General features: G+C 35.4%; 1 protein-coding gene across 1 annotated transcript; it reads right to left on the bottom strand.

The window, feature by feature from the left end:
• Positions 1–34,631: 34,631 nt before the first annotated feature.
• hzg (CTD small phosphatase herzog) lies at positions 34,632–69,767 on the bottom strand. Its single transcript, XM_081757665.1, has 6 exons — positions 69,555–69,767; positions 64,712–64,750; positions 57,404–57,636; positions 55,566–55,715; positions 47,892–48,077; positions 34,632–41,711 (listed from the first exon to the last, which is right to left on the bottom strand). Exons 1-6 carry the CDS (start codon positions 69,625–69,627, stop codon positions 41,517–41,519), a joined length of 876 nt encoding a protein of 291 aa, XP_081613791.1. The 5' UTR covers positions 69,628–69,767; the 3' UTR covers positions 34,632–41,516.
• Between the last annotated feature and the right edge of the window lie 2,322 nt (positions 69,768–72,089).

Below are 72,089 nucleotides of genomic sequence, written 5' to 3'. Positions count from 1 at the left end.
GATAAAAGAAACAACAGTTAACAAAAGAAATGGAGAACTTATACCTGATGATATTCGATGTCTTATTGTGGGTCCATCTGGGTGTAGTAAAACTTTTTTGTTATTTAATTTTTTTATTACAGCCAGGTTGGTTAAACAATAATTACTTCTATATATATTCTAAAAGCATGAATCAGCCAAAGTATGAGCAATTAAAAGATCGATTCGAAAATCAGAACTAAAGTTTAAGAAGCAAATAGCAACGTTCTTAAGCGGTAATGAACGTATTGTACCTATTGATGAATGTGAAAAATACTCTATAGTAGTGTTTGATGATTACATTTTAGAGAATCAAGATACTGTTAGAAATTACTTTACAAGAGGTAGGCATAGACATTTAGACTGTTTCTATCTTGCACAAACATATTCAAAAGTACCTAAACAGCTTGTAAGAGATAACGTTAACTTCCTATATGTATTTAGACAAGATGATACTAATCTTAAAAATGTGTATAATGAGTTTGTTGGAGGAGATATGTCTTATGATAAATTTAAAGAGATATGTTCAAAATGTTGGCAAGAAGATTATGGTTTTATAGTAATTGATATGACAAGGAAGGTAAACAATGGTAAGTATAGGAACAAAATAAAACACTTTATAAACGTTTGACTTTTTTCACGTTTATTGATGTTCTTTGACGTTTATTGACATTTTTCACGTTTATTGATGTTCTTTGACGTTTATTGACGTTTTTCACGTTTATTGATGTTCTTTGACGTTTATTGATGTTCTTTGACGTTTATTGACGTTTTTCACGTTTATTGATGTTCTTTGACGTTTATTAACGTTTGTTCGTTTTCTATATAATAAATGGATGAGAAAGAAATTAATAAGAATATTAAGTTAAAGGAGTTCTTGATAAAGGGCTTCAAAACTTGGAAGAAAGAAAGAGCAGGTATATATGATAAATTTAAGACACAAGAACAACCTGTAATTGATGCTATTCAAAATTTAGGAAGTGAAATCAAAGAAGTAGCTGAACAAAATAAAAATCTAATAACTGAACTTGTTCCAGCTGTACATAAGACGGCTTCAATAGATCCTAGTCTACTAGAAACACCTAAAAAGATAACTTATGATAGTTCTCCAAGTAGTAGTGATACGCCTATAACAGGAGAAATAAAACAAATTAAAGCAAAGTCGAAGGAGTAGAACCTTTAACAACAGCACAATCATTTGGTAAGATTGCAACGAAATATTATAGTAAAAGAAATGATAGTGTATTTGGAATAAGAACTGTAGAAGATGGGAAAATAATAAATAAGATAGGAAATTCTGAAGTTAAAGTGAGTGGTGATGATTTGATAATTAATGGTAAAACTTATAAAGGAACAGAAGGTCTATGGGAATTGTTAACGATGAATACTAATAAAACCATTGAAGATTATGATGATGACGATTTTGAACAGTACAAGGAAATAATAATAGAATCAGATGCTGCCTTCCAAAAATATAATCGAGATAAAAAGTAGCATCTAATAGAGGTTCTAAGTACATTAATATTATCAAGCCTATTTGGGATAATTATATTAAACCATCTTTACCTCCAACTCCTAAAAGGACTGGTGAAGGAATTAAACAATATACAGAGATACCTAAAGAATATATATGGATGGATGATGTGAGAAAGTTAATTGATCGGTTAATAGTTATAGATGGAGAAGAAAAGGCTGGTAATAATAACTTTTATAATGAGAAAGTAGATATAGTGAGTATGATTAATAATAAGCTTTCACAATTTATTCCTAATGATCCAAAAGGTATAGGTTATTTGATTAAGATCTTAAATACATTACCACCACGATTCTGGAATGATGAGAAGCTTGGGAAAGGATTAGTAAATGATTTGATTAATTAACTCCCATTTGAATTACATATTCCAGGATTTTCGTACAGTGGTCCGGGAACTAAGCTACAAGAAAGATTAGAAAGAGGTGATAAAGGTATTAATCCATTAGATGAGGCTTGTAAAGAATACGAAGAATACAGAGACAATAAAGATACAGTCAAGACATATAGCAGATAAGGAAATAGAAACTAAAGCATGGAATAGAGCATTTAGTAGTGACGCATCAATTGGTGAACGATTAGCCGCTTTTGGAGTTGGTACTGCTATGAATGCTAAGGTTAAGTTAGGATGGGGATTATAAGATTCTAAATGTTATTATGTATGATTCTTTTATGGGTATATCCAATAAAAGCGTTGTTTCAAGATTTTCTTTATAATAAATGGATAGTGTTGAGAGTTACGAGTTACAGTTTTAAAGCTAACACAAAAACATTTAATAATTTGAATGAAGCTAACAAAGATATTGAGTTTGATCTCGATGTGGGGGATGGGTTCATACATCCACACAAAGCAGATTGTCATATGACTTTTGAAGTTGTTGGTGCAGCAGTTGGAGGAACATTTGGTGCAAATGATACTATAAAACTTGTAGGTAACTTCTTACCATTTTTCTCTTCTCAAATTGAGGTTAGAAAGCATGGAGTTGTTATAGATAAGATTGAACTACCTGGAATAACGTCTACAGCTATTGGAACATTAAAGATTTCCAAACCAGAAGTTGAATATCTAAAACAAGCAGGATTTGAAACAGATGATAAACTTGGTCTAAGAAAGGACTTTAGTGTTTTGTACCCATTAAGATTAATTCCAGGCTTCTTAAGTGATTATAAAGAGGTTGTGGAAAGGTGGATTGAGAATAACATTTACAAAAGCTAATAACAATAACGATGTCTTGTACAAATGGGCTGGGACAGAAGCAGGTGCAACAGCTCCTCATGATGGAAAAATAACAATAAAAAGTATGGAGATAAGAATGCCTATTGTTGAATACGAATCTAATTATGAAAGCCATTTAAAGTTGAATATTCTTAAAGAACCTAAAATTATGTTTTCATTCCATACTTATCAATGTGTTCAGAAGACTGTTGTAGGTTCTTTCTTCGAGTTTGATGTTACTTCTCAATTTAATTCTAGACAATTTGATATGCCCGATTTCGTAGTTGTAATGTTCCAAACTGATAGAAGTGGTAAACAAACAGCAGATGCAAGTAAGTTCGATCATTGTAAGGTAAAGAATATCTATCTTAAGAATGGAAGGAATGAGGTATTTCCAAAAGAATCAAGAAACTTAGATATTGCTAACAAGGATTATTTTAAGATGTACGAAGATTATACTGCATTTAAGAGAATAACGTGGCAATACCGAAATGTACTATGATCCTAAAGAGTTTATAGATAACATACGTGATGTGATTAATTGTAGTAAGAGGAAGAATGTATCGGCAAATGAGAGAACAAACATAAAGATTGTAGTAGACTTTGCAGAAGCTGTGGCTGCTAATACTATGTTATGCGATTTTAATTGGACAAAAGAACTTTACATATGATCCTAAGAATGAGAAAGTAGTAGAAGAGTTTTAGATAGTTACATGTATTTTTTTTAATGTTTATGGAGGTTCTACATAAACATTACAAAAATAATTAAAAAGTTTATAGTTAAAGATAAAAATTAATTTTCTATATAATAAATACGATGGCGAGTCATATTGAGGTTTTAAATAAACTTGGAAGTCTTGAGCAAAAACAAGTTATTGGATTAAGAGAATTAGAATTAAATACAGAATATGAGATTGTGAAAATGGAAAAGATTAAAACTAAGTTTGGAAAGAGCATTTTAGTTGAATGTGAAGAGTTTAAGGTATTTCTTCCACCTAGATTTACAAAACACTTAACAGATAAAATGATTGATGAGATCGTTAAAGATGGAATAAAAATCAAATACACTGGTTTAAAAGATAATTATCTAACTGTTCTGTATGTAAATTTCAAATGAGGATCGGTTTTGTGAATCCAAAAAATAATAAAAATTACCAAAAATATGTCATCAGAAGTAAAAAATGGAGTAGATAGAATGGATCCCCAAAAAAAGTTCATTCTTACTAATAATTTCAATGTAATTGTGAAAAATGTGCAAACCGAAGTTCAAATTGTTTTTTATATTAACGGCTGTCTATTCAGCTTGAATTATGATCAATGGACTGAGTTTAAGAAGTCATTGTTTCCTATAGAGAACGAGGTTAGCAGAAGATTCCATTATCAATATCCGAACTTGTAATTTTAAGTATATTCTAAGTGTATAAGTGTTTTTATGGTTTCATTATCAATATCCGAACTTGTAATTTTAAGTATGTTTTAAGTGTATAAGTGGTTTTATAGTATCAAGACTATAATAATTAAGATTTTTGAGTATACAGAACGCAATGTCATTTGAATTTTTAAGATACATGTATAAATAAGGGATTTATTTGAGTATTTTGTAATTATATCCTTAGAGTTATGCAATTTATAAGACATTCAATAGATAGTAAATTTATTAGTCTATTGAATGTCGTTTGAATTTTGAAAATCGGTTAATATTTGATGAAGTTATAACAAATTCAAAATTTCGGGAATTTTTTACGGGTTTATTTTTGAGTTTTCGGGAAAATGTTATTATTTAAAAAAGTATTAGAATTTTGTGTAGATTATGCTAGTATTTTTATTTTTCAAATATCTGAATTTTTATTTTTTGCAGTGTGCCAACTCAATTTTTTTCTGAAATTTGCCAACTTTTTTATTTGATGAGTTAGCACATTATAACTATGGAGGGGTAAAACTATCCTCTTAAAATATTTTGGGTAAACACTATAATATTTGGTAAGTGGGTTGGCAACACTGACATTTTTCTTTTTTGAACATTGATGCTTTAGCTAAATTTGCCGGTTAGGTGACCATATTCAAAGTTACTCACTTATTCAATAGATGGTGTTGCATATCATTTAGTTTATCATTGAGTGTTGATGAGAAGGAAAGAGAGAAAGAGACTCGAGAGATATTTCGTCATGGATTCAATGACGTCATGTATTGCGTTGTCTCCCTGGAGGAGACTACGTCATTGATATACAGCGCCCTCTGGTGAGGACAAAAAGTGCTTGAATATGTATATATGACGTTGTCTAACAGGCATTATACGACGTCATCGGTATACAGCTCCATCTCACGACTGCTAGCTAACAAGTTCTGTTGGCATGAGTAGGCTAATGTATATATATGTATGTTAGTGTGAGGAGAAAAAGGAAGGAGATAGGCTATAAATCTCATGTACATGTATGCTCATGCTTCTCTCAACTGAATATATGTATATGTGTGTGGTGAAAGTGTATATACATGTAACAACCATATGCGATATACTAAACTTTAATTTCGTATTACTCAGCTATTTCTGAACCGATTTGCACCAAACAAAAACTATTTTTTCAATCAAATACAGCTGACAGTGTTACCAACTTCTACAACGCAAAATTCTCAGCTTTTACAAAATTCCGAATATCTCGGTAAGTACTTGACTTATCGACTTCAAATAAACGTGAGAATGCTTCTTATGATATACTGAATTGTCCTATAAATTTTAAACCGTAATGTACTTATGGCCTTTTTCCAGTTATTGCACCATATCCAAACTCGACTTTTGTCTTTTCTGTTATGTCAACACTGTTTAACGGACCCATCTAAACTTGGTGTCAATTTAAAACGTTCTGGCCAATATTTAAATTATTGTTCAAAAATAGTGTGTACCTCACTCCCTGTGTGTGCAAAAGGTGTTTAAATGTGACACATATTTAACGTTATTTCTCGAGAAGTTTGCAACACTGACCTGCGAGTGGCATATCTTTCGTCTTCCTTTTTAGTGTTGAATTCAATTATGAGATACAATTTAGGTCGTTCCATTTTAAAAATCATAACTTTATATTGGGTTGGCAACACTTTTCATCCGGTGATGTCAAATAATACGTCTACCAATGTGCCCCTTTGTATAGTTGCTTCATGCAAAGTTTCGCTTCTTCCTCTCTTTTGGTTTCTCCGTCATCAAGGTTTGACATTATAAATGACGCACCCGGTATATATATTACCTTCGCCAAAGCTCAGACAGTCTTTCTCTTGAGAGAAATGAAGTGTGCTACAGATCCTGCCTTAGGTGAAGAACTAACCGTTTAATGTATTTTCTCTTACAGCTTTCCTTATCATAACAGTGTCCTTTTCATCAATGTTAATGTTTAACTGTTTAGTCCAATACTTAGTGCATCATTAGTGATTTCCTAAACTGATTGTTCCTCACCAGTGCAATTCTACGAAAAATAAACCTTTGGCTTATTTTTTAAAAAAAATGTGGGGGTGTTATATTCTACACGTGCTCCACATTTGTAAACAATACCAAGTGCTTCTTTACAACTACTACTAGAGAAAGCAGACGACAGGCATCATCATCACTAACAAAACACGTAACTGAACAAAGATGTTATAAAATAGAGGATATGCTTATGCGTATCTTCATCATATGAACTTAATAAAGCCAAAAAACAACCGAGCATAGTCTAAATTGGCTACTCTCGTTTCCGCCGTGATTGTTAGCTCGAAACATTTCGATCTTAGTGGCGCGGAGTGGGGAGAGTAGGTCTGGCGAAGCTGTGACGTATGGCTTCACGATTTTGTAGTATGGGCAGAACCTCTACCCATACCATCCACGAAGACGATATAAAAGACACCACAGGTCCTCCAACTGCATTTGTCTCAGTTGGTCAACTCCACTCTCTTAGCGTGCCTCGAGCTCTGAAGTTCCTTGTCCACTTTCCTGGAACTCTGTGGAACCTTAACCATTGTCTTTGCTTGCCTGAAACACTCGGAGATCCCATTCACAACTTAACTTGCCTGGAGCTCTGTGGTCTCCTTACCGCAGTCTTTAGCTTGCCTTGTGCTATGGAGTATCCATCCCTTGGCTGCCGGGGCCTAAGAATTGTCCATCTACCTAACAAAAATCTACATAAAGAACATTACATTGATCTTCGGATCTCAATTATACTGATTTATGTTACATTTGTATATAACAGGATTTTTTTTTTTTTTGTAATAAAGGTTTGTGGGAGGGAGTCCAAAATCCCGTGTGCTAATTGGTTTACCTACTACCTTATCAAGGTACGTTTGCAACAATATATATTTCTTTCTTTTATATTTGCATAAACGAAGTAAATAGTTCCTGAAAAGTCCATTAAGCTCCGCCAATTGAAAACAACTCCGCGTCATGTTTCTGCGGAAATGACGTAGTAAGTGGTACCCAATAGCCTCACTTCTGAAAGGGGCGTTAAACTCAAATGAATTCCACTCAACTCTATCAGAAGTTTAAGTACCGGTAGTTATCTGGACATACAGCAAATAGACGGAGTGTTTGTTTTTCTAATTTGAGGACATATTGTAAATTTGCACTAAAATCATTTGTTTTCTACCACCTAAATTAAAGCAAGCCATTCTTGACGTGAAAATTTTAATTATAGTACCCATGACTGAATTGGGTGAGTTTGAGAAAGAACATTATGTTCTAATTTTATTCGATTACCGAGATAGGCTTAAATTATGTTAGGTACTATACCTGTTATTAAAAGACTTCATTTTATGCAGTATTTAATTATTCCAGTTACAAACTGTAAAGATGCGAAATCAAATTTACTATGAACGATTTTTAACACATTAGCCGTGCACTACCACAACCAACTTATATTAACCTCCACTTTAAGGTCTTATTTCATGAAGAAAGTGGGAGGAAATTCAAGAACTCCGAGAAAACCCACGCACACGATGTTTATCTACCACAAGTCATTTGGCGTGAACTGGGATCAACCAAGGACCTCAACAGAGCTGAATGTTCTATTACTTTTCAAACCTTCATATTATTTTCTCTGTCTACCACTATTCAGGACTACTCAACTTGACAGAGACACGAACACAGAAACTTGGAGGAGAGTTAAAATTCCATCCATGTTACTAGAAAGAGACTCGAATCCCCAATGGCTTTCACCTAACGATCGTCTGCCTAATGGGGCGTTTACACTTGGTCGATTTAGTCGCATGACTAAATCGATTTAGTCTCACGACTAAATCGACTCGCTGCATTTGCCACTAAATCGAAGCAACTAGGCCGAATCAGATCAATGGATGTGTTCAATTATTTCAACCACAGAAAATAGAACGTCTTTCAATTCAGTTGCCAGTCGATTAGTCGCCTTCGATCAACAAGCGATTAAGTTGAAGTCCCGTTTACACGGTCGATTAAGTTGAAAGTGACGTCAATTCAACTGAATCGAACGCAAATCGACTAAATGTAAACGCCCCATAACCCCCCAGCCCACTCAGCTATACCCACTGGCACCACATAGCTACAGCGGCTCCCTACAGATTCGAAATAAGACCGATAATCAAATAAAAACTACTAACATGTATTTAATGTTTTCCGAGCAAATTGTACACATACGTATCTAGTTCACTTATCTCTTCGTATAAAACAAACAAAAAAAAAAGTTTAACGTTGGACGCTTATCCCTTTAGGCTAAAGGGGACGAGTTACTATTGAAAGTGAATAATGAAAATTTTATCTCTCATCGGAAAACGAACCCGGGACTATGTGCACCAAAGACACACGTGCTAGCAACTAGACCAACGTAGAGGGCTATGGTTACGTCTTTGCCTCTCAGTTCAGTTCATTCCCTCTCATTATCAGCGGCGCAAATCTTTCTTCAACATTGGGAGGACCGGACGGGTAAGACCGTTCCCATATATATATATATATATATATATATATATATATATATATATATATATATATATATATATATATATATTTTTAAGCGATGTTCAAAACAATTATGAAGTTGAAAAACAATGTTGTGGAAGATCAGGGAAGCAGAGTTGTCTTCAGCATTGGGAGGCGGGCAGATTTAAGGAATATTTTGGGGAGAGACGAATTTCATCTCACTTTCCTTTGCGACAATCGGAGACAAATCATCACATTTCTCCTCAAAAAACACATTTCAAATTGGATTATTGAGGGGAACAGTCCCCCCAGTTTCAAGATTGGAGAGGACATGTCCCCCTCATCCCCCGAGATTTGCGCCAGTGTTGCTGAGATTGAAGTATTTGTGGATGTACACGATTTAGGTGCATGTAAGAGTGATAAATACATGCTACAGCTAAACCTCCAGATTGTGGGTTTAGACCACTAGCCCATTTAGGTAATCCGTCAACTGAAGCATGGCGAGGCGATGACCACATGCCGATAAGCTTTCTCAGAATTATTCCTATAAGGCCGCCACGTCGTCGGGAAGAAGGACCGTTTTCTAGAATCGCCATTGCGACTGAAAAGTGGTTTTATTACGCCAACATGTCGGCAGGAAGGTGGGCAGCCAAGTACATGGTGGCATGTAGTAATATGGCCCCGACATGGTGGTTCAGAGGGTGGTATCATTATAATTTTGACCAGCATCCCGACGGCGGGCGTCGCTGCTGGGCCCATTATAACAATTAGGAGCCGGATGCTGAGACAACAAATTACTTAAAGGAACAGCTTTCGACTTCAATATTGGTTCCTAGATAGTAATAATTGTAAGAGATAGCGGAAAACTTTTTCATGTGCATCAGGCTTTCATTTCTGATGCAACCATAACTTCTAGATCTACTTCTTAAGGTTTCAGCATTGAATTCAATGGTAGGTACACAACGTGAAACGAAAATCATTTGAATACCACTGAAAATCATTTTGTATTATTTAAAATTGTTATACAGCAATAACTTTTATTAAAATTTAAAATTTGTTAAACAATTTTCATACCTCGATTTTTTTTCAAGAAAAGGAGTTTATAAATTAACAATGACAATTCTTAAAAAAAAAAAAAAAAAAAAAAAAAGCAAATCGTTGCTAAGAGTTAAGTGTTTCTTATTCGTGTGGTAAAATTCAGTGAGTGTATTCAGGTAAGTATTTTATTCCCCTATTTCCCCATATTTTTTTCTAGTGCCGTTGAGGTTAAAAATGTTACTAGGAATGAGAGCACAGCATATATGCAAGAACTAGCATGAATGCTAAATCAATATGCTAGTTTGTAACTTGGCTGTTAAGATTACTTAGGGGCAACAGAGGGAAGGGGAACAGCGCCCTGGAATAAATCCCTCTATGAAAAAGAAGATTCGATGGTTGTTTACCTTAATGGTATCTTCCTCAGGTTCCTTTCCACTTTGTAATTTGCAGGCCAAGGGCGCTGAGGGCCTATATACAATCAATTAGCATCTTTTCAGGCCCGGCAAATTCCCGAAAGATGTCTGGATGTTTATGTAAATGTAACAGTTATCTTCATATTTCTCAAACATTAGTACTTTAAAACATGTAGATACTATTTAAGAGCACTGAATGATTTATTATTATTATTATATTTTAAAAATCCAAGTTGGAGCAAAGCAGCCAATTTTTGTTTGTTTGTTTTAAGCAATTTATTCTTTCAGCAACTTCTGTTCTTCGTACATTCATGCAATCCATAAGGTACTAAATCGAGAGTATACACTTCTGAATTGTAAAAGAAGTTTTGTTTTGTTTGAAACTGTGTTTCCTTTTATCACAGCCAGCGGCGCAAATCTGTCTTCAACATTGGGACGGGTAAGATCGTTCCCGTACTTTTTTTTTTTTTTTATATATTAATGAAATTGAAAAACAATGCTGTGGATGATCAGGGGAGCAGAGTTGTCATCAACATTGGGAGGCTGGCAATTTGAGGCTTATTCTTGGCGGGACACCAATTTCATCTCACTTTCCTTTGTGACAATCGGACACAAGTCATCACATTTCTCTCCACAAAACATATTTCAAATCTGATTATTGGGGAGACAGTCCCCCAGTTCCCCTCATCCCCCCGGATTTGCACCAGTGCTCATTATGGAAGGTTTTTGGTGTAAGAACCAACTAAACCTGCTGTATTTTCTCCGTTTATTACTTTCGAGCGACGAAAGGAGAGAAGCAAGTTTGGTAATTGTGGAAAAAATCGAATTTGAGATTTCAACGGATTTACATGTTTCATGGCCCATAAGATACCGAAAAAGTGATTTTTCGATATCTTCCCGTCTTGATAAAATTCACTTAGAGGCCATACCGCTCAACGTATCTTTGCCAAATTTTAAACTTAAGGTTTTTATGTGATCCTCCAGAGGGGCTTTCGAATTTTCTTCCTATCTCATCAAATAAGGGTATTTTTTAAAATGTTATATTTTCTCAAAAACGTATCTAACGATTTTGATTATAATAAACTTTTCAAAAGCAACCCCATCACGTGGTATAAATAATTTCTCTGAGAAAAATCAAGGAGCAAGTTAATCTTCCAACCACCAAAATAAATGCTTAAGATATCCAAGAGTTAGCACCTTGGAATATGCTATTTACGGATGATGACATGCTGGTAAGTGAGATTAAGGCAGCACTGCACAGTGGACAAAAATAAGGATCAAGCCGGAAAAAAATCGATGTGCATAATAAATGGGCCGTCCCATTTACTGCATCATTCCATCACTGCAGATTAATATTGCATCAATCCAATTATGTAGTTCGTATCCAATTGAATATGTTATCTTATCTATTCACCTATAGTGCCCATACCTCCTTGCACTAATGGTGAATTTTGGATTGTCTTGAAAATTATATGCGAAGTCTTTCTGTGTCAACAAAGTGACAAATGTTGTACGAAACGTATTACAGTTCTTTTATTATCGTACTGCATGTAAGTAGAAACAGTCTGACAGATATGAATGTAGGTACAAATATAATACAGACACAGTAATGAAACAAGAATGTTATAAATTTAATTGGAATATACATTTAAATAATAATATATGCTTGTAACTAAAGAACAACAAGAATATAGCTAACTGAACATTCTTTTTAAAAAAATTGTTACCATTATTCATGGACCCGCTACCTCTCGGTTTCAATTTATCGACGAGCAAATCCCTTATTTCATGTAAGCATTGGGTAACATCATATTCCCATGTTTCATAGGCGTTATTGTCAGGTAAACTTCTCATTTACTATTTTTTCACCTTAAGACTGTGAAATGTAGATAATACATTCAAGAAATCGTATCCAGGCATGCAACACAGATACGCCAAAACGATATTTTCCTGGACCATGTTCCATTTGCTTGTTTGCCAAGTTCAAATTGTTCATTTTAAATGGCTTAGTTCCGCACACAGCAATATTGCGAAAGAGTGCCGAAGTACTGCATATCTTTCTATCCACCATTGTCATCATGTGCGCCACCACACATACATCCCATATCATTCACGGACACTGTTGTTGGGTGAAGTTCTGATACCTGTCATTCAATGTGTTTCTCGCCTTGCTAATTGTTTTTTCTTTTCCTTGTACATTAGTTTGATTGGACGACAGAATCTTGTCGACGAAGGGCGTGGGTTTTGCCACAATTTCAGCCTTTTGTTACATTCTTGGTCACAATAAAGCTGCAACGGTACCATTGAGATTAGAAATGTGTCAGCATTACCTTGAGCAATATTATCTGCAAATGCATGTATTCATTGTGGCCAGTACTACCATCAAAGCCCCAATTTGCAGATAAAGTTTGCAATTCCGCTTCTCTGCATGGCACTGGAAGAATGGCAGGGAATCTATAAGCTGTTTTAATCTTTGTGGCTCTCCGAGGGCTGGTTTATGTATTTTTTTTAAACAGTGTGAGCTGTGTCCCGCTGACCCCAAGTTTAGAGAAAATATTTTGCAGTGTACAGCATTTCTTCCTGGCTGTGTGATTTTACTAACAGCTTCACTTTCATTTACTTTTATCTCTCTATACACTGCCCCAAATCGTTTTTTCGATCTTCTAACCTTTCATGTTGATAGACCATATGTGAACATTCGAACAAGGGATTCACTTTTGGAGCAACTTTTAATGGTTTATCAAGCCAGTCACTATACGCCTTGAGAAATCGGTCTTTCGTTCTGGAATATTTCTTCCACCGCTTGCTAAAATCATTAAAGAATGTGCACACAACTACATGCGCACAGCTCGGTATGTCCTCTGCAGCATCGTCTGTTTCAAGTTTCTTGTAGACAAGTTGCAAGCGTACCTTTGATCTCTATGTTGTTCTGTAGACAAGTTGAACAGCTTGCGTCGTGTCACCGAAACCATCACTATAATTGCGGATTGTTGCATTTGCAAAGAAATATATAGTCCTGGACCCATAGTATACCCCCGTAAAAAAATCGAGGTCCAGAGAATTTGATTTTTGATTTGTGTTCTCGGATCATTATTGAATTAATTTAGCTTGGGTAGACATTTCTAATCCGGGCCGATTAGGTTCTTAACGTCATTTTAACCCTTTCGATACTGTGCGCTTTTTGATGTTTTTGTTGACGAAGTTATGCAGGTGCTGCAGCTTCCCTAATTATCCTATTGAAACTTTCTATGGTGCGTTGTGTCGGCCAAAGTCAGGGTTTTCAGATGCTGGTATATTTGTTTCAAATTAGCTAATAAGAGGGAAAAATGGATTTTTTTCAAAATTTTCACTTAAATCCGGGAATTAAAATATCTCATGGCTGGAAACACTGCCACTAGATAGATGCAACTCATCTTAAAATAAACTTTGGTACACCACTAATATCTACAAGAAATATCATGTCGATATCTAACAAACTAAGCATGTAATTAAAAAAAACATATCATTCTATATTTTAAAAAAATCGTCATTTTCTGGACGTCATTTTTAAGAATGGCGAATATATTTTAATGATGACTTAAGATTTCGTGAATCATGAAATCTACATTCAACATTCTTGTGTCAAAACGTAGATTATGAAGGTCAAATATCCTTATAAACATAGAAAATAACCTATGAGAGCAACCTTTTAGTCATTTTACAAAATAGCGAATATTATATAGGAAACTATAATAAAGATTGTTATTTTTTTGGTTTGTTTGAGTTATGCCATTGTGGTTAAAGGAGACGCGGACCTATTGATTGTAGACGAATCCAAACCACTTTTTAGTTCAACTGTACCCTCACCGGGAATCGAACCCGGGACTATACACTCAAGGCATGCGTGCTAGCAATTAAATTAATTGTAGGTCTAACGGAAAGTTATGATGGAGGCTATAATAAATAACGAATAGACATGTATTGAAATAAACTAAATATAAATAGGTTTCAATCCTTTTATTGTGATCAGCAAAGAATGTCTAAGATCATGAATAGAAGTAATTAACACAAGTAGATAAAATACATAAGTTTGCCTATGGGTACACAAGTATACAAATTCAAATTATAAAGAATACTCATTATAAGTAATGAATACATGTATATAAATTTGTTTGATTTACATTTGTATGAAATACGTGACAATTTTCTTAAGCTATATTAATTCAATAATGATGCAAAATTGCAAATCAAAAATGAAATTTTGTGAAACACGATTTCTTTATACAGGCGTATATCATGAAGCTGGATTTAATTATGTCCATTTGTAATTACGCGTTTTTACAGTCACTTGCATTACATTTCCAGCATGACGAACATTTCAGAAGAGCATATCGACAGGAGCATCTTTTCGTAGCGCAGGTTTTGCAGTTACATGTTCACTGAGTAGAGGCTTTAAAAATTTAATAGGTTTAAGAACACCATCAACGTTTTCCCATCGAAACTCACAGAGGTCTTTTGGAACATACGAACGATTCAAAACATTTACACATCTTCTTAGTAAATAAAATGTTCTTTTAATGTGTCCATGCACGGACGATGACGGTTGCGGAAGGTCACTTAGTGGGACTGATTCTCTTGAACTCATTGTAGGAAAATTCATCAAAAGTGCCAACATCACACTTTGTTTTCCACACTCTCACAAGATACAGTGAAACCTGTCTATGTTGGCCACCATCGGTTCCATCGAAAAGTGGCCAACTTAGACAGGTGGCCAACTTACAGAAAATAAGTGTGATTTGTGTATTTTTAGAATAGGATTTCTAGTATTGCTTGATTGTAAAATTTTAATAAGCAGTGGCACGACAGCTACTTATAAATAATGTATATAGAGTAATCATAAAAATATACAGTACTAGAAAATATTACTATAGTATGCAAGAGTGTCGATTTCTCTGTAAATTTGGGGGGAGGGGGAATTCAAATGCAGAAGGTATATATATGAAGATTTTAAGACAAATTCACTCAAATTATACCAAATATTGTATACTCATAAATAAAATAGGGGCCACACGAGCTTTGGGGGGCCCGGGCCCCCTCGGTCCCCCCAGGATCGGCACTTTTGATAGTATGTTAAATATATATGCATACCTTTCTCTTCCTGAAAACTAGTCTGGTACATTGGATTATTCGGATTGAAAACACAATAACACAAACAACCATGAAATAGAAGTGTATGTACGCAGTTTATTGAAATATATTATAGCACACTGAGTTATTCAGATTGAAAACAAGAAAAGCTAAGTTGTAAATTGAGAAATTCATATGCAATTTATATGACTTCTTTTCAGTTGTTACTGAATAGTGGTTCATTCTAGACACATTTGCTTTATTCTTTTTGGCAGAAATGCACATTCTAATATTGCAGTTAACTACTTCTTGTTAATGAGCTAAAAGTGTTTCCCTCGGAGCAAAAGATGTTTTGAGGAAATCTTGAGGGAATTCATATCTCAAAACCTCCGCTACCTTTTGACATGCAGTCAGGTGCCAATAAATGACAATTGAGCTTTAACCTTGAGAATTTTCCGGAATTGCTAAAGCTTCCCACTGATGAAAGGAGCCGATATAGCTAATGGTTTTACCAAAACAGACAGGGTAAACAAATACGTACAACCATTTCCTGAATTCCTGTACGTGCTTTTTCTTATTCACATCTTCCTTCACCACCCTTTTATGAGGGTAGTGTTCTGGCCATTGACCTCCAAGAACAAATCGCGAGAATCCTTGCTTCTTTTCTCCAGTCACAAATACAGAACCTCTGCCTCTCATATGGGAATTCGAAAGAGTTAAGAAAAATAACAAAACTGTATTTTTAGTGGCCAAGATACGCAGGTAAATTTATCATTATCATCATACAATAAACATTGCTTCAGTGTGGCCAACTTCCAAGATAGACAGGTGGCCAACTTATAGAGTAGTAAGTAACGAATGTCTTATGGCAAAATGCAGGTTCAACACGAACCAGGCTAAGATAAGCAGGTGGCCAACTTAGAGAGGTGGCCAAGTTGACAGGTTTCACTGTACTTATCGACGTCTTTGAATCACACAAGATACTTATCGGCGCAGTCGTCGTCAATCTCAGTAAATTCTTTTAGAAACTTCACTGGTTCAGCGGCTAAAGCTCCGCGCTTAGTTCCTATGTTGCTCATATCATCACCTGTAAGAATATGGGCCTTGATGAGAACATTGTAAATCTCTGAGTTTAGTCTAAGGTACAAAATATGAAGAGGGATGAAGCGTCTTTTTACACCTGTCCCATAACATATCCATATTCTTCCAATCCTTGATTTATAAGAAGTGCCACAAAATGAAGTAACAGAATAATTACTCTATGTTATTCGATAGAACAATTATTCACTTCAAACCTTTCGAACTGTCCACTCTGCATGTGGAATGAACGAAGGTCAGCTTCCACCAATTTGTATATCAGTTCTTCCACAATATGGCCTGCACCGTTTGAATATATTTGTGCCGGCATCAATTCCTCATTAACAATCATTTCACTAGCAATAATTGGAAATTCTGAGTTTGCTGAAACATCAGTAATATTTCGCCGCATTAGCATCTCCAGATTAAGCTTGTTTGATGTAGATGACCATAATTATCATGTTGCAAAGGCAGAGGTGTAGAATTTGTTATACATGCAAGTTCGATTCATTCAGTTGTAGACATTCGCCTGATTTTCTCACACTCTTTGAGCGAAAGTTCAAGACAACTGTGAAATATGATATGCAGTTCTTGCAGAGTACATACTGATTTTGATATTTGTAAAACTCTCTGAATAACCTCTCCAAAATTTTTCATGGATGACAGCTTGACCGTTCGCAATTGGGACATATAATCCACAATAACAGCAGTGTTTAGTGCACGGAAGTAGTAATGGGGTGACTTGGCCTCACTTTTTGGCCCCTGGGTCCCTGCCTCAGGACCCATGGTCCCTGGCCGGGGTCAATGACCTAGGGGTACCTAGGACCACCCCCTCTAAATTTTGGCAGGGGTACCATGGCCCACCCCCTAAATTTTGGCAGGGGTACATAGGACCACCCCCCTTAAATTTTGGAAATTGCCAAATCTAAAAATTTGGTATAGTAGCCTAGGACCATAGTATGTACCTCTATTAGTATTGGGTGTCTATGTCGTTCCCTTTCATGGGTAAAAAATTGCCAAAAATTCAAATTTCGGGGGTTTTTGACCTAATTTATCCCATTGGATGAGGTGTTATTACCCTATATAGTTATATGGGCGTATACAGGGGTCCATTCCCTTTCATAAGACATGGGTACATTAATGCACCCCTTGAAAAATTTGGGAGGGGTACCTTGGCCCACCCCTTAAATTTTGGAAATTGTCCAATTTCAACATTGGGTATTATAGTATAGGACCCTAATATGTACTATGATAAATTTGGGTGGTCCACCTCATTCCCTTTTAGGGGTACATAGGACCACCCCCCTTAAATTTTGGAAATTGCCAAATCTAAAAATTTGGTGTGGTAGCCTAGGACCATAGTATGTACCTCTATCAGTATTGGGTGTCTATGTCGTTCCCTTTCATGGGTAAAAAATTGCCAAAAATTTAAATTTCGGGGTTTTTTGACCTAATTTATCCCCTTTGATGAGGTATTATTACCCTATATAGTTATATGGGCGTATACAGGGGTCCATTCCCTTTCATAAGACATGGGTACATTAATGCACCCCTTTAAAAATTTGGGAGGGGTACCTTGGCCCACCCCTTAAATTTTGGAAATTGTCCAATTTCAACATTGGGTATTATAGTATAGGACCCTAATATGTACTATGATAAATTTGGGTGGTCCACCTCATTCCCTTTTAGGGGTACATAGGACCACCCCCCTTAAATTTTGGAAATTGCCAAATCTAAAAATTTGGTGTGGTAGCCTAGGACCATAGTATGTACCTCTATCAGTATTGGGTGTCTATGTCGTTCCCTTTCATGGGTAAAAAATTGCCAAAAATTTAAATTTCGGGGTTTTTTGACCTAATTTATCCCCTTTGATGAGGTATTATTACCCTATATAGTTATATGGGCGTATACAGGGGTCCATTCCCTTTCATAAGACATGGGTACATTAATGCACCCCTTTAAAAATGTGGGAGGGGTACCTTGGCCCACCCCTTAAATTTTGGAAATTGTCCAATTTCAACATTGGGTATTATAGTATAGGACCCTAATATGTACTATGATAAATTTGGGTGGTCCACCTCATTCCCTTTTAGGGGTACATAGGACCACCCCCCTTAAATTTTGGAAATTGCCAAATCTAAAAATTTGGTGTGGTAGCCTAGGACCATAGTATGTACCTCTATCAGTATTGGGTGTCTATGTCGTTCCCTTTCATGGGTAAAAAATTGCCAAAAATTTAAATTTCGGGGTTTTTTGACCTAATTTATCCCCTTTGATGAGGTATTATTACCCTATATAGTTATATGGACGTATACAGGGGTCCATTACTTTTCATAACATATGGGTATATTAATGCACCCCTTGAAAAATTTGGGAGGGGTACCTTGGCCCACAACTTAAATTTTGGAAATTGACCAATTTAAACATTGGGTATTATAGTACAGGACCCTAATATGTATCATGATAAATTTGGGCGGTCCACCTCGTTTCCTTCCAGGGGCACAAAATTGCCAAAATATAAACGTAAGCAATACGTTATACCACGTGTTTGATTTTTGGTCGATTTTATCCCCTTTGATGAGATGTTATTACCTTATATGGTTATATGGTCATGTATAGGGGTCCATTCCCTTTCATAAGATATCGGTATATTTGTACACTCCTTTAAAAATTTGGGAGGGGTACTTTGGCCCACCCCTTAAATTTTGGAAATTGCCCAATTTAAACATTTGGTATTATAGTACCGGACCTTAACATGTATTATGATAAATTTGGGTGTTCCACCTCGTTCCCTTTTAGGGGTACAAAATTGTCAAAATATAAACGTAAGCAATACGTTGTACCACGTGTTTGGTCTTTTGGCCCAATTTATCCTCTTGGATGAGGTTCTATTACCTTATATGGTTATATGGTTATGTATAGGGGTCTATTCCCTATCATAAGACATAGGTACATTTGTGCACTCCTTTAAAAATTTGGGAGGGGTACTTTGGCCCACCCCTTAAATTTTGGAAATTGACCAATTTAAACATTTGGTATTATAGTACCGGACCTTAACATGTATTACTATGATAAATTTGGGTGTTCCACCTCGTTCTCTTTTAGGGGTACAAAATTCTCAAAATATAAAAGTAAGCAATACGTTGTACCACGTGTTTGGTCTTTTGGCCCAATTTATCCTCTTGGATGAGGTTCTATTACCTTATATGGTTATATGGTTATGTATAGGGGTCTATTCCCTATCATAAGACATAGGTACATTTGTGCACTCCTTTAAAATTTTTGGGAGGTGTACTTTGGCCCACCCCTTAAATTTTGGAAATTGCTCATTTTATATATTTGGTATTATAGTACCGGACCTTAACATGTATTATTATGATAAATTTGGGTGTTCCACCTCGTTCCCTTTTAGGGGTACGAAATTGCCAAATTTTAGTACAACCACGTGTTTGGTCTTTTGGCCCAATTTGTCCTCTTGGATGAGGTCCTATTACCTTATATGGTTATATGGTCATGTATAGGGGTCCATTACCTATCATAAGACATAGGTACATTTGTGCACTCTTTAAATTTTTTTGGGAGGGGTACTTCGGCCCACCCCTTAAATTTTGGAAATTGCTCATTTTATATATTTGGTATTATAGTACCGGACCCTAACATGTATTATGATAAATTTGGGTAGTTCACCTTGTTCCCTTTCATGCGTAAAAAAAAAAAATTGCCAAATTTTACTACAACCACGTGTTTGGTATTTTGGTTCACTCCTTGGATGAGGTCCTATTACCTTATATGATTATATGGTTATGTATATTGGTCCATTCCCTATTATAAGACATGGGTATATTGATGCACCCTTTAAAAAATTTGGGAGGGGTATCTTGACTCATCCACTCAGTTTTAGAAATTGATTAATATAAGCATTTGGTATCTTCGTACAGGTCTTCAATATGTACCACTATAAATTTGGATGGTCCACATCGTTCCCTTTCATGGGTAAAGAACTACCAAAAATCAAATTTCGGATGTTATTGACCCCTATTTAATACGTTATATGGTTTATTACCTCTATATGTTTATGTTCTCTTTTAAATTTGGGAATTATCAAATAACAAAATTCGGTAAACGTTTTCTAGGACCCATTGGTATTCCTCTTATGGCCAAATATTCAAAATTTAAAGGTTATTGACCGGCTTTATAATTGAATAAGTACAGGATTTATTACTTTTTCATAAGACACAGGTGTATTTGTGTACCAATCTTAAATTTTGGGAGGGGTACATTTCTTATTGTCATATCAATAATTGGTAATTGTTCTTTGGGTAAATCATTGTGATCACGTGATCAGTTATTGACCTATGATGGGATTAGGAGTCCAGGACATTGGTACATTGAAACTTTGTAGGATAATTTGAGAATGCGTCATTGATATTGATTATTACAGCCAAATATAAACGTAAGCAATACGATGTACCACGTGATTGACCTTGATGAGGTAGTGTACAGGGATACATAGCTAACCTTATTGAATCTTATGACTCATAGTCTTAAGGGAATACATGCTACAACACTGGCAAAGTTATTGTTAATGCAATTTCATTGGTTGATCACTATCTTTCCTGCAATCTGATTGGTTGATCACTATCTTTCGTGCAATCTGATTGGTTGATGAGTTTTAAATCTTTGCTGTATTCAGTTTTAAGTTTTGTTTTACATTTAAAAATCTTGTTTTCGTTCAACATTTTGCACTCAATGATAAATATGATCAAAACCGTTTATTTGTTAATCGAATAGTTAAAAACCGGATAAAGTTTGACGGTTAACCGTGAAACGTAAAAATTTTTTTGTTTGAAATTTTTTTCGTTTCAAAATTTTGTTTGAGATTTTTTCGTTTGAAATTTTTGTTTGAAATTTTTTGTTTGCAAATTTTTGTTCGAAAATTTTGTTTAAAATTTTTTGTTTGAAATTTTCGTTTCCAAATTTTTTGTTTGAAATTTTTTGTTTCAAAATTTTGTTTGAAATTTTTTTCGCTTCAAAATTTTGTTTGAATTTTTTTGGTTTAAAATTTTTTGTTTGAATTTTTTTTTCGTTTCAAAATTTTGTTTCAAAGATTTTTGTTTGAAATTTTTTGTTTCAAAGTTTGGTTTGACATTTTAAAAGTTTGTGCACTCATTAGTAAAGAACCGGAACTGTTAGAACTAAAACCTCTGGCAACATTGTGGTGCAATAGTACACGTCAGAACATAGGGTTGTACTTGAAATGAAAAAAACACAATTCATTCAAATGGATCATTTTATTACACTCCACATACATCCATACCAGATAGTGGTTCTGGATATTGTCGATACAATGTATTTTGAACTTCTTGCACTAGTTTGTCTTTAGCATATAATTTTAATTCCAATTGAAGTCTTTTAAGGTCTATTGCAATATCAATTGGTGGAAACTCAATGTCCATTTGATCACAAATAAACTGTTTATCAATACAGGTATGCACCCACGAACGATGTTGACAACCATCACAATATCTAGATACATGTTGTACAATATGCATACCACATTTTTCAAAATAGTACTTTTTCAGGAATATACTGGTTTTGTTGCACACTTCCACTGCATGTTTCACACACTGAAATACGCTGATGAATTTGTTCCATTCTGTTTCCGTTAGATACACCATGTTGCGAGGGACATGAAATGTACTCTTTTTACGTAACAGCACCATCTTCTCTTCGAGGACTGTACGCAGCACCACTTCATGATTTGAGCCTAATGATTTGACTATGGTCACATTTAGCTCATCATGAAAATAATCGTTCATTTGGTCGATTCGTGAACATAATATTTGCCATTCTTCACAGGTCAGTTGTACACCAAATTGTTCTGCTTTGCCCAATCGAATCACAGGTTCAAATGTTCTAGCACTGATACCAATCATCACATGTTTTGTTTGAAATATATTTATTGGATAATAGCTTGCGAAGATGAACTCTTTATCGTTAGAAGTACACATCTTTCCTCCTGAAAAGCACTTGCTCAAATGATTTCGTGGGATGACAGTGTATTGGTTGATTTATAGTTATTGCTGACGTCATTGGAAAGGAATGTGCTGACGTTTGAATTCATGGTTTCATCACAGTTGCTGACGTCATGCTGACCAACCAAATTCATACAACTACAGCTGACGTCATTGGAAAGAAATGTGCTGATTCATGATTTCATCACAATGGCTGACGAATCTGGCTGTGTACTAAATTCAAATTGATGACTTCGACCCAAGAATCCTTTGTAACATAAAGATACAGATCCAGTATTTAAGAAACGCAGCAGTTCTTCTTGTTTTGATGGTTCCATGGGTAAATATCTTGCTGGTAAAATTATATTCTTATCATTTTCAAGCTTCACTACGATTCTTAATCCAAACTTTGTAGGGATCATTTGGCTAGCTAAGATTCTATAAGGTACATTCTGTTGTAAATCAGTAATCTTGGTAAATGATTTTATCACATCACGTGTGTTTAGAAACTGCAGACAAGTAGCCATGATGACGTTATCATGAATACTAACTCGAACGATACTTATATATGATGCAAAACTGATGACGTTGCATTATCATGTTCTGACGTGTACTATTGCACCACAATGTTGCCAGAGGTTTTTGTTCTAAACAGTTCCAGTTCTTTACTAATAAGTGCACAAACTTTTAAAAATGTCAACTCAAACTTTGAAACAAAAATTTCAAACAAAAATCTTTGAAACAAAATTTTGAAACGAAAAAAAAATCAAACAAAAAATTTTAAACCAAAAAAATTCAAACAAAATTTTGAAGCGAAAAAAATTTCAAACAAAATTTTGAAACAAAAAATTTCAAACAAAAAATTTGGAAACGAAAAATTTCAAACAAAAAATTTTAAACAAAATTTTCGAACAAAAATTTGCAAACAAAAAATTTCAAACGAAAAAAATTTCAAACAAAAATTTCAAACGAAAAAATCTCAAACAAAATTTTGAAACGAAAAAAATTTCAAACAAAAAAATTTTTACGTTTCACGGTTAACCGTCAAACTTTATCCGGTTTTTAACTATTCGATTAACAAATAAACGGTTTTGATCATATTTATCATTGAGTGCAAAATGTTGAACGAAAACAAGATTTTTAAATGTAACACAAAACTTAAAACTGAATACAGCAAAGATTTAAAACTCATCAACCAATCAGATTGCACGAAAGATAGTGATCAACCAATCAGATTGCAGGAAAGATAGTGATCAACCAATGAAATTGCATTAACAATAACTTTGCCAGTGTTGTAGCATGTATTCCCTTAAGACTATGAGTCATAAGATTCAATAAGGTTAGCTATGTATCCCTGTACACTACCTCATCAAGGTCAATCACGTGGTACATCGTATTGCTTACGTTTATATTTGGCGGGGAATAATCAATACCAATGACGCATTCTCAAATTATCCTAAAGTTTCAATGTACCAATGTCCTGGACTCCTAATCCCATCATAGGTCAATAACTGATCACGTGATCACAATGATTTACCCAAAGAACAATTACCAATTATTGATATGACAATAAGAAATGTACCCCTCCCAAAATTTAAGATTGGTACACAAATACACTGTGTCTTATGAAAAAGTAATAAATCCTGTACTTATTCAATTATAAAGCCGGTCAATAACCTTTAAATTTTGAATATTTGGCCATAAGAGGAATACCAATGGGTCCTAGAAAACGTTTACCGAATTTTGTTATTTGATAATTCCCAAATTTAAAAGAGAACATAAACATATAGAGGTAATAAACCATATAACGTATTAAATAGGGGTCAATAACATCCGAAATTTGATTTTTGGTAGTTCTTTACCCATGAAAGGGAACGATGTGGACCATCCAAATTTATAGTGGTACATATTGAAGACCTGTACGAAGATACCAAATGCTTATATTAATCAATTTCTAAAACTGAGTGGATGAGTCAAGATACCCCTCCCAAATTTTTTAAAGGGTGCATCAATATACCCATGTCTTATAATAGGGAATGGACCAATATACATAACCATATAATCATATAAGGTAATAGGACCTCATCCAAGGGGTGAACCAAAATACCAAACACGTGGTTGTAGTAAAATTTGGCAATTTTTTTTTTACGCATGAAAGGGAACAAGGTGAACTACCCAAATTTATCATAATACATGTTAGGGTCCGGTACTATAATACCAAATATATAAAATGAGCAATTTCCAAAATTTAAGGGGTGGGCCAAAGTACCCCTCCCAAAAAAATTTAAAGAGTGCACAAATGTACCTATGTCTTATGATAGGTAATGGACCCCTATACATGACCATATAACCATATAAGGTAATAGGACCTCATCCAAGAGGACAAATTGGGCCAAAAGACCAAACACGTGGTTGTACTAAAATTTGGCAATTTCGTACCCCTAAAAGGGAACGAGGTGGAACACCCAAATTTATCATAATAATACATGTTAAGGTCCGGTACTATAATACCAAATATATAAAATGAGCAATTTCCAAAATTTAAGGGGTGGGCCAAAGTACACCTCCCAAAAATTTTAAAGGAGTGCACAAATGTACCTATGTCTTATGATAGGGAATAGACCCCTATACATAACCATATAACCATATAAGGTAATAGAACCTCATCCAAGAGGATAAATTGGGCCAAAAGACCAAACACGTGGTACAACGTATTGCTTACGTTTATATTTTGACAATTTTGTACCCCTAAAAGGGAACGAGGTGGAACACCCAAATTTATCATAATAATACATGTTAAGGTCCGGTACTATAATACCAAATGTTTAAATTGGGCAATTTCCAAAATTTAAGGGGTGGGCCAAAGTACCCCTCCCAAATTTTTAAAGGAGTGCACAAATGTACCTATGTCTTATGATAGGGAATAGACCCCTATACATAACCATATAACCATATAAGGTAATAGAACCTCATCCAAGAGGATAAATTGGGCCAAAAGACCAAACACGTGGTACAACGTATTGCTTACGTTTATATTTTGACAATTTTGTACCCCTAAAAGGGAACGAGGTGGAACACCCAAATTTATCATAATACATGTTAAGGTCCAGTACTATAATACCAAATGTTTAAATTGGGCAATTTCCAAAATTTAAGGGGTGGGCCAAAGTACCCCTCCCAAATTTTTAAAGGAGTGCACAAATGTACCTATGTCTTATGATAGGGAATAGACCCCTATACATAACCATATAACCATATAAGGTAATAGAACCTCATCCAAGAGGATAAATTGGGCCAAAAGACCAAACACGTGGTACAAAGTATTGCTTACGTTTATATTTTGACAATTTTGTACCCCTAAAAGGGAACGAGGTGGAACACCCAAATTTATCATAATAATACATGTTAAGGTCCGGTACTATAATACCAAATGTTTAAATTGGGCAATTTCCAAAATTTAAGGGGTGGGCCAAAGTACCCCTCCCAAATTTTTAAAGGAGTGCACAAATGTACCTATGTCTTATGATAGGGAATAGACCCCTATACATAACCATATAACCATATAAGGTAATAGAACCTCATCCAAGAGGATAAATTGGGCCAAAAGACCAAACACGTGGTACAACGTATTGCTTACGTTTATATTTTGACAATTTTGTACCCCTAAAAGGGAACGAGGTGGAACACCCAAATTTATCATAATACATGTTAAGGTCCAGTACTATAATACCAAATGTTTAAATTGGGCAATTTCCAAAATTTAAGGGGTGGGCCAAAGTACCCCTCCCAAATTTTTAAAGGAGTGCACAAATGTACCTATGTCTTATGATAGGGAATAGACCCCTATACATAACCATATAACCATATAAGGTAATAGAACCTCATCCAAGAGGATAAATTGGGCCAAAAGACCAAACACGTGGTACAACGTATTGCTTACGTTTATATTTTGACAATTTTGTACCCCTAAAAGGGAACGAGGTGGAACACCCAAATTTATCATAATACATGTTAAGGTCCGGTACTATAATACCAAATGTTTAAATTGGGCAATTTCCAAAATTTAAGGGGTGGGCCAAAGTACCCCTCCCAAATTTTTAAAGGAGTGTACAAATATACCGATATCTTATGAAAGGGAATGGACCCCTATACATGACCATATAACCATATAAGGTAATAACATCTCATCAAAGGGGATAAAATCGACCAAAAATCAAACACGTGGTATAACGTATTGCTTACGTTTATATTTTGGCAATTTTGTGCCCCTGGAAGGAAACGAGGTGGACCGCCCAAATTTATCATGATACATATTAGGGTCCTGTACTATAATACCCAATGTTTAAATTGGTCAATTTCCAAAATTTAAGGGGTGGGCCAAGGTACCCCTCCCAAATTTTTCAAGGGGTGCATTAATATACCCATATGTTATGAAAAGTAATGGACCCCTGTATACGTCCATATAACTATATAGGGTAATAATACCTCATCAAAGGGGATAAATTAGGTCAAAAAACCCCGAAATTTAAATTTTTGGCAATTTTTTACCCATGAAAGGGAACGACATAGACACCCAATACTGATAGAGGTACATACTATGGTCCTAGGCTACCACACCAAATTTTTAGATTTGGCAATTTCCAAAATTTAAGGGGGGTGGTCCTATGTACCCCTAAAAGGGAATGAGGTGGACCACCCAAATTTATCATAGTACATATTAGGGTCCTATACTATAATACCCAATGTTGAAATTGGACAATTTCCAAAATTTAAGGGGTGGGCCAAGGTACCCCTCCCAAATTTTTAAAGGGGTGCATTAATGTACCCATGTCTTATGAAAGGGAATGGACCCCTGTATACGCCCATATAACTATATAGGGTAATAACACCTCATCCAAGGGGATAAATTAGGTCAAAAAACCCCGAAATTTGAATTTTTGGCAATTTTTTACTCATGAAAGGGAGCGACATAGACACCCAATACTAATAGAGGTACATACTATGGTCCTAGGCTACTATACCAAATTTTTAGATTTGGCAATTTCCAAAATTTAAGGGGGGTGGTCCTATGTACCCCTGCCAAAATTTAGGGGGTGGGCCAAGGTACCCCTCCCAAATTTTTCAAGGGGTGCATTAATATACCCATGTCTTATGAAAGGTAATGGACCCCTGTATACGCCCATATAACTATATAGGGTAATAACACCTCATCCAAGGGGATAAATTAGGTCAAAAACCCCCGAAATTTGAATTTTTGGCAATTTTTTACTCATGAAAGGGAACGACATAGACACCCAATACTGATAGAGGTACATACTATGGTCCTAGGCTACCATACCAAATTTTTAGATTTGGCAATTTCCAAAATTTAAGGGGGGTGGTCCTATGTACCCCTGTCAAAATTTAGGGGGTGGGCCATGGTACCCCTGCCAAAATTTAGAGGGGTGGTCCTAGGTACCCCTAGGTCATTGACCCCGGCCAGGGACCATGGGTCCTGAGGCAGGGACCCAGGGGCCAAAAAGTGAGGCCAAGTCACCCCATTACTACTACGGACCTTTTCAAAATAAAAATCGCCAGATGAAAGATATTTTTCTAATTCTTTAAAGAGTGTGTGTTTTACTGGTTTTGTCGCATCTCCATCAAATAACGCATTTGTTGGAAGAAGGTCGTTAGACATAATGTTCTTGATAGATTCCCCACTTTCTTTTGCCAGATTTATCTCTATGTTGACTTGGGAAAGAATTTTGAGATCACCAGTGGAGCTTTTCTGGTTGCTGGTTCTGTTACACTGTTCCGATTACAGCGTGGAAGGTTAGCTTTATTGATTACGTCAAAAAACGATTTTATTTTCAATACAAACTTCTGCTTCAGCTGTGTATATAATTCTGACCCATGTGAAAAGATATCTAATAGACGTGCCTTTGGCTCAATCATTTCAAACCGATTTCCTCATCGCTGCACAAAATGAACAAGGCTCTCAACATTTCTATTGAAACGTTCCCCTCTCTTTCCCATTAGCTCATGGTGAGGAACAGTTTCACGGTGGTCTATTAATTTAGAATTAGTCACCTCTTTGAAAACGTTACAAATAGAAAGTACTTCGTGGTAAACTAGTTGACATTGAGCAACATAGTCACTTTTACGTGTTTGACCGACAATTCCCTTGAAACTTTTTTTGATCTCTGAGTGGTTTGTTCTGATTTCATGTCAGGAGCTACAGCATTGAATCGTCCTTCTCTGTCTTTGATCACGAAGTGCCCTTGAAAAAATTTGTTGTGAAGGTACTTGTTTTCTACTTCTAGTTTTTTTTATTCTTTCCAAATATCAGGAGCCATATCTCACATAGTTTATACAATCGAATTCACGAAACACGGGAATGAGTGACTCCACAGTTTTTTCTGCAGATCCCAGTCACCTTTTCTATCAGCATGTACTAGGTCCTTCACTAGACCGATTAAAATTACATTTCCCCAGTACTTGCAAAGCTCTGACTTTTCCTCGCACTGTTTGATAAACTCTTCAAACTTGGCTCTTAAGGTTTGTGATATTGAACGAAGTGTAGTAAATGTTGTCTGGCTTTGCATTGTGTACCTTGCACAGTTCTTCCATAACATCTGCGAAATCTAATTTGTTACTCTTCTTCCAGAAGGCCATCCAACGCAATGTTTCTATAGCCTCAGAGATGGTGAGCATACCCTGTAACGATCGAACATAATGAGTTCCGCTCAATACAGATTACACAGTTTTGGCTCCAAAGATTTCAGTCTCAATGAGTGCATCTTCTATGCCACATCCTGTTAGATAACTTCCTACACACCGCAGTGCAACTTTTTAAATGTGAAAAATGCCCATCATTGGATAAAGTTCACTAAATTCTTTGGATTGCTCATACAGATCTCAGCGACAATACGGAAGACACCTTCGTCACAGAATATTGGGAGGATTGGTTGATCTTCAAGCTGAGGACCCACATTTTGGAAATTTTTTTTATAGCCGCATATACTGTTGCGTAGTTTGTGACAGGAGATGGTATTACTGGTAAAAAGCCAATCTTTTTCAATAAGACGGTACTCTGGGAAATTAGAGCATGAATTCCAGCCCATGGAGGAACTGCCTTGTGCTGATCTTTCAGTCCACACTGAATAAGAGTAATAACAAATTCAGTTTCCTTGGTTTTACAGATTGCAGTATCGGGCACTACATGATGCATATCCTCAGCCACTTGGAAACTTTCTGGTAAATCGGGACGTGTTTTTGGCTTGTAGTAGTTTTGCACACACTGACAAGGCAGCTGTGTTATAAGTTTACAACTTCGTTTCTGTATATTTAATGCTGACACTGATTGTTTCCCTGCATCTAACTCATTGGCACGGTCTTGAAAAAGCACCATTGCCGTATTATGTGTACCATATGTGCCGGACAAAGAAGAGCTGTCTTCGAAGTCAACATTATCAAAGGCTACAATTGTAAATGCTTTGTTAGTAAAGTGACTGGGGAGTGGCCTTGGCCAGAGATATGAAAGACATTCATAACCTACGTCTGACACAAGAATGTTGAATGTAGGTCTCATGATTCACGAAATATTAAGTCATCATTAAAATATATTCGCCATTCTTAAAAATGACGTCCAGAAAATGGCGATTTTTAAAAGATAGAATGATATGTTTTTTAAATTACATGCTTAGTTTGTTAGATATCGACATGATATTTCTTGTAGATATTAGTGGTGTACCAAAGTTTATTTTAAGATGAGTTGCATCTATCTAGTGGCAGTGTTTCCAGCCATGAGATATTTTAATTCCCGGATTTAAGTGAAAATTTTGAAAAAAATCCATTTTTCCCTCTTATTAGCTAATTTGAAACAAATATACCAGCATCTGAAAACCCTGACTTTGGCCGACACAACGCACCATAGAAAGTTTCAATAGGATAATTAGGGAAGCTGCAGCACCTGCATAACTTCGTCAACAAAAACATCAAAAAGCGCACAGTATCGAAAGGGTTAAAATGACGTTAAGAACCTAATCGGCCCGGATTAGAAATGTCTACCCAAGCTAAATTAATTCAATAATGATCCGAGAACACAAATCAAAAATCAAATTCTCTGGACCTCGATTTTTTTACGGGGGTATACTATGGGTCCTGGACTATATAAGGAAAAGGGGGCAAATATTTATTTCGACAACTTAAAAGTGAATACTTCAGCAAAACGTGTAACTTTCACAGTGCCATTACGAGCCATTCGAATTATAACTCTACATGAAGACGGGGAAGCTTCGTTTTATAGGTTTATTTCACGGGATACGAAGTTGATGGATGCTGTAGACACTAAAGCTAAGTGTAGTGACCGTATATGAGCTACTTTCAAAGTAAATATATGAATGATATATATAGTAACGCTAGAAAATGCATTATTTCAAGTAGTTTTGTCCACGGCGTACAGTCGAAAACAAACATTGACACGGAGGCGCTAAAAATTATGCAAAATATTCAAACAAAAAGGTCGACATTCAAAGGTTCTAATCATGCCTTCACTTATTTCTCGTGACTAAAGGTATTGAAAACATAAAAACCATTATATGTGACATCATCAAAAGGTATATGATGTTCGAATCATGAAAACAGTTTTCGGACTTTTTTCCGGTCAGATTGGCACTTTTGTCCACTGTGCACTGCAAGAGAAATTAGATGCCTGGAGAGGAGCATTCGAGAATAAAGGACTTAAGAATTCGCAAATCCAAGACAGAACCTTCACATTATCCTTTCAGACAATACAAGAATATGACGACTGGACGAAAAAACGGTGGTAATGACAAGGAAATTCAAGTATTTGGGATCAATATTGCAGGAAAATGAGGATTAGAAGATGCAAACAGCCGAATTATCAGCAGATAGACGAAATGGAGAGAAGCAGCAGGAGTGTTGTAGGACCAGGGTACCAATACGACACAAAGGAAAAATGTACAAAAGGGTAGTGAGACCTGCCATATTATACGGAATGGAATTTTAGACGACGAAGAAAAGAGAGGAACAGAAGTTGCATATTGCGAAGACGAAGGTGCTGCAGTGATGTGTAGAGTAACACGGAAAGGCAAAATTAACCATGAAGTGATCCAAGGAACAGTAAAGCTGAGACCAGTAGTACAAAAAGACCTTGGAACACGTAGCTCACCGAGTGAATCATATAGAAGAGAATGGGAAACGAGCCCAAGCCCCGTCAAAGAAGTGGGGAGATTGTGTTAACAATGATATAGTACATTGTAGTGTCACAGCGGATATGACACAAGATAGAAGCAGGTGGAAGACAGCAAACCGAAAATCCGATCCCAGTTAACTGAAAAAATAAATAAATAAAATAAAAAAGCTTAGAAGACCAAAATAAATGTATATATCTATCTTGACCAAGCTATACACTTATAGAAAAAGAGAGACGGCAGGAATAATCTTTCCAGGACTTCTCACAAAATTTAAATGTGCAGCAATAAAAGAAAGAACCGAGGAAAACTAAACCGAAATTCGATAATTTTCTTGAGGGGAGCATTCTACCACAAAAGCGGCGTAGCAAATTTATGTCCATGCCAAAAACAATTTCTCAGTATTAAATAAACTGACTAAAAGGGAGTGTGTGAGTACTCTTGATTTCATATATGTATATTTAACGCAAAATTTAAAACAAAACATCATCAAAATCTGAATAAAACCAACTTACTCTCGGAAAGGAAAACTGAACACACAAGAGCAAGTGGGTTTGGGTGGGTCAAATAATTTTAAAAAGGGTGAAAATTTAAATCTACGCCGTAAAGATCATACCATCTCCAAAATATGCAGGCATAAGGATGTTAGTCCTTTCGCTGAGCTAAAACAACAGAAGGGAGATTTAAGCTGACAGTTCTATCCCAGGATATTGTTCAACCATCTGGGTTACCAAGAAATGACACAAAAGAAAGCAAACTGTGACGTAGGGTAGAAAAAGAAGGGATTAACGAAAGGATGGAATATTCAAGCACAGTACTTCCATTATCCGATGTTTTATCTCAGACGTAGCTCTCTCTACCAGCTGAACGACCAGGGTTATGGCCGGACAGATATCTTACTGTTGTCTCCAAATGCAAGGCCACGTAAAACGGAAGCAAGAGGCAAGGCGTCGAAAGGTTGTCATATGTTTGTAACCACCAGACTAGATTCTTCTCCATATCTTTGTAACACAATTCGCTCCAGAGGCGATCAACCTCATTGCTCTTTAATTTGGACAAAGCTCGCAGAATCTTGGTAGGAAGCCTCCGGTTGATTCCTCTGGACAACATGGACAATCCCGTTTAACAACATTCTATCAATGAACTCCCCACGTCCCAACGTGTCCCTTGGATTTGTTTCCGATCATTAGTCCGTGATCTTTCAACCATTGATAATGGTGATATACAATAGAAAAGTACTGCGCAAGAAGGATAAGTCACATAAGCGCGAGTTATAAGAATGCAGAATAAATTGTAAACAGTCTCCCGGTTTATTTCCATTAATTTACAATGAAGAAAAAGAATGACAACATTTTTAATGAAATTCTTTTACGTCTCGACGTTTGAACTACTGTATTTTCAAAAGTAAAGAAATATTCTAATTGTCTTTCGAATATGAACATTAATAATCTATTTTCGATTTACTGGTAAATTGTATTTTTTGTCGAATATGTACCTTCCGTAAAAAAAAATGCTGCCATATATCCTTTCAGAAAAATATTTGTGTGTTCGATTTATGAACACTTAAAAGAATTCACATAATTCTGTCTGGATTCGGGAGGAACTTTATACCCCTCATTGAAAGAACTTACGCGAAAGATCACTATTTAGCACATGTCTAGGTAACCAAAATGACATGGATGTTATTCGATACATACTATTTGTACATCTCTCGCCAGCTTCGATGCTACATAAGAGGAAACTTGAAGCCTAACCTTTGACTTAGCAAAAGAGCACCATCAGAATCTAATCTGTGATCAGGTGGTACTACTCTACCCGTTCGGCTATACGGGAAAATGATGGCTAGTTATGCTAATCAATACTATAGAAATCCCTATACATCCTGGAATCAAATATTAATCTTAAGGTTGTAAAAGTTTTCAAACAAACAAAAGGAAGACATTTAAATTGCGCTGTTGACAATTAACATTTTTTTTTTTAAAGAATTACTATTAACAATTTGCGCCCCCCCCCCCCTTTCTTTAAGAAAATCCATTAAAATATGCTAAATTTAAACAAAGGATATTCATTTACTATATTTACTTGCACTGCAAAAGCTCATCTTCATCAGAAAAACCTGGTTCCGGTCTTGTCTTTATATTAAAACTATCACCGCACAGCCTGAAAGATAATTAGCACTCCCGAAGTTTCTCAACGGAATATCCTTAGTTTGACTCAATGAAATAAAATATGTGAACAATGGGAAAATATAATCCAAGTTACCAGGAATAAATGAACAATAAAATAAAGTGAAAAGGCATTTTTATTTACATGTAAAGGCATTTTCCCTTTTTCTTGAAAACCGTACCAAAGTTTGAACAATACTATTGTACAGCACAGTGTGTGTGTATATGTATATATATATATATATTATTTATATATATATGTATATATTGTACATGGCAAGAACTTAATATTAATTGAAAAAAAATATTCTGTTCATGTAACATGACCACTGTTATATTATACTCCCTTTCATGGTCAATATGTCATCCTGCTACATAAGGCTATTAAAATGTTTTATACACCTTTGAGCAATAATCCATACCAGCTCAAGTGGAAGCACCTACAAACTCCTGCACTCTCGTCACTGAACTTTTTTTTTTTCACTTTCAAATGCAGCAAGGGTCAATAATACCACTGACAGAAACCGAGATAACTACACAAATCATACCGGACATAACTTTCAATACTGTTTTAAATCACCTTAGTAACTTTCGCATACTTAAGGAAAACGTATGACAGTAAGACAATAGTAAATAGAGTTAACTCATGTTACTTTAAAACGAACAATAATTTGCGCGTGAAAACACTGAAATGTGGTCAATATAAAGCCAGATTTAGATAATACTTTGTTATATATAAAAAAAAGTTTTAAAAAATAGTACAACTATATCGCATCCTGAAAATCATTAATTGTGTAAGAAGAAATAATAAGAAAATACATAAAGTACCTATGCTCTCAATACGAAACATTATTCTATCTAACGAAGGTACAAACTTCTAATGACTCCTTATACTTTATTTAGTTTTACGTACCAATAACATTCTACCTCTGTGCTAATGATCCTTATTTAGAAAAAAAAGAAAACAGGTTGGAGTTTACTTTCTAAATATAACAATAGAAACTACTAGGAGTATAAAATTCACATTCACATTTTTCTCTAACCAAAAAGACGGCCATCGGTGGATGAGAATTAAAACCTTTCTCGGCTACCATTTGAACCAAATACCAATAAAATTACACAGACTTTCGAAACATATCTAAAATTAGATATGAAGTGGACGTGGGATTATCAGAAGGAAAAAGTGATTAACTATTGGCTGTTAAGAGCTACAAGTTTAATCTAGTGTATTTTGTATTCTGGGGTATTCTTTTATATAAAACGAGCAGTTATTTATTTATTTTTACGTAATGCTTGATAGTCTTGTTTTGACGAAATATACTTTCACGAGAAAAACAAAAATTAATTATATTCTGGGAACACGCGTAGTTTTTCTCCAATGAAAAACACCCATACAGAAATACATCTAAAAGAGAATTCTGAACCATTCGCGCATATAACAACAGAGCTATGTAAGATACTACATACACCAGAAGATTTATACTGTTCTTAAACCACACAGTAAAACTAAAACTTTTGGCTATTAACGAACAATACTGAATAGAGATTTAGAATTGGTAGGGTGGCACACTTATTGAGACTGAACGTAAATCATCTGATATACGAAGAAAGTAATGGATATATCCTTGCAAGTTCTCCCACACTTTTCACCTGACCTATTAATGATTAGAATTAAAACATTTTGAGTTCAATGATCGGGATACTTCATGCCAATTGTTGAAACGTTTTTTCAGTCTGTTATATTGTCTGAGGCCTACAACAAAAACTTTGTGGTAGATGTTGTGTGTTTTAAACCAAACATTTACTCATCATGTTGGTGTAGTTTTGCATTATTATCCAACAAAACTCAAAAAATATCACGCCTGTGCTTGAACCACTTTACTTTACTTTAAATACTACCATTTTACCGATAGCAAATGGCGTAAACATGAATGGTTGTTACATTTTCACTGTTATGAGCATTTTGTGCAAGTAATTTAACATATGCACCCAAGTATGTTACAAGAAAACGCGTATTAGAATTCCTAACATAATAATAATAATAATAATTGAAAAAATTAATTTTGTCTATAATGTTGGAGCGTAATTACTTACTAATCACTGGCGATTTAAAAATTAAACTGAATCACTAGAACGTTATAATTTTTACATATTATTTTTCACTAACGTTAAATGGGAATTTCTATTAAATAAATTTTAAAAATATTAAAACTACTCATGTATTATTAAATTATGGCTCTCCAATAATTTTACTTCAAAACATCCTTCAGTTTTGATAAACGCATACTAAGGTACCCTGTTTTCTAAATAAATTTTCACAAGCAGTATACAATTATAAAAAATTTTTCTGATGATACTAGAATTTGTTGTATATGTATTTGTTGAATATTTCACGCAACTCATACAACCATACAATTGAAGACTCGCTGTAGAAAACAATGAGTGCCAGAAACAGAAGTTACTGTAACAGTAGAGACAAAAGATAGTAAATTGTGCCCAAGCGTACAAAATACTATTGCTTAGAAGTACAACCTAGCATATAACGAAGTATGAAAATATAAGGCCTAAACGTATTAAAAAATAAAATAAATGAAACGATTTCAAGGTGGCGCTTACATTGTTTTCTACAGCGAGTCTTCAATTATGAAAAGATCTTCGAAGAGCTTTTAGTTCGCTCTTTTCCGAACAAAAATTATCAATCTTTATGAATAGCACCGAAAAGCTATTTGCAATTTACAATGCAATTTCACAGGATAAATTATTTCGAAAGTTAGATAGGAAAACCAATAGTTCCAGATATGCTGTTGAAATATCACTTACCACAAAGCATCTCAATGCTTGAATAAATCTAATATATATATATATATATATATATATATATATATATATATATATATATATACAACGGGTTTAAAAATGATTTGAACGATAATAAATCATTCCATAAGCGTTAAAACTCTATGACGATTAAAATTATGTCGAAATACTCTCGATCACATCCTATGTTGTTTTTTTTTTTTTTTTTGGGGGGGGGGGGGGAAGGACGAGGAAATGGTCGTAACAGTTCGAAATTCCTTCACCAAGTAGAGATAAGATGGAATATGGCTGCTTGTGGTGTAGGTAAAGCATTTTGCGTCCTACAATTTCAGTTGTGGTGAATCAGTGTTCAACGTGAATTTCGTACAAAATTTCGTAAGAAACCATAATCACAGGACTCCATTAGCAAGTGATATAAACAATTCAAAACAAAGGACGCATTTGCAGTACTGAATTGGGCAAGCTGCTCACAATGATCAGGGAATTCGCTGGCCACCACGATCATCGAACTTAACTTCCTCCCATTTTTTTCTGTGAAGACATCTCAAAGACACAGTGTACAAAACACCTCTACCCCAAGATGTCCGTGAACTGCATAAGCAGATTAATGCTACAGTCCAAACTGTTCATGAAAACATGCTGAAACAGATCTGGAAAAAATAGAATTACCGAATTAACATATGCAGGGTAACAAAAAGGGATCATACTGAGTATCTGTGTGTTGCTGTATTACAATTTTTACACTAAAACTTCAACAGTTAAAGAACTTATGTGTAAAATTTTAAGTGATTTTCTCTATTAATAAAAAGCTTAAAGCTTATAAGTAGGTGAAATCGTTCAAATCATTTTGAAATACGCGATATATATATATATATATATATATATATAACTGAAACACTTTTTAATCTCGGTACACTTGCCTATTCATTCTGAGTTCAATTTTGAAATTTAATTTCACTTCAAAATATTTTCACGTATCAAAGGTGGCCTAGTAATGCCGGTTTTCAATACCTTATTATATTGACCCTAGCTGCATCTTTCATACAACCAAAGAATGTTAATGAACTGATTTTCTAGTAATTTTATATCAGTGCAAAAACCTGCTATTACATAAACAAGTAGAATAAACAATTTAATAATGTAAGGCGCAAAGTGGTTAGGTTGCCCAAAGTGACATGACAAATGTCAACAATTAAAGCATATTTTTGTGTTGAATTAGCATACCGAAAATTATTGTGATGCACTCATACTCACTATAAGTGACAACTAAGTACTTTGAAACTAAACAAAACAAACAAGAAAAAGTCAACTAGTAAAAATTTCACTTTCTCATGACGTACACTTGAACATATACGCTGGCAAAAAAGAACACAAATGCCGTAATGCACTAGTCCAAACTTCATAATAATTATAATTAAACACTACATTATTACAACTGTCAACAGTAATAATTCATTTACTTAAAAAAATTACAAAAAAAATTAGAGTGGCCAACTTAATTTTATTGCTGGTTGCTACTTTCTTAGCAACCGTTACTTTACTAATGCATAACCCTTAGAAAAAATATACTTGATCCGATCATCCTTCCACACTACTAAATGAAAAGCACTGCGAACAGAAAATGTAATAATAATAATATTAATAATAATAATAAATCATAATTATCATATTCATTATTTTTTTTTAAAAAAAGCACCATTGCTTACATAGCAACACAAGTTTTACAAAGCAGAATGTGTTTCTTTCAGACCCCTGATTCTCTCCAACATTTTATAATTCTTTTTACAGGAGTCCCACGAAAAATACAAGTCTCTTTTAAGGCCACTAGATTCTGTAACCATAGTATACTATACTTCACACTTCACCTTTCACACAAACACGTGGCTGCAAAAGGAGGGAAAAAGGTTTATCCTTGTTACAATACTTCTGAAGGGAAGACACTTAGGTTATGGAACTCAATTTATGGCTTACACACACTTCTATTTATGGCACACATGGCGCGCTACAGGAGGAAACAATAAAATAAATTATGGTTGCTTGGATGAACTTTCAGAATGTTTATCACTGCTTTGGTTATTTTTCATCTTTCGCAATACCAATGGAATCTTGACACACCAATAACCATACAGAATTCTTCTAGCAAATAAAGAATACAGGATATGGAGATGATATAAAAGGTAAATACTACTTTGATAATAGCTGAATATACCATAAATCACAAATAACATTATAACATGTCAGGCCAATACTGAAATTCATAATCTTAATTTTAATGGTACCTAAGCCCAGTCATTCTCATGTCTCTATCGATTTGCTGATTTCAATATCGAGTTTTAATTTCTGTGCAATTCTGCCACGTTGGTTTTAAACATGCAATCTGAAGTTCATATATACCGTACTTCTATTGTTTTTTTTTTTTTTTTTTTTTTTTTTCTTTAATGTAGCTCACAATTGTTCTCGTTATATCTTCAATAGCTACTATTATCGTCACGTTTAAAACCTAGTTTCGTTTCTCGATAGTTCTTAATTTTATTAGACTAACCTGCCACAATTCATCCAATGAAAGAAATGGGATAAGAGCCATGAAAAATGCATAACAGCTTCATTCCTACTTCATGCGAATCACGAATTTACATGCAAATCTATAAACATAGCTCGAAAATTAAAACTTTACTTAAAAAAGTTACATGTCACACACCCAATCGATCACTGTTCAATAATGACATACATAAATGCATATTAAAGCACAAATTTATCACTTACATGCTACCATAAACACCATCCAAACAAAATGAATTTATATATACGAATATCATGGAAATGCCTGTGTATGTAAATTTATTCTTTGGTTTTACTAAACTTAGTTTCCACTGACATTCGAAAGTTAGTCAATAATTCTCTCCTGTAATTTTGTGATTCACCAATTTAGAAGTGCACTCACTTCAGTTAAGAATTTCTTCTCTATAGATTCGAAATTAGTGACCTTGTTTATGAAATTGAAGAAGTCACAAAATTTGTTTATAAAGCAAGAAAAAGAAACGAACAGATCAAAGTTTTCATCATCTATTAGTCTATCACAACATAAAAATATAAATTAGTTAATTTCTTGCAGATGAACGTGAAAGTACTTCACATATGAGCGACTCTCTCGTTTCGATCTTTGGTATGGACAGAAAGAAATAATGTATTTTAACAGAAGCAAGGAGATTAAGAAATGAATCTCAGGAATTAGTTCAGTTCTTTTATAATAAAACAGACTTCTTACAAAACAAAGAAACAGCAACTACGCACTCCCTTATCCTGTTTCTTCACTTGCTAAAAGCATATTACCTCTACATATGATGACTGTGACTGAAAATTGTATGTGAAGTTTTAGTTTCGAAACTTTTAACTACTGCACAAAATATCACGTCACAGCCAAAACGAGATGTCAGCGTGAAATCTATTCCTTTTACTCCCACTCACTCTTCTAGACCAAATCTTTTAAAGTTTGAACATTTGTTTACATCACCCTTATTCACCAGCTGTGATAGAACTATACGGATTTTTGTATTTTACAAAATTAATTCCATATAACTCGAATTACTAAATTTCTTGCAATTGATTTTACATTTATTCCCTCTTTAAGTTGGTTGCAAAATCCTTCACTTAAAAGTCGCGAGTATTTCGGTTAACAGTAACAACACTTGAAGAGTCCAGGAGAAAAATGCTATGAGGTTCTCATTTTTTTTTTTTTTTTTTTTTTTCCAAAGCTAAAATAAAAAGAGCCATTACACACACTGTCTTAGATAATCACGAAGAGTTGCAAGCATATCGAAAGTCCACGGACAACTGCAGTAGACATTGAAATGAACAGTCGTTAACGAAGCTTCCAATTTTAAAGTTACCCTTATTCAATTTTGTCATCGTTGGACTCTCATGTTTTCTCTCCTAGACTTTTCAATTATATCAGATCCAGTATTGTGGACATTTCACACCAAATCAAAAATCGCAATTTGGTAATCCTTTATGTCTTCTGTTATGCCACAATATAAATATAAAATCCATTGTACACAAAACGCACTTCGAAATTATAAGGTTAAAGCTTGAACACACGCTGACTAAAGTAATTGTTATTATTATACAACCAAAAATTCTTTGTGAAGTGATTATATGCCTTCAGAAGACCAAGGATTGAGATTTCTCTTATTTACTATTTATGTCAAAGCATCACCCGTTTCTGTTATTAATCCATGTTAGTCCCATTAAATGCTTAAACGCTACTAGTATTCATAATATGTAATTTAATGAAGGCAATTAAATGATGAATTTGTCAGAAGTTAACAGTTGGAGGAGTTTTAAATGATATGATATATATACATAATATATGTATTAGCTGTATGTAAATTACAATGCGATATAAAAATCTATTTAGAATTAATTTCTTCCTTTTCTCTAGTAAAAAATCCTCGTTAACAAGTTACGGGAGTTTTGGCTCGTAAAAATCGGTTATGAACAAAAATATTGATAGCATTTTGCTTCGTTGCAATATTGGACCAAAACAATAATCCATGATACTTTACACATCTGTCACATTTACAGTTTCATGAAAGGCATACTTGGCACTTAACTTCCATATTTATTGGAACTTTCATGAGTAGCTACGTATGTTACTGAAGAAAAAAAATCTCATTCCAGACTTGCAGAGATGAAATCAGCTGAATGTTGTTAGTGGCGAACGACTTCCTCGTACCAGGTCCGGTATTTGATTTGCTTCCTTAGTCATTAGCTACTCTAATTAAAAAAAACTCAGTTGTCTATTTCAAGAGTACTTACTCCACACGAAATGACTTGCACTTGGCTCCATGTCCTGATGATCACAGACAACAAGTTATTCAGCGATATTTCTCTCTCACACACACACATTCAACAGATATTATATATATATATTTATATAGATGTATGTATAGAGCTTGAAATAGGCACGCTGTAACTTCCCACTGTGGGTCCTTAACACTTCGAAGCATTCTTCAACGGAAGTCCATGCTATGAGCCTGTGTTTACAGTTGTGTGATTGTTGACTTGTTGATTGTTATGTTGATTGCTGGGTGTGTTGTACGGATGGTTAGAGTTACAAAGCACCGTATATACATTGTCCACTTTACTTAGTTTTTCAAAAAACGGTATCAAATCCAAAAGTTCTGTGTCACTCATGTCGTCAAACCAGGATGCAACAGGCACCTGTAGTAAAAGTAAAAAACATTATTAAGTTTTTTTTTTTTTTTTTTTTTTTAATAATATTAGCGCACAAAACTTTTCACACAGATAAAGTAAAGCCAGCAAAGGAATTAATCACAGAATGAATTAAAGCCACGTTGTCATCTTAACGAAGAAACTATGTATTACATACTATAGCAATTCCTGTTCTTCGCACGGAGTTTCTTCCCCTCTAGATCAATATAAAAAATCGCTCAACAATATATTTAATTATTTTAAACGAAAAGTCTAAATGCTAAATTTCATCTCTCTAACCTTAAAGAATTCAGAGATAGGATATACTATAATAATAGTTGTAACTCTCCATTCCTCTTCTCCAAAATTCTTCTTTAGGGTACAGTTCCACTGAAAATTTTCTATTTCATCCTTCCATTTTCCTCCTCCAACGAGACGAAGAAGGCAAAACCTATTCTTTTTAAATGGAATCTGGTGATACAGTATGCTGAACCAAGCTTCATATCTCTTTTCCTGTGTGTGTTTCTTCCAATGGATGATCAAGCAGACAGCGCAACCTATCCTACCTACTACTAACTTAACTTACTTACCTTACTAACTGAAACATACTTATTTTACTAACCTAAACTTACCCACTTCGCTAACCTAAACATACTCTATTCTACTAAGCAAACCTAACCTAACATCATAAAGATGAAGTAAAAATTACTTTGAATTTGACGACCTATTCTCAACCTGCACGCGAAGATATAGGAGAGTGGACACACAGAGAATCCGAAACCCTCAGTATGTAAAGATAGTGGTGTATTTAAGATTTTTTTTTTCCCTGGAGTTTAAGATTTTTTTTTTTTCCCTCTTAGGAATTAATTTTGGAAGTAATTTGTATCATTCATAATTTTTGATATCTAAATGTTAAATACATTGTATTTACTGCCAACCATGGTTTGCCTGCATGAAGAAAACTGATGGCTAAACTCGGCGTAAACACAATGTTCTATGAAGGATTATCCAAGATAGGAAAGTTAAAAAGAGAAGGTGAAATAGAAAAAATTCTGTATAACCGTATTGTTACTTGTGATGTCTACATTTCAGGTCTCTAGCTTAGGCAGTTTACCCTAGACGTTTATTACTCAAGACTTCTTTTATATGCACGCTGAAGAACAGTGCTGCAATAAGGAAATTGCAATCCAACTTCATTTACTCTCCTGCCGTTTATGTATGGAAATCAACATGTATTGAGGACACGCTGTCCTATTCGACAGTTAAGAATACGTACTTTATCTTCTTCCAATATAATTGACACAATCTAATAGCTCGAAGAGCCGGTAGGCTTTCTTATCCTTCCTGATACTTTGAATATCCAATAGAAGATATGGATATATTGTCAAAGGCTCGCTAAGCAACACCACTATTTTTAAGCCAATACAAAACAAAACTTCACTGGGAAATTTTCTGAGCCTCTAAAGTGGATGTACTCGGCACGGCGTGCTGGAACAATCTTACAAAAATCATACGGAGCTCTTAAAATTCACCGATTCTCCAATCCATTATCTCAATTGCAACCTTAAATGATCCATGCAAAGTACGTAACCCACAGATTCTTGTATCAAGTACTACAGGATCATTTGGCGACGTCTTGATATTTGTCTTGAAGGTATGCAGAAATTTGATGTTTACATTGGAAACGACACTGAAACTTAAATAATCTTTTTAAACTTCAAGGATGAAAAAGCCTTTTTGAAAGCAATTAAAAGAACAGAAGCTGTAGAATCCTCTAAAAACCCAACGTCAAATAACGCGTGCACTGCACACTTGCACTTTCATAGTACTCCAGAATCGTACATTTATCTATATCTGATTCTTTTGGGACACTTTATTAAGAGATTCATCAAAACACACAACACGGTAACCACTGCTTTAACAACTGAACTAGTTCACTTCTAAAGTCTGGTGATAACCCATAACTTAAGTCTGTTATTTTGTCACGTTCTGGCTGCATTGTCTCACTGTCTAGGAACATAAGTTTGAGTACTTTGACATCTTTAGCAGCAGTGTGTATTAATGCATGTCAATACCTTCAATACACCACAGTAATTCTGCTTCTGTAATGATATCTATTACCAAGAATCCCTGTAACAGGGCTCATAGTGGTCTGGTCTCTTCTAAATAGTTGAAAAGTGACCAAGAGCACACGAAAAAGTGACCAAAAGCTCATCGGAAAGTAACTTTAAACCTTGATGCCAAACTTGGGCATAAATTGATTTTTTTTTTTTTTTTCAGCCAACATAGGGCCGGCTGGATGATAGCTGAAATACGTAGTGTTTTTACATGTTAAGATTAAAAACTATTTTACTTGAGTTTTTCAGCTAATAAAAAAATTGGATTACTTGTGTTTAGAGGCTTATTATTAATTACATATTTGCACGGTTCTAGAAGAAAGAATAGACACAGAAGGACTCTCAAACCCACCTTGAGAGCTTAAGCACCCACCACCCACCCACTGTGCTTTAGAAAGAATAAAAGGCTGAAATGGGAGTCAAGCTGACTTGGTTTACATGTGGCAGCAAGGACTGAAGTTTTCAGAAGAATAATAAGTAACAAGTTTCTGCCTTTTTTCATTTATAATATTTTTCTTAGAAAACTGAAAATGCAAAACATAAATCACACGAAAAAATGACTTTACCCCCCCCCCACTTGAAAAAAAGTAACTTTTTTTTTTTTTAAATACAAAAAAGTGACTTGCTATGAGCACTGCTGTAAACTATTTTGTTTCGCCCCGAACTCGTATCCATTTGCATCGTAGAATCCACATTTGAGCATCCAACATTACCAAGAACCTCTTAATTCTGTACAGATGAATGACACAAATAGAATGACACTCGAATCAGAAGATACTGATTTGTTTTATTCATTCACAAATGCACTAATTCTTCCTGATACTGAGATGAACGTGGTTATCTGCATACGCTTTCTATCTTTCATGTGACTTGTTACCGCCTCCCGTTTAAGGCGAACAGAAAACTTGTCACCTGCCACCTCTCGAATCCATGATAAACAATTATAAAACAACCAGGAAAGATTGAACGTGGTCTTGGAATACTTGGAAACTGACGCACAGGAACACTACATACAACAAATACCGAACACCACAACTACACACATTTTACACTTTTGATTCTGTCTCTGTAACTTGAACAGCCATGCTAAATCAGGAGTGGTACTTAAAAAATGCCCAATTCTTCAGAAAGCTGTTACTATGCACCTTTCCCCCTTCCGCTACTCGATCATCTTTCTATACACCGATATGATGGGTAAATAAAAGCCTGTTGTTGATGGTTGTATAAAATATTTTTCTTTGCCACGTAAGCCGATTCAATCCACTGCATGAAATCAACTTGTAGTTGCTACGTTCTTTTTCTTTTTCACACAGAGCCAGTTTTTCTGTTTAGTCTAGCTTAAGTATTGGTAAGATTCTAAGATAAGAAATGAAAATAAACACGTAAACAACGAAACACGAACTTAATAGTTTCACAATTCCCGAAGGCGCCTTACGGTTATTAACGGACAAAAGCTCGTTCGTAACATTTATACTTCTTATTAAATCAGCAGTTTAACGTCCCACAAACGAGATGGTAATTACGGAGTTAATAATGCAAGAACGAAAGAAATGCGAATAGGGGAGGAAATGGGACAACCCAAAGAAGACCCCACACATTCAATGTTTAATTAGCACAAAACCCATATCACGCAACCCGGTTTGAATGGAGGAACTTTGGCACCAGAAGTGAACGCTCTACCGACTACGCCACCGAATTTGTATTTTTCAGTTAGTATCAATATGATTTTAAAAAACACCCACCCGCATAACATCAGAAACCTGATCGATCCCTTGGATCAGATTCTTTCACTCAACGTAACACGTGATAATGAACCGTCAGCAAGAAAGAACTGTTTGCTTCCAAGTTCGAAAACCCAAGGATTTCGGCGAAAACAAGATATAGAAAAAACAACATATGAACAAGACAGAAATCCCATTTACAATTTCTTTTCTACAGTAAAGGAATGAAGATGTTAACATAGACACACGAACTATATATCATGAAACTCTGTTCCACAGTATACTGGAAACAAATTAATATCATTTTATGATAATTTGACTGTCTCTTTTTCGTTTCTTTCATTCCACTGCGAATTGCTAAATAAAGAAACCCTGTTTTGTTCCGTATTTTTGGAGAGGAGTGTTCCCAAAGGACTACGTACTCTTAACACCCAGAGTTTTTGTTACCCCTCTCAAAAGCTGCATTCCAGTTACAAAATATTTTTGAAACATCTTGCATGAAATAATCTTGTTTTACAAACCTTTGAACACTTCGTATTGGAATTAAGTAAGCATACAAAAATCTGACTCAAGGAAAGAATGATTAAAGAGAGAGAGAATGAAACTTTACTTGAAGTCATACCATAAATATTATTCGCAAACTGCTGCATCATTTTTAATGTTAGAATAATTTTAAAATGTGAAAAACAATACTGTTTAACTTATAAGACATATCATCATTAATAAATCATTAAAAATGTATAATTATTGATGGAGAATGATTAAATTACGTACCTACGAATGTATAACAATTATTAAATATTGCATTATGAGCAGAAAGTTTAAAGTACACTTTGGTATCTATAGACGTATTCATGTTTACAGAGACCATGAGTTCGATGAAATCAGTATGGCTATCCGCTGAGTTTTGCTTCTATGCAAACGCTGATGTATAACTTTATCAGTGAATTTCGTAAACTCATCAGCACTTCAGAAGTAAACTTCTTTGCTAATTAAAATACATTACAATGAAAATACACAAGCTAAAATGAGAGCCACTGAGTTCTAAAATTCTTTCATTTGTGTTATTAGCTACCTTCACTTAAACAGGACAAGACACTCCGAGAACATCAAAATTATGGGAAAAGATTGGAAATATGTGTCGAAAATGAATTTACTATTGGATCGTTAATCCAACTGCATTCTGTGAATGATTCACCAATATAATATTCTATTGCACAAGTGAAACCAAAAGAATGCGCACAACTATAGAAAGTAAGCTTGTTCCATATCGTCAGTGTAAAACACAAATAAGTCTCTAAGTTTGAAGTTGCAAAATCAAAAACAAGCCTGAAATAATCTTAAAATTTTAATTTCAAATGTCTGTAAAATCTCACTCTTAACGAATCGAAATTCCCTGACTCTTAGCAGAATTCCTTGATTGTTTCCAGTCTTTTCAAATTCCCTGACTTTTACCGGTTTTCCAGGTTTGTCGCCATACTCAGGACGTCGAAGCATTTTTGATGAAATAGTGGAGCGCGTGTGAGGTGAACCACATTATTGCATAGATGTGTGTAGTGTAACGAAAGAAGTCACACTGAACATTTGTAACAGTATGTGTGAAACTTAGGACAGATTCTGCATTTTCATGTACCAATCGCTATTGTACGTGCTGTACACATTTTAATATAGCCCCTTCAAACCCGATGAATCATATATAATCACGCGTACATTTCTCACCACTAATTATCCTTCTCATTCAGATACTCTTACCAACCAACCCATCTCATTAGTTTTACTTCCCTCCACGAATGTCTCCTTTGCAACTTAACAACCCAACCATGTGACTTTCAATGTCGATGTGGCGCCTTGGATGCGTCACACCTACTTCTTTCTTCTCTAATTTTACATTCTTCCTATCTCTTCCCCTCCTTATGTGATGAAACATTTAGAGAAAGCTCTTATAGTATGCATAATTTTGTATTATGCAATAATGTTTTTACTATTTTCAGGGAAGTACTCTGTTTCATATGCCCGCTTCCAATTTCCCTTGTTCCAACTATACATATGCAAACAGCACATATCCGCAATACATAAATAAAGATTATTTTGTAATTCGGCCAACTAATTTTTTCTCTCTTTTGACCCTCAGATGTAAGTCTCTATAAAAAGATTCAGAAAGGACGAGTGGTCGTCTGTATGATAATTACTGGACATTATATATAATCTACACGATTCCATTTTCGCGTATCTTGATCATTTTTTTCTCAAACAAATTTTTCCAAATTTAACTGCATCTATAAAACGCTATTCTAGTCACATTTACATAAAGCATATTCAAATTACTTAACGCGTTGTTGCATTATACTTACAGCATTATCTGGATGGAAGATATAGGAAGCAGGAGAATTGTCAACTATCACTACTTTATGAAGTTCTCGACCCAATTTATTCAGGTCCTTCACGTAGTTTCCCCGATGAAACACACATGACTCACGAAACAGACGAGCTCGGAAAACGTCCCACCTATCTAATAGATCTGCCACTGGGTCAGCATACTGCAACAAGAAATAAAACAATTATTGAACCACGCTCTATTAACGACAAAAGTACAATTTCACAGGATAAGATTAATTATATTCAATGATTTTAGCAGCTAATTAAATTCTATAGTCAGATTTCACAAAGGCAAGGAAAGTATATTTAGAAGAGATATATTAGGTTTTATCAAAAAGAAGAAAATACCATTTAAAGCTCTGTCCGCATCACCACTTAAAGCTCTTTCCGCACCTTTTTTGTTTTTAACCTCATCTGCTTTCAATGTTAATTTTTGAGCTGTCAGGCATTCAAGCATAGCTGTGACTTAGAATAATGTTCCGTCAAATACCGAAAGACTGCCGCTACTAATTACAAACAACGCCATCTTTTATATTCTTTTCTTTTTCTGTTTATATATTATGATGAAAGATAAAAAGAGAGATTTTGTCAGCTAGCGTATTTATACAGAAAGATCTTCCTTAAGATTCATTTGCGAAATACTGTAATACAAGTACTGTACTACTACTGCTGTAAATCAAGCGACAGTAATACTGGTGCAAGTAATACTGTAAAGGGCTGTTATACAGTCCTTGCTATAAAACAAATGTTTGTAACTTTTTTTAAATAATATGTTGCAGTGAAATAAATTTTAAATTGTGAAATTAATCTGCAAATTTTTGGTTGGCAACACTATCACACTGATGAAGTTTGCAACACTGGTGTTAACAAAGGTAAAGAAAATGGCGATGGTACAAGAAAAATAACAGTCTGTGTGTTTTGGTATGCAGAACTGAAATCAGATGTGTTAGTGCAGCGAAACTTCAGACGAATGTACAAAAAAAGTAGCCTACCTCCTGATGTCAGGAGTATAAAGAGATGGCACAGCAAGTATCTGGCTACCGCGAGTGTTTTATATGCAAAGAAGTGGTCGGCCGCCAGTGAGCTCAAACACGGTGCGAAGGGTTGCCGACAGCCTCGAGAGAAGTCCAAGAAAATCGATTCCGCGCCGTCCGCTGGAGTTTGGAATCCCTCGGTCAACACCGCGCAAGATAATGCGTAAACATTTGAAAGCCAAACTGTACAAGATTAAATTTGTGCATGAACTGACAGAAGATGATCACGATACGAGATTGAAGTTCTGTGAACTGATGCTGATACGACTGGTTGATGACAGGAAACTTCTGCAGTTACTCATGTTGTCAAATGAGATAACTTTCCATGTTTCAGGGAGGGTAACAGGCATAACTGTCTTGTTTGGGGAACTGAAAAACCCTTATGAATACGAAACGCACGAAAGAGACAGCCCGTTTTTCTTCAACGAAAATAGTCACAGGGGAGACATACCTTCAAATGCTTACAAATTTCCTGATGCCCAAACTGGTTAGGTTGTGAATTAAAGATCGCATCCACTACCAGCAAGACGGAGCCCCCATTCCCCCAACATTTTGCACAAGTCGTCAAGGCGTTCCTTGACCGTGAGCTACCTGACAGGTAGATTGGGCCTCTTGGTTAGTGTTCGATCGGTAATCGCAAATATTCAAATAAACTTGAATGAAATGAATAATACTAAGGAACATTTTTAAAAAGAATAGATTGTTGTTTCATAAATTAATAGAAACAAGCTTTAAAAAAAAAAAAAAAAAAAACTGCTGTCTAGGGTACTTGAACTGATGATCATAGAAAACGGGAAACAACTAGAAGTTGCATGCTAAGCAACTACTCTACGAAGGTGAGTTAAGTTCCTCTACTTGGTAAACGTAAATTTGCAAATCACTAACGCAAAATGCCTGATCACTTCATATCTCTTATGGCTTATTATTATTATTTAGTCTTTTGTTTTCGTGTAAAATGATTAATATCTATGCATATTAGGACTGTGCTATATGTATAATAACTAACAGGATGAGCGATTTACGTTGTACTTCTAATAAAGTATAAAATTCCCTCTCTCTGTGTAAATTCCGCTGCGTGTCTGTCATGTTTACGGAAAACAAACTTAGAATTTGACGATGAAAGTTCCAGAGATTTTTTTTTTAAATATGAATTTTCTTCTGCGCATGTTCAAGAAGGCATACGAAAGTTTCTCTCGTAAGAAAGAGAGTTACTTCTATTTATTTATTTATTTTCTAAAGACAAGTGATAGGACCCTACTATCGTGTCTAAGATAATTTCATAGCAGAAAACTTCTGAACATGAGAGTACCTTAGCCTTCGACTCTGAATACTACACACTAAAATCGTACCCTGTTCTATTTTCAAATAATTAAATTGAAATAAGCCAGTTTTTAAGTTGCAATTAAATCCAAACTGCATGCACGCTAGCGCTATTTATTGGTGTCAGGCAGGCAGCGCTTGTAAAGATACCTATTATGGCAACTTTGAATTATTAGGAGCGTTACACAGACTGAGACGTTACTTACAATACAGATTAATTTGATTTGGTTGGTTGGTTCGAGTTCCTTTTCACCAACGAGGCTACTTAAGACGTGGACCTCCAGTTTAAGGTAAATCCGAACTAACGTAATGTGTTGAAAACTCAAGGTTCTACCACAAGGAATCGAACCCGGGGCTTCGACCACCAAAGGCGCGCATGCTAGCCACTAGACCAGCTGGGTGAGCTTCAAATTGATTTGATACTAGTCGTGACGACATTTGTAGAGAAGTACCATGCACTTTTCACTATTAAATCTACACTTTATTTTGCTGCCAACTTTCTTATTTATTTCAATAATAATAATAATAAATAAAATTACATAATAAACTGACATTACTTTTACGTCATTAATATCGAGCATGAAGTTTTGGCTACTAACTATGTGCTTAGTTTTATTTGCATTTTCTTCGAGACAAATTGCCTTACATACCGTTCGAAAGATATTCACGTTATCTCTCATTGGTCCATAATCAAATTTTTTGTCGTATTCAACCTATTCAATACCAAGCTTCTGTTGCTATTTTTAATTTTCCTAACTGCATTTATGAAGCGAAGTTAGTGTTCCCCTATCTCAGACTGTACGTTTCAAAAGAAGAATCCGACAGGTTTCTTCCTATTCACGCCTATTTACTTGCTTCATTAACATACGATTTCACCAAGACATCAATCTCCTTGGGACTTCTCCCTAGACTTACATAATCTATGTCTTTAAACGAAACTTTTTTGTTTGTTTGTTTAAAAAGCGTATCAGTGGTTTATGATTGTAGCACTACATTCCTACTTTTTCGCTAATACCTACCTGATATAGAATATTGGTCCAGTGTTAATCTATTACGACTAAAGCCATGTTTATGACCTCTACAATCATTTCATCTATTTGGTCTAGGAATTAATTCGTGCGGTTGGTACGCACACATTGAAGCTGTAGTACAAACACAAAATACATAAATACCTTAAGAAAAATATTGTCCATCGCTAGCCACCACTTTCGCCCATCTGTCAGGCAATGTACGGATTCCGTGGCGAAAGAAGTCCTCATCCTTGGAAGCGATCCAGTCAGAGACCCATGTTTCGATATCTTCTGAAGAAGTAAACCGCTGTCCAATCAAATCGTTGTTCATGCAATCGAACAAGTAGTAGTCCGAAGGAGCAACGTCTGGTGAATACGGCGGGTGGGGTAAAACTTCCCATCCGACATTTTCTAAATAGGTTTTGACCGGTTTTGCGACATGTGGGCGAGCGTTATCATGTTGAACAATAAGTTTATCATGTCTGTTCTCCCATTCTGGTCGTGTTCTGGCCAGAGCTTGCTTCAAACGCATTAATTGTCGTCGATAACGTTCTCCATTCATAGTTTCACCCGGTTGCAGCAGCTCATAGTACACCACACCTTTCATATCCCACCATATGCACAGCATAACCTTTGCACAGTGAATATCTCGTTTTGGTTGTGATGGACCTGGTTCACCTGGTTTCACCCAGGCCTTTTTTCGTTTAGGGTTCTCGTAATGGATCCACTTCTCATCACCCGTAATAATTCGATGCAGAAACCCCTTTCTGCTCTGTCGTTGAAGCAGCAATTCGCAAATGGTTTTTCGTCTTTCAACGTCTCTGTCTTTCAAGCGTTTGGAGACTGTTGTTTGATCAACGCCTAATGCTGCTGCAAGTTGTTCCTGCGTTTGACACGAATCCTGCTCGAGCAATGCTGTCAATTCTTCGTCTTGAAATTTTTTTGGCTGCCCAGCTCGCTCTTGGTCTGCCAAGCCGAAATCACCACTTCTAAACCGTGCAAACCACTTCTGACACGTTCGCTCAGCTAGAGCATGGTCACCATACACTTCCACCAAAATACGATGACTTTCAGTAGCACTTTTCTGCATGTTAAAGTAATGCAGCAGGACACCCCACAAAAACACTTTATCAGGCACAAATTGCGTCATGTTCATTTAACTACAAACTGGTGTTGTTGACGCTTTAATCCACTGCCCTATACTACGAACGATACGCGATGACAGGGGTTTGCAACACATGTGTGGATACACGGAACTGTGGGACGCTCCGTTCGTTGCGCCATCTCTTGTCCACCCGCACGAATTAATTCCTAGACCAAATACATACGGGGTTAACTGTAATACATAAATGACGGACAAGATTGCATGTTGGTATCGCTTTCATAAATTCCAGATTGTTGATAAATAAATAGCCGAAATGCACAATGCCCACATTCAACCGCACTTACTCAGAATGCACTGAAGGAATTAAAACTATTCTTCACTTAGTGCCTGGAACTCTCGCATCTTATACAGGCTTCGCGCATTCCAAGTTTCTAACCTAATTTCTTCTCTATTTTGTTGAGCTCCCTTGTGGCTACATGGATAGCGTACGTGCCTTTGGTGTGCGAGACCCGGTTTCGATTTCTGACGGGAGGTCATGTGGTTCGCATCTCACGTTAAGGTGTAGGCCAACGCCTTTAGCCTCGCTCCTGAACGGGACGCTGAACTCAAATCTAACTAACTTACATACTTTCCTATTTTGTTCTTGCGCTCTCTTGTAGTAGTTTGTCCACGGAGATCCAACGGAGTACTATTTTACTTTCGGAATATTTTATCACAGAAAGATACAGAAGGTTATTCGCTTTATATTCGACCATTTTAGACGGGTACTCACCTTTAGAGGTACCGCGCCACCACCACCGATCATGTTCTATTAGACATCTAGCATTATGGACTATCACACGGCATTGCAGTTTCCATTGCAGCAAGCTCCGGCGCAGGTCAGGCATGGGAATTCTGTCCCATTCCTCCCTGCAAGCTTTCCATAGACTATCCAGGGTGAGCGGGCAGCGATGCTAAAGATGTCGTTTCAACAGTCCAAACGTGCCGAACTCCATTGAACTGGCTTCTCACAGGAATGTCTTCAAACGGAATGACACGAATTCCTAATTCGTCTATTTCCTAATAAAAAACGTAGCGATGTTCTGGTAGTATGACCCGAAACCCTGTCCATATGGATCATTACTTGGTTCGCGTCCATTCCATATAATTGTGGGATATCTCTCCAATAGATAGGTGCCAGAATAGATTCTTGGAAGTATCTTACATTCACTTTTGTCCACCGTGCGTATCAGCAATTTACCCTCATATTCGAATTCCGTAACGATCGTAAAGATACGGCGAAAGCTATCACTGCACTGACGAACATAGTTGCTGCGCCCATTGCCAGCAATGTCACGATATGTGATCACCCGAATGTGACTACTAGCAGTGAGATGGACGTATGATTCATCCATTGTGACAACTTTCTTGCATTTGGCAATGTGACGCGGTAACACGTGGTGTACACGAGCCTTCCGCACACACTTCAACCTGAGGCGTTTACGAACTGTTTTGTTCACAGTTGACGATGCGAGATCGAATCTATGGCCCATAATCACGTTGCATCGGGGGACTTATTGGCACGCCAATCGACGGATTCCCTTTAGCACTACTGGTGTCACTTGGCTTGCAGCCCTTCTTCTGGTAGTTTTCGTAGGTGAATTGTTTTACAAGGGGAGCCTGTTGTGTGTAATGGGCCACAATAGCTTTTGCAGTAGTCACCCTGGGTGTTAACCCATTCTCTCTGCAGTTTCACATACGTACGTAAACTTAGCATGGAAAAGGGACACTACATAACCCTCCCAATACCTATTGATCTTCGGCGCCATTTGACAACATTCACGCACCTACAAGGTCAGACACAAGATTGTTCCCGCCAGCAAACCTATAGTTTCACCATGATTCGCCAAATAGCAGCACCGAAGCGAAAATGGTCGAATATACAGCGAAAACCTTCTGCATACAGAATCCACGCTGTTTCTTCGTAATTTCCTTTTAGCAGAATTAGTTTCTTAATCCTACCCTCAATTCCTAACCTAAATGGAGTTCCCCAACTGCATCGATCAGTGAGTTCATCCTTCGCAGCCGAGAAAATTCATAAATCACGTCTACAGGTTTAACCCACATTGGTAAGCCAGCAAGATCCTGGTGTGCTTATGTATCCCTGGAACGGGAATGATATCGAAAAAAAGAAAACCCTCTGGAAAATGTTTTATTTTCTTAAAAATGGATTTTCCCTATCATTGTGAACACAGACCACGTGACTTTAAATTAAAAAAATTCACATTATACTGAAGTAACATACCGTTTTCATTAAGATATTGGCACAAAGAGAAAAAATCAATTTTCACCTTGATTTAAGGAAACACGAATAAGTCTAAACTACATGTAACACTGAGATTAATTTACAGGAGCAGGGTATTTGTCTCTATTTAAATGTATTGTACAACAACTATTGTCCTTGGATGTTAATTTTGGTCTGTTTTCAGGTCATTGATCCATAATGGTCCGTCGTGGCCTCCCAACAAAACTGGAAGCATATTTCAACAATGAGCACAACGGCTACTCTGACATTTCAGGAAAGCTGAGACACCAACTCCGAAGATTATCCTGCCTACTGTTACTACCTTCCATTAGGTAACATCTATGTGAAAGTAATCTCAGGATGACCATGTTATAACAACGATCATGAAACAGTTCGAGATGTTCTCAACCTGGTGATCAAACCAGTGATGCAATATTCAAAGCACTGTTACAAACTTCTGTATCTTCATAAAATACGAATGTTCCTATTTTACTTAATGCGTTTAAAATATGTCTCCTTATTATGGGACATCCTGTATCGTTGCAAATCCAAAAACACATCAGAAAAGAAGGTTTTACAACTGAATCACTACAGCCGCTGATGTAATTTTCTTAAATTGAAGAACGATATGTACTTTGCTCATACCACTATCCAAATTAATTATGAATAAAGCAAGTTCCAAATAATTTGTGCAATTAAATAGAACTATATCTCCTTTCATGGTTCTTAGGAAAAAACTTTTACCTAACATATTTAGTTAATATATTCTACACTAAATCATATTTTTTACAGTTAAGATATGAAGTTACGATCCATCTAATATTACAAAAACAGTAATTAGCATCAAGAGTATCCATTTTCAGAATTAAAAATATACATTTAGTAAACAAACTCACCTTTGCTAGGCTTGCTGTAAAAAGAACGCATTCGTACAGCTCCCCCATCTTCTGCAGGAACTCATCTACGTATGGCCTTTTTAATACATACACTTGATGTAAAGTGCCGTCAATTTCAACAGGGACAATAAAGTCAGCATTATTAATAGGCTGTAGAAAGACAACATAAAATATTAATAAAACATCTTTTAAAAGACTTCTTCAAATTTTGTAATTTTCTTTCTGAGATATAACAAACTAAACTTCTTAGCGTGACAGTCCAGCAAGCGGTATGACCGACCAAGTGGTGAATGTTCTACTAGATGGATCACGATCCTGACACAATGTTTCTTTACTTCAAACTCAAATGCTCCGCCCAAAATTAAAATCGTGAATACGCAGTAACCATTTGGATACATGAATACACATTTAATTTTAAAATATTATGTATTAAACAAGGTAAAATATTGTGTACTATACGAAATATAACGAAATCAAGATCTTAAACATAGCGGAATTCATAGTGCAAGGTTAGAGTTAATTTTCTATAGAAGGTTTGTCCAGGTCACGGTAGGATTTAAATCCCATTTTGCATCTTCCAGTGGGTAGACAGCTTTGCCTTGCCATGATGTCTCATTCATTGAGTGGAACTACGCTCACTACGCTTGTTTAAAAGACGGGTGTCAATACATCTTAATAACACCTTAATGTATTTTGCAGTATTGGTGCGCCCATTGCAACAACAAATAATTATAACCAGTTTTTCAAACGTATTGCACATCACGACACTTCCGACGTCATATTTTACTGCAGAATGATAAGGCTACTGTAGTCGTGGTCTATGTATCGCTGCCACGCCTATGGTACACTGCTGTCCGAGAATAAGAAAATTGGCTCTCGTCGGATAATGCAAAGTGGATCCATGTGTTATCGCTTATTGGTTGATTTGGAGTTTAGAGTTCCGTTCATCACTGAGTCTGTACAGACCTACAGATAAACGTGGGATTCAGACCATAAGAGCTCCCACCAGGAAATCAACCTGGGTCTCTGTTGTCACTTATTGCACGAACATTGCGGTGGTCCAACTGTCTCAGTGTTACTCGTGGATTTCTAAGCAAAGGTTTTTCTTTAGAGACGCATCGATACATTCCCGCACTGTGCAAATACTACTGAAAGTCCATATTGATCAGTCAACTTGACTATGATGTCACTGGTAGATTTGGAGGGGTGCGTTCTTAAACTCAGCACCTTTCAGGCATGGCATCTGTTCTGCTCGACCCGATTTGGGGTCAACATATGTCTTCCCATTCCATTTGAACTGAAACTTCTGTTACATTCTCAATGCCGCATAAATGATCTTGGGTAAACTCCACCTGCTCCTTACAGTCATGCGAACACACCATAGTGCTATTTGTACTGCACGCTCACACCACCATTTACGATATACCCGTCGGCCCTTTGCATTCGCTCGGTACTTCCATAAAATCGTACTATCCTGTTGGTGTCTACTTCGTCAGGTAATATATACATATATATTGCATTTTGTTTCACCTTTAACTAACTAATGATCTTATTTATGAGAACTCTATGAGAAAGTCTCCCATCATCAGATTTTACAAATCTCTGCTTTAAATGAGATGAGACAATCACCAGACAAACAAGAATTCTATTATTTAAATGTTAAAAATCAGTGGCATAAAAATAAAATAACGGTCTTACATCAATCCTCAGTAGATGACATGAAACAAAGGGGGAGGGGGGAAGAAGTATTAAAATCAAATGTTAAAAAAAAAAAAAACTAAAATGTCCTACTTTCTGACAAACACGGAAGGCGTATTTTCCAAATGTTTCATACATACCTTGAATGAGCTATGCACCAGAGTTTCGTCAAGATCTATAACCATGCACTTTTTGTGCATATCTTGGTGCCTCACCGAGGGAAGCAAGAACCGTGGAACTCCTGGAGGGACTGCAGGTGAGCATCGTCCTTCATTTCCTGGACAAGTTTTAGAATCTTTCGAGGCCGCTTCGCCTCGAAAACAACAGAGTAAAGATCGCAAAAGACTACGGCGAGGTTTCTTCCCCTGCTGGCCTGCAATTAAGTGTTAAAAGTTCGTTACATGAGAAAAAGAGGACACTACATTGTAATTTCCATGTTTTGTAATAAAAGAACCCTATATAAACAAACCTAATAGTTCGTTGAACATAAATAAAACTAGTACGATTCACTATACACTAGAGAATGAATCATCGTAACTTTCATATTCCGTATCAATTTCTATTCTTGGAGCCTGTAATGGAATAAGTATTACGCAAAGTTCGAAGGGATTCTAATAACACAGTTAAGCAGTTGATGTAATAGTATCATCGGAGATAAATATAAAGATGAAAAGGAAGTTATACACTGATGAAAATATATGCTCAAAAATGAGAATGAATGAACAACAGCGGATACCGCAACAGATACTAAGGGGAAGTAGTTCTTAAGTCAGCACGAAGCAGGGTGGCAAAAAAAAGTTAAAAAGTATTTTTTTTTGTTTAAACCATTTTCTATTTTTTCTTTTCTTCTTTTTGTTTGTTTGTTTAAATAGATTCGCTTTGTTTATTTAGATTACACATAGATAGAAGTAAGTCTGTTTAACCTTCGTCCGCATGGAACAACGGAGTTATGAAGGACGGAAACTACAGCTTAAAATGGGACTCGAATATGGGAAAAATGGGAGTACCCAGAGAAAACCCAAGGGCATGATGATGTCCCACAAACTTGACAACAAGATGGTTAATCTTCATAACAATCTTAAAGAGCATTCTTTTCAGGTACACCACACAATTTTTATGGAGCTCTAACATTTTTTCCTTTCCTTTAAGGTCTAAAAAAAGCCATGCATTGACTTATCAAGTATCACTTTGTATACAAAACAAACAAAGAAAAAAGGAAATTTATGGAACCACTAGACAAAATTAGGGGAAGAGGCCGCCTCCTAGGACACTATAAAGAATTTGTGTTCCAATATCATACCGACGATGCATCCGGGAGTAGAAGGCCGTGCTAATTGACAACGCTAGAGACGTTTTGGTTCATAATGATTATAACTGATCAGCGCATTCGGCTAAGATTGTTGAAACAATGTACAGTCATGAATTTAATTAGAGGTAACAGTTTTTATTTCTTATGGCTCCAACCTTTATTTATTTACACCCTCCATTCCAAAAGAAACCGAACTTTTAAAAACAAATAGTACCACTAGTGCCATCTGTTGTAATATTTTACCGGTAGATGGCGTAGTCCCTCATTGACAACTGGTATAAATGTCATGACATTTGGATGCACGGCAACAAAGTTATTGCGTTTCAACTGTCAGTGTGTTGTGTACATCGGTCGGAAAATGAGTTTCAAACAACGAGCTGCAATTGAGTTTTGTGTTAAACTGGGTAAAACTTTTAGTGAAACGCACCAAATGCTACAAAATGCATATGGTGATGAGTGTCTATCCCGTACGCAAGTTTACGAGTGGTTCAGGCGATTCAAATCGGGTAGAGAGACGCTGGATGATGACGAAAGATCAGGCCGTCCCAGAACCGGATTATCGGAAGAAAACATCGAAAAAGTGCGTGAATTCATCAAACATAACATAACTTGGGCGTCATGAAGCGTTTGCTGGCAAGAATTCGTCGTATTCGGCCCGAATATCGCGAAATCGGCAGTTGGACTCTTTTGGACGATAATGCACCATCACATCGTTCGCGACTTGTAACTGAATTTTTGGTCAAAAATCACATTATTCGATTGCATCATCCGCCCTATTCACCAGATCTCGCATCGTGCGATTTCTATCTGTTCCCGAAACTGCATTTGGCGATGAAAGGAAAGTGGCACGCATCGATTGATGCCACTGAGAAGGCGACGACCGCCGTCCTAAAGACCATTCCAATAAAGGACATGGAGAAGTCGTTTGACAACTTGTTGGAGCGTGCAAATATGTGTATCGATGCAGAAGGGGAATACATTGATTAATAAAAATGATTTGTTCCAAAATGTACATTGCTTTTTTGTTTTTTTAAAACGTTCGGTTTCTTTTGGAATGGAGGGTGTATGTTCGTGGCTGTACATAATCAGGGATCCAGACAGTGAGTTGGAGTTCTTACTCATCAACATTTAGGCATGCAACATTCAGCCAATGGGTGCTTCAACATTTGAGCGCAGATCAGAAATAGCATCTTAAGGAGAGTTCAAAAGCGAAGTTGCGTCATTTTCAGCGTTGCGCCATTCAGGTTCATAAAAACCCAAAAAACTCGAAATACAGAAGTCTGAGGGAAAGGTATTGCAACAGCGTTTTGAGACAAATATAATGTGCTGTTAATTGACTACCTGCACAAGGGCAAGACAATTACTGCAGATTACAATTACAGCGTTTTGTACAAACTGAATAATATTTTGAAGAAGAAAAGATGTGGGAAGCTTCGAAAAGTTTTGTTTCTCAGGATAACGCTCCCGTCCACAAAGCTCACAAAACTCTTGATGTTCTGAGGAACATAATTTTAATGTATTGACCATACATTCTACTTACCACATTTATTCCCAGTGACCATGGACTATTCGTAAATCTTAAAAGAACCTAATAAGAACCTGGGTCCTTTGATAACGAGGAAGTGATAATGGCCCCAGACATAAACAAATATCAATCTTCAGTTTTATTTGCAAGTATTAATGAAATTACGGAAACGCTGAGAGAAATGCACTGACCTTGGCTGGGGAATATGTGGAATAACCTGTTTTCACTGCTACTTGTCATTTCGTTGCTGGTGGGGCTAAGGATTTATCAGCACTAGAGATGCAAAAAAGCCGGCTTCTTTGGGGAAAAAAAAAGAGAATTCTGGCTTTTTTCATATTTATGAATTTTCTATTTAAATAGTTTTCTTATAGTATACTCTAAAGTTAAATAAGATTTCATGACCTAAATGCTATATTTCGCTCTGGAATTCACCATCATGATGGATGGAACACATGTTTTATGAATTAAAGTAAACATAAAGTACGTAGTATTTGAGAGCAACCGTAGAAGATATTTAACTTTATTTTAACTTCTGAGTTATCGACATTTTTTTCTTTTCTACATCATTTCTTTTTAGTCATCCGTGTTTCATTTCCTAGAGATTAGTAGGCCTACTCTAGCTTCTTGCACATAAGTTAAACTTTTGTTTTTCAATATATCCATTAGAGCGTACGTTTGTCAGTATATCTGTCAAAGCGTACTTCCACATTCTTGTTATACTGTAGCTGTGCAATGATTTATTAGCAATAATCTTCCGAATACAAACTTGAATATCATTTTATACAAATAATCAGTAGCGGATTCAGAAAAGTATTTTGGGAGGTGTTTCTCTGCTTAATGTTTGGTTTTTCTAAAATTTCCTAATTTTTATTTGGGAGTTTATGAGTACAAGCATAACTAATATTTCGTTTTGTTTGTATATTCAGCAATAACCTTCCGGATACAACCTTGAAGACCATTTTATACTGATACAGTGGCGGATTTAGAAAAGTATTTTGGGAGGGGTTTTTCTTATTAATGTTTAGTTTTTCTAAAAATTCCTAATTTTTACCTGAGAAGAGCTTGAAGTTTATGAGTAAAGGCATAACAAATATTTCGTTTGTTTTAGAAATTCTGTAATTTCGGGGTACAAGCTTCACCCGTAAAACATCCCCACCCTAACCTCCTTCACAAATCCGTCACTGCTGGTAATAACAGCGATTTAAAAACGGTAAGAAAGGAAATCGGTCAGAACTCACAGTACAGGCATTATCTCTACATTCACACATACAATTAAGAAAAACTTTTGTCAAAATGGTCGAATGCGGGGTTGAATCCTGGACTTCCCGACAGAAGCGCAAAAGCTAACCACTCACTCATGATTGTTGTGCATTTGTGCTTAATTTAAATATATTCTCTCTCTCTCTATGGCCTACGGAATTAGAAGGTTCAATGCCGCGTTCACAAAAGCTTTCCACTGACTTCAATCCTTAGCCAATTGGATCCAGTTTTTAATTTGTATCCGTATTTCAGCCAGATCCATTTTAATATTGTCCTCCCATCTGCGCCTAAGTCTCCCTAATGGACGTTTTCCGATTTCATTTCCAGTTAAAACTTTGAAAGCGTTCCTACCTTCTTCCATTCTGGCTGCATGACCTGCCCACCTGAGCCTCCTAGAGTTGATGACCGTAACGATGTTTGGTAAACCGTATAAATTATGCAGTTCTTCGTTATGAAGTTTTCCTCATTCCCGTTCCTCTTGGGTCCGAATATTCGTCTCAGGATTTTATTTTCAAATACTTTCAGTCTACGTTCTTCCCTCAAGCAACCATATTTCACAACCATAAAACACAACAGGAATGATTATCGTTTTGTATATTTTAAGCTTTAAATTCCTCGACAGAATTCGCGACGACAAAATACTTTGAACTGAATAATAACACGAATTTCCTGATTTCAGTCGACCTTTAATTTCTTTGTGGATATTATATGGTCTGGTGATACTGACCCCAGATATTTAAAAGTATCCACTTTGTCGAAAGTATTATTTGATATTTTAAAGCATTCATAATTTGCCATATTACGATCCCGGTGAACTTCCGTGTATTTAGTTTTCTTTGCATTTACTTCTAAACCAATGTCGCTGCAAGCGTTTAATAAGACCGCATTTCTTTTTATTGTTCTCGTATCATGCCCTATTAAATTCACATCATCAGCATACGCCGTAACCTGGTGAATACAATTCAGCTCTAGGGCCTGGTTGCTATCTTTAATTTTCCTTATAGCGTATTCCGGAACAAAGCTGAACAATAATGGCGATAACGCATCTCCTTGTTTCAGGCCATTCTCGACGTGGAAGCCCATGGACAAGAATTTTTCTGCTCGGACTTTACTTTGGGATTCATTTAAACACATTTTAATTAATCTAACTAGCTTTTTCGGTATTCCGAATTCTGTAAGAATGTTGCATAATATTTCCCTCCTATCCAAGTCGTAAGCCTTTTTAAAACCAAAAAACAGCTGATGTACTGGATAATATATTCCCATTTCTTTTCGAATATGTATCGAATAGTAAATATCTGGTCGATAGTTGATCGATTTCCCTAAGTCCACACTGATAATCTGCATATGGGATCAATCTTGTTAATAGAAGGTTAGGAGAAACGCCTCGATAATTATTACATTCAGTTTTGTCGCCTTTCTTGTGAATTGGAACAGTGATTGATTCTTTCCACTCTTCTTAAATGTATTCCATAGTTTTTTCTCTTATTTAAAAAAAAAAAAAAAAACACGTAATATGTTGAATTCTTGTCGTTAAAAATTCAGAAACCTTCAGGACTGGGTAAACCGTTATGGTGGTTATAAGTCTAGGAAACCGCACAGATTAACAGTCTATTACGCATATGATCCATTAATAGAAAATTTGGTACTTTCCCGATTCTGAACAAGCTTAAGAAACAGTCAGTGCATTATAGAATTCGGAATTTTACCGATTTTGCAGATTCCAAGCACCTGATAGGTGGTAACATTATTACGTATGTGATCAATGAATGAAAAATTTGTTCGAAATATTCATACAATGTATATGAAAGTTAAAACTTAAAAAATTTAAGACTGTACAGAACCACCCGAAACCAAGCTCTTGATGTGCAGCTTTTAAGATTATCATATAAATGTATTTCTCTCATGTTTTATTTTTTGTTTCAAAAAGAGGGTGTGTGATATTTTGAAGTAAAAATACTACATACAGTTTTGCTAGTTATTTGTGTATTTTTTTTTAAAAAAAGAAAGTACTTATTTTTGTGTATAAAAAGTTAAAAAATTACTATATATATATATATATATATATATATATATATATATATATATATATATATATATATATATATATATATATATATATTGGTTAGTCCTTCCGAATTCATAATGTAAATATGTTAAGAATTTAAAAGAAAAAATATTTTCGAAATTCATGGTTTATTTTAGAGGTTCTATATTATTATCTACATCAACCACTAATCAAATGAGTTCTTGTGCTGTAGAGAAGCGAAACAAAGTATGCTTTATCAATTTACAGCAAAATTTTGAAAAAAAGCCCAAAATTTCCCTAGGAAAAAAGGGAAGCAGAAAAAAGTTTTTTTCAAAAAAGCCGGTTTTTTCCGAGCCCTTGCATCTCGAATCAGCACCCCCCCCCCCTTTTTTTTATATATCCAAGTCACTTTTCACAATGGAATACAATATCGCCATAGCTACCTACAACATATCTCTACGTTATAGTTAAAAGTAATATTATGCATTAATGACAGTCGTTGTTTAGTTTCAATTCCAAACATTTTTAACGTTCTTGAGGGAAAATAACTTCTCTCTGTACTAAGTGTAATAAATGTAAAAATATTAGATGGATGATTATTACCAATGAACTACACTATAACATTTTTATATACCTATAAAAATGTCAAAATATATCAAAGGGTAAGTTCCAATTTCACGACGTTTTAGAACAATCGCGCTAAAATAATTATCGGTATGCTTTTACGAATATTTTAACCTTTGTTTAGCCATTTCAGAACATCGTGAAGTTCAACTATGCCTTTAGAATGATGAGTTTTGACATCTTTCACTTCAAAAATGGAAAGTCAAATACTCTTCAACAATTAATCATTCTTCGTCACATGTCTCCGCTGTTTTATATATTTAAAACAACAACAAAAATAATAACAGTAATTATTATTACATCTACATTCAAAGAAACAACACTAATCTTAGAAATTCTTAATGATATGTTTCCAAAACAAAATCTAAATGTTAGTATTCTCTTCTCAATATACTAAATAGTATCAAAGGACAGATAAGGTAGGAGTAGGTGAAAAGAACGAAATATGAATAAAATTTGCTTAGAACTAAGGCTGCTATGGTACCGTAATGCATACATGCTGTGATGTGGTTCTAAATCAACCTTCTTTATATTTTATCCATTCTTATCTTGCTGTCCTTTGATAATATTTTCCGTGTTAATTGAAATATGATTCTATTATATTTCATTTCGAAAGAATATCCGATCCGACATTCAAAATTATTACTAATGACTTCCACTACTCCTGTTTATCCTACTTGTTAAAAATTATAGTGCCTTACCTGGCGGTGGAAGTTCATTCTCTACTTGTGGTAGTTGAACTGAAAATAATAATACATGAACTTGAATAGGCAATTTATACTTATACAAAGAAATATTAAAAGTCCAACAATATTAAATCTGAAAACGAATGATGTTAATCAGCAATATCTACTATCATAAGTAAATTATAATTGTTTCTTATGGAGAGAAAAAAATCTATAATGTTTCCCTACACGGAATTAAAACAAGTCTTAATTACTTAAATATCTGACCCTGTCTATTAAAATTGTCTGATGTGACTGTAATTATAATTTCCACGAAAATTTAAGTTACTCTTTGTAAACGTATCCCTCCCTTGGCTCTTAAACCTCTAGCTAGGCTACGTCTCTCTCACCTTTAGTCTCACTATTGTTAGAAAAATAAACTAAATGAGCCCTTTACAAGAACATTCTTATTTTGTATGTCTAGATTTGGTAATTTAACTTACGACAGTTTCATTGTATTGTCACTTTCCTCAAATATCTAAAAAATGATGAACTGGACGCATAGTTCAAGTTCTCCTTTCCTGTGGAACTATTCTAGAAAAAAGTAGTTAGTTAAACCTTAACTCTCTGAACTGTAGAAACAACGCGTTTATTTCTTAATTCTTCCTGTGAGTAAAAGGGTAAAGAAAATCCACAAAATAGTTGATTCGATTTATATTACTACTAAAGACTAGTAATAATCACTATTAACCAAGGTTAACAAAAACCATGATTTTATTGAAAAAAAAATCTGGTTTAAACCAGGGTTTTTTGTTTTAAATAATTTGCTCTATGTATTCATATCATATATGAACAGAAATAAGTTTGCTTCAGCTTGGTGTTATTATGCAACAACCGGGTTATGCTGGAAGGGGTCACATAAGCTTAAAGCGGAATCCAAACCGCTTCTCGACTTACATCCGAGAGAAACTGTCCTCCATTTGAACTCGGAACCAGGACTAATTGGCCACAAATGCGATACGTCTGCCGACTTACTCACGAAGGACTCCTGATAAAAATACGTTGTACTGATCTTTACGTAGGCCTACTTGTTCATACAATTGTCAAGGGTCAATTCAGAAGAACAAAAAGATAAGCAGTTGCACAAGTGAAATCATTATGCAGAATTACATATAGACAGTTTCAAAATACTGCAGAGTACAGAAGAACTAATTTAGTCCAAGTTTTTTTACTACGACTTTTATTAGCCCTAGTTAAAGAAATACGAGTTAATTTGTATACCAGTAAGAAAAGTGAATAAAGATACGAATTATTTGAGTCGACTTTGGCTCTGACCCATTTATACATAAATAGATACCAAAGACTTCTGATTTCAATAAATGCCACTCGTGGGGTTTGTATTATGACACCCCCTCCCAAAAAAGAAGTACAGCATTTTGATGTATTTCATCAATAAGTAAACATTATTTAGAATTTTTCTTTGATTGCATTTGCATAACAATAACAACAAACTTTAAAAAAATCACAAAAGAAACATTCACAAACTTATAAAAAAAACAAACAAAAGTTGCTTTTGTAGTATAATCTTTTTGAGTAATGAATGGGGAATTTAGGTCTGAATATAATACGGGAGTGAAACGTGATAACCTACAAATGTGTGTTCATCAAGATTTTACGAACACTTTTCTTTTTTGGTTTACTTTATATATATATATATATATATATATATATATATATATATATATATATATATATATATATATAAAGCTGGTTTAAACCAGCCAACCTTGCTATTAACAGTACAAAACATGTATTTCCTCAAACGAAAACCACTGTTTTTACATTTCAGAGGATTAAGGTTTTCCGATAGTTCCAAAGGAAAGTAGCAATGTAACTATGGGTCCAGTTTAAGATGTTACTTAAAAAAAGTGACAGAGTACATTCAAACTAAGGTAAATCAGAAAAATTTGAAATACAGGGGAAGAACGTTCTTGTGTTAAGTTATGTATCACATAAGATCTATTCTTTACAGTCTAAGGCGCTAAGCAATTAACAAATAATAAATAAATAAATTTAAAAAATGCATGGAGCAAAACTTGAAATATAGGGGAAGAACGTTCTTGTGTTAACTTATGTATCACATAGCATCTATTCTTTGGTCTAAGGCGCTAAGCAATTAACAAATCATTACACCAAAAAACATGGAGTCAAGTCGATTACAAAGGGCTGGAACCACGGACTTATAATTTATAATTTTATTATAAGCCTCCAATTAAGTTGTCCATTTGCCCCTTTTCCACATATGGAGTTTTTCAACATCGCATTGACTAAACGCTGCTCTCTCTCTCTCTTAGTAGGTTGCGGTGAGTACCTTGGGCGAGAACTGAAAACTGTGTACAGCTGAGGGACGATCCTTTTCAACAACGACATATTTATGACTTTTGTGAGGCGGCTTTAGAGAGTTTGGATTTTGGAGAGTGCGTTCATTTTGTTTGCTGAAAGCAAAAGAAAGTGAGAACAACTTCGTTCTTCTTCACGTCATTTTTCTTTTTGTCATGTAAGCTATATACATTTGTAAGAAAGTAGAAATGGAAACAGTCTTTACTTGAATAAAGATATTCCTAATATAGGGAACCAAGACTACTACATTGGCTAGTAATTACATAGGAACAAGCACATGTTCAACTATATATTATATAGAGGGGCAGTGGTAGTAGTGGCTTAGTGGTAGTGCTTACCTTTGGTGCGTGAGATCCCTTGTTCGATACCCGACCAAGTAAGTTTGGAGTAGACAATATCGTGCTCGTGAGTTTTCTCGGGGTACTCCGGTTTCCTCCCATCTTTTCATTCCACTGATTCTCCTGTCATCATTCACTTGCTTTAACCATCGTCTCCCTTCGCCTAACAGACATAATCGTGGGACGTTAAACTCAAAGATTTCATTTCATTTTCATATATATATCATGGTGTAGTGGGCCCCGACTTCGTGTTCATGGACAACACAGCCAGTCCATACAGAACAACCAAAGGCGTGCGAATATCTACCGAATGGACTGGCCACCTGAGTCGCACTGAGCGTTGGATACCCTTGAACGATGGGTTGCACAACGGAATGCACCTTTGAACCTTCAGGACCTGAAAACTACTCTCAGGAGATGGGACAACATACTCCTGATAGTTACGAGCTCCTTCATGGACAGCATGACAAACAGATACCGGTATAATTCTCCTTCGACAACAATTTTCAATTCAATTTTATATTACCCATCCTACACTCTTATTACTTTTTACTCTTGTATATCACTTGTTTTCAAGCTCTCATTCTACATATTACTACGGTCTAGTTCTCAAAACAATACTCATGAAGTTACCACACATCGAACACAATAAATTCTATATCAGTTATAATCTCCCTTGATATTTATTTAGGTCCATGTTCCGTTAAGGGGGTCCAAAACTACCCTAACATAACCTACTCTAACCTAACCTAACCGAATCTAATCTAATCTAACCGAACCTAATCTAATCTAATCTAACCTAATATAACGTTGTTCTATGTAATCAAACGAAAATCAATAGAAAGAAGTGGAGAAATTGCAAATTTCGTGTGTAAGAAATTACTGGACCCCCTTAACGGAACATTAACCTTTATTTATTTATTCAGAGGTAGTTTTGGAACTGGTGGGGCCAAAATCATGTTTAAAAAAAATAGTTTACAAAAGAAATGAGTTGATCTTACGTAAAGGTAATTACTAAGTACGAACCTAACCTAACCTAGCTTAAACCATCTAAAATACAGTAACAAAGTAGGAACTTTAAGAAAAGAATTCTGCCCCCCAAAGTTCAAAGATTCTAACCTAACCTAAACCATCAAATAATACAGAAAACAGCAAGAAAGTACGAATTTTAAGCAAGGAATTCTCCCTCCCCCCAAATCCCAAAACATGTCATTTATTTATTCGCAGATCAAATTTCTGTGTATATAAAGTTCGTTTGTAACAAATTCCTATGTTCGCGCTCACAATTCCAATGATGCATTATACTGAGGATGGTAAGACAGAATATTTTAATTTCTACAAGTACAGCCTCTGAAACAACTGTCACTCATATTATTTTGTTGTATATACATGTATTCTATTCCTGAATACTTAACATCACTTTTAAATTCTACTTAAACCTAAAGCGATTTGGTGAAGCTGACTCTAAATACAATTTACAAACTGAGATATACAATCTAACGACTGACATCTTGAGTATCAATAAATTCATAAGAAAAAATACTGTGCAAATACGTTAAAAGATCACATAATTCAATGTAATTACTATTAATTATGCATTGCATTCTCTTGATTGTACCGATACTCCAATTAAAATTTACGGGTTACATCTCGAAAATCTACATTTACGTTTAGGAAAGTAGCCTCACAACTCTCCCGTCTAGTGTTACATAAACTCGGCCTAATTTTCATTTTCGTCAGCCATCTCTCTTAAGTTCCATTATTACATAACTCTTGATTTTCAAACAAATGATGATATTTTAATACACATTGATAAATCGACATGCATAGGCGAAGGCCTATTTCTCTCCTGTAATAGGTTTTGATTTCATCCGTACGGTTTACTGATCGACTTTTGGCCTCTGGCCTTAGTTCAGCATGTGTCGTGTTCGATGTAAACATTGCATTTAAGTATACTAAATAGTATCGTATTTAATTTAAACACAACGTTACGTACTATAACTTCTTTCATGGAGTCATATATGCTATTGTCGATACCATATTAAAATAAACAAAACAGAAATATGCGTAATCTATGCTATCAAGCAAACACCCTACTGAAGTTCAGTACACCTAAACAGGTGAAATAGCTTTAAACTTACCCTTTTCTGGTGAAAAGTTGTTTAGTTGGTCGTCATCGCGTGACACTTGAGTGATGATGGACGATGCGTCCATTTAGACATTTGTTTTTTATCGCGTTATACCCAATTTTGGAAATAATTATGTAAAACACCATAAAACCATAAACAGTTATCAAAATGGCAGACACCCATTTACTCCCGAACGAGTTGTTGTTATAGAAGATCTACTACGAGAGTCAATGCAACAGTCTTTTTAAAAAAAATATGAATGATATTGGAAATAAATGTCGTTAAATTAATATTTTTTAAAACTTTCTTTATTCAATAAAAATCAGAAACATTTTTAAAATGCAATATTGAATTTTTCGGTTAATTTAAGAGTATAAATTAGGGCATAATAATTATCTCGATATATCAATCAGGGAAACCGGTCAAATGATCAGCAAAACTGTGAACTGATTAAAAAAAAAACAGCGCTTCGTATGAATTTGCTCCTTACGATATGTCACACCTTCTGAATTATGAATTACATGGTTTCCTTAAAGATTTATCCTTCAATAGCAAATAACTAGTCCTTGTCTTATTATCTCAATGTATTTAATTAGCTCACTAACAGGGATTATACACAACAATGGTTCCCAAACTCGGTGCCACGAGAAAGATCAGCAAGATCTGGGAGGTTAAATGCTAAAATATACGAACGCACTGTGTCGCTCAGTGGCGTATCCAAAGGGGCGATCTCCCCCCACCCCCCAGAAGAGGAAACTTTCTTATTTTATATATAAATAAAACATATCCCAGAGTTTTGAGCTCTTAAAAGTAGCAGCATTACAACCCACCATTTCTCCCAGAAGTCCGTCCTGGACCCGCCTCTGGTAAGGATAAGCTAGCCACGGACCTCATTCAGTATCGTTTATTGTCAATGTAACACAATATATGCGTTTTAATTTGCGATAGTCGGTATAAAATTTATAACTGTTGATTATACGGATTTAGGTCCCAGATGTCTAAGAACTGTAAATATGGGTGATGCAGGGACGTATGCACGGGGTGGGTCCTGGGGGTCCGGACCTCCCCCGAAATCCGGACTTTTTTGTAAATTTAATTTAATTTTAGGGGCAATTTTACAATTTTTAATATAATTTTAGCCTGAAATTGTGTTTGGAGCTCCCCCGAAAAGCTTTGGACCCCTCCCGAAACAAATTCTTGCGTACGTCCCTGAGGTGATGCCCACTCAAGATTATGCCTTAAAATGTGTCGTTAATAAAACTTAATCTTTGATAAAATTTTAGTCTATAGGAAACTCTTATTTATAAATATATTTTGAGAATTTCTTAGTGAAAACGCATCTTGGTCAAGACTGCTTTTCTAATCTTGCAGAGGCGTGGGAGTCCCGGGTTCAATTCCCGGCGGGAGTTCATGTGGTTCGGATTCCACGTTAATCAGTAGGCCCACGTCTCATATAGCCTCGATGCTGAACGAGCCGTTAAACTCAAAATCAATCAATCAATCTAATCTTGCAGAAAATATGGAACAATTCATGCTGTCATCTTTGACTTAGGGAGATCGAAAACGTCTTGAGAAATCTTTATGAATAAGGTCAAAATGTCATTTTCATCAAGAATTTCTTACTGAAAACCTATATCTCCAAAATTTTGCCTGAGTGGGATTGTGAAACAGCAAGTCATTTCTGAAGATAGATCTTGGAAAAAATTTCATTAAGGTGCATCTACATAGGCCTAAGGGCCTTATTCCCTCTAGCCTTCACTAAAATTGCAACACAATGCAACACAAGATGTACAAAAATCAATTACAACCAAGGAAGTAACCAAGAGATTTCAAGGGAGTGCATATGCACTACCTAATCATGAACAAATGATAATCATAATATTTAAAATTAACCGTTAAAAATTTGCTTGTTTTCATATTGATTTCGTACAATTGGAATTGCTATCACACACACTTGCGGGCTTTTTTTTTTTTTAATTAACAGCTTTAAGAATAATCATTCCGTACGCATATTTGCGGATACCAAACGTTTCAGGTATCCTTTGATCTTATCGTCCGATACAGATAAGACATCAATACTCATGACATAGTACATATAGCAGAAAGTAAACGTCAGCTGCTGCCAGCCCTCGTAGCGAGCGTACTAGTGAGCGTGCTAGTAATGGAAGTCACTTTTGGCGTGGGTTCAAACTCTGACCAAGAAAAGTTTTATTTTATTTTATTTTTTTTATTTTTTGGCGGATATGGCGGACTTCCGCGCTTTTTTAAATATATAAACAAACTCGGCTTAATAACACTGATATCAGCGTTACCGATTGTTTTATGCTACGAAACATACATAAATTTAAAACAAAGTAAACCTATTGCACTGTAATAACAACGGTGCCGATATAGAAGTATAAGGAGCAAAGTATTATTATACCTAAAGTTGCCGGTAGTGGAAAACGTACCGTAATTATAACTAATGTTACCGTTAGTGGGAAACGTACCGTAACAAATGGAACTTTCAATTTAAAATGTTGCTGACAACTCGAAAAGAAAATTCAA

The sequence above is a fragment of the Thermobia domestica genome, chromosome 1, assembly GCF_964235325.1.
Source record: "Thermobia domestica chromosome 1, izTheDome1.hap1.1, whole genome shotgun sequence".
NCBI lineage: Eukaryota > Metazoa > Arthropoda > Insecta > Zygentoma > Lepismatidae > Thermobia > Thermobia domestica.
The sequence above is the reverse complement of the archived record's forward strand: the minus strand, read 5'-3'. Positions and strand labels throughout refer to the sequence as shown.

Coding starts and splice junctions, on each gene's coding strand:
- hzg (XM_081757665.1), bottom strand. CDS start 69,627: ATGGACGCATCGTCCATCATCACTCAAGTGTCACGCGATGACGACCAA. Junction 64,751..69,554: donor CAACTTTTCACCAGAAAAGG/GTAAGTTTAAAG, acceptor TATTATTTTCAG/TTCAACTACCACAAGTAGAG. Junction 55,716..57,403: donor TGGTGCATAGCTCATTCAAG/GTATGTATGAAA, acceptor GTCTTTCTACAG/CCTATTAATAATGCTGACTT.